The 72,089-nt window shown below is 40.6% G+C and overlaps 1 non-coding gene across 1 annotated transcript; it reads right to left on the bottom strand.

The window, feature by feature from the left end:
* Positions 1 to 20,771: 20,771 nt before the first annotated feature.
* On the bottom strand, positions 20,772 to 20,878 carry LOC148296590 (small nucleolar RNA R71). Its single transcript, XR_015834172.1, has one exon. It is a non-coding gene; the product is annotated as a small nucleolar RNA R71 (small nucleolar RNA).
* Positions 20,879 to 72,089: the final 51,211 nt, after the last annotated feature.

Below are 72,089 nucleotides of genomic sequence, written 5' to 3'. Positions count from 1 at the left end.
GCTCATCAGGGAAGCTTTTACGCAATGGCAGTGAATCCTCCTCTTCATTAGATACATGCACCAATCTACTCAAGTGATCAGCCACCACATTCTCACTTCCTTTCTTATCTTTTATCTCCAAGTCAAACTCTTGCAACAAGAGGATCCATCTAATGAGGCGTGGCTTGGCATCCTTTTTAGCTAACAAGTATTTCAATGCTGCATGATCAGTGTAAACAATGACCTTGTTAGTAATCAAATAAGATCTGAACTTCTCTAAAGCAAATATGACAGCTAATAACTCCTTCTCTGTGGTGGAATAGTTGAGTTGGGCATCGTTGAGGGTTCTACTAGCATAGTAGATGGCATGTGGCTTCTTATCAACTCGCTGCCCCAAAACAGCTCCAACAGCATAATCTGAGGCGTCACACATCAGTTCAAAAGGCAAGCTCCAATCCGGTGGCATAATGATTGGGGCAGTTGTGAGCATCATTTTCAAAGCATTGAAAGCAATCTCACAGTTTTGATCAAACACAAAATCCATGTCCTTGGCAAGGAGATTGCACAAAGGCCTTGCAATCTTAGAAAAATCTTTAATGAAACGCCTATAGAAACCTGCATGGCCAAGGAAAGAACGTACTTCTTTGACAGAAGTAGGTGAGGGCATAGAAGCAATCAAATCAATCTTAGCTTTATCTACCTCAATTCCATTACTAGAGATGACATGACCAAGAACTATGCCTTGGTTAACCATAAAATGACATTTTTCCCAATTAAGCACAAGGTTATTTTGTTCACATCTAGCCAACACCTTAGATAAGTTATGCAAACATTGATCAAAAGAATCACCAAAGACAGAGAAGTCATCCATGAATACCTCAATAAACCTTTCTACCATGTCGGAGAAAATGCTCATCATGCACCTTTGGAAAGTGGCTGGGGCGTTGCAAAGACCAAAGGGCATCCTTCTATAAGCAAAAGTACCAAAGGGACATGTGAAGGTTGTCTTCTCTTGATCTTCTGGGGCTATGACGATTTGGTTGTAACCTGAATATCCATCAAGGAAGCAATAGTGGCTATGGCCAGCCAATCTCTCAAGCATTTGATCAATAAATGGAAGAGGGAAGTGATCCTTGCTTGTTGCTGTGTTGAGCTTCCTATAATCAATGCAAACTCTCCAGCCTGTGGTCATCCGTGTTGGTACAAGCTCGTTTGCTTCATTCTTCACCACTGTGATACCTGATTTCTTGGGGACAACTTGTATTGGGCTCACCCATTTACTGTCAGAAATAGGGTAAATAATACCAACATCTAAAAGCTTCATTACCTCTTTCCGCACCACCTCCTTCATCATTATTGTTGTTGTTTGGAATCTCTGCCATCTTGCTTGAACCTTCAGATTCGTAGCTCTCAGATTCAGCACTTAAAGAACTATAATTCCTCCTCAAACCAACACGTACAGCAAAAGTTCCTGGTGAAATTGGCTCAGAATCAGATTCGGACATATATGCACACACAAGAAACCAATTAGTGCCTTCAAATGGAGATAACAACTAAAAAGAAAAACAGAATACAGAAATAAAAACCAACGAAAACAAAAACAAAAACACTCAAAGTAATCTAACTATAGCACCATCGTTACCGGTTCCCCGGCAACGGCGCCAAAAACTTGTTGAGCCTATTCCTAACAACTAAAATGAGTTATTAAAAATAGAAACTTCAATTCTCGCAAGTGCACGAACCATTTATAGTATAGCTTATGAAATACGAGGTCGATCCCACGGAGAATGGTAACTTGGTTGCAAGTTAAACTACTTAGAATGATGGAAAAACTGAAAACAAAGAAACAAACTAACTAACAATTGGCAAGGTCTAGGACAGAATCCTAGCACCACACACGCACTCGAATGGGGGGTTTTTGTTGTTTAAATGAAAACAAGAGAATGAAATGGAAGTGCTGGAAGTAAACAATGGCAGCAATGAACAAGTTGTGAAACAATGATTGAGAAGTGTTAGAGCCTTGGAATCTACCACTAGTCTTCCTATCCAAGTTATGAATGCATAGAAATTGACTCAAGCTTCATTAACAATAGATTATCGCATACAAGCCTATGGTATCTAGGTGCAGGATGCATGATTCTCCTAAGGCATGTAATTGTGCATGGTATCTACACAACACGTGATCTCTAATATGCAACCTAAGCATGGTATCTACTTAGAATAAAGCATATAAGAGTCATTAAGTTCCTTGAGAATATGATAATCACACAAGTCCTAGAACATGGTATCTGTCCTAGTCAACCTATGGTTATTAACCCCTTGAATGATTCTTAGGCCATTCATGTGTTGCTTGTGAAAGGAGAGTAGAATTGGTGAATCTAAACCCCTTCCCAACCTGTGCTAGATGCATAAAATCCTAGTTAGCTACTCCAAGAAAACATACATCAAGCACATAATAAGCTGGAGATTAACAACTTGATAATGAAAGCAAGGAAATCAATTAACTATGAAATCATCCATAACATTGAATATTCATGACTAGGGCTTCATCCTAAGCCCTAACAAAATGGATTAGTTAAACATAATTATGAATACAGAAGATAAGAAATACATAGGTAGAATAAAGAGAATAGAAGAACTAGCTGGTGGCAGCAAGGTAGTTTCCAGGACAGCTCCCAGCTCTCCCTCCTTTGCAGCTAGCTCTCTCTCTCTCTTTGTGGTGAATCTGAATGTGTGTATGGAAGTAATGGATGAAGTGAATTGTGTCTGGGATGTGGAATGGAAGTGGTATTTATAGGGAGAAGGAAAGGGGAATTCTGAATTGAATATGACTAATGCATACAACACTTGTATTTAGATAATCAGAATTGGTTGCTGCACTAATAAATCCCACCAGCAGCCATAGGTCATCTTCATGTCAGCATGATCAAGCATCCATCCAGAAACCAATAGCTCATGCCTAGCTCACCATGACCAAGCATCCATCAGCTCATCCTCATGTCAGCATGATGTGTATTTTGATGGGCTCACGGATTGGGTTTGGCTGAATCCAAGCTCGAATGAAGAAGATAAGTCCGAAATGAACTTCTAACTCAATATCCAGTTTTTGCACGTTTTGCACCATTTTGCTTCAAAAGCAATCTCTTGCTGCCTTCAACCTATAGAACACACAAACATAGGTAAGTGACTTGAAATAAAGAGAAACTAAACAAAATTACTAAGTAACGAAGGCATGCAAATGTGTGAAATTATGAACTTATCAGAGGAGTCATTTGGTTAATTTTGAGTGAAATCCGATCTCTAGAACTACCCAACACACCAACAACCCCAGTTAGGAACGAACTGCCTTTGAACTTGAATTGTCCAATTTCTAACACCTATTGATTTCGGGTCGGGCCCAAAACTAGGGCAACAGCATAATATGGTGGGAGGAGTCATTTGGTTAAGTTTGAGTGAAATCCGATCTTTAGAACTACCCAGAACACCAACCACTCCAATTAGGAACGAACTGCCCTAGAACATGAATTGTCCAATTTCTTACAGCTATTGATTTCGGATTGAGCCCAAAACTTGGGCAACAACATAATATGGTGGGAGGAGTCATTTCGTTAAGTTTGAGTGAAATCCGATCTCTAGAACTACCCAAAACACCAACCACTCCAATTACGAACGAACTTCCTTCGAATATGAATTGTCCAATTTCTTACACCTATTGATTTTGGATCAAGCCCAAAACTTGGGCAACAACATAATGTGGTGGGAGGAGTCATTTGGTTAATTTTGAGTGAAATCCAATCACTAGAACTACCCAATACACCAAACACCCCAATTAGGAACGAACTGCCTTTGAACATGAATTGTCCAATTTCTTACACCTATTGATTTCGGATCGAGCCCAAAACTTGGGCAACAACATAATACGGTGGGAGGAGTCATTTGGTTAAGTTTGAGTGAAATCCGATCTCTAACACTACCCAAAACACCAACCACTCCAATTTGGAACGAACTGCCTTTGAACTTGAATTGTCCAATTTCTTACAGCTATTGATTTCGGATCGAGCCCAAAACTTGGGCAACATCATAAGATGGTGGGAGGAGTCATTTGGTTAAGTTTTAGTGAAACCCGATCTCTAGAACTACCCAAAACACCAACCACTCCAAGTAGGAACGAACTGCCTTTGAACTTGAATTGTCCAATTTCTTACACCTATTGATTTAGGATCGAGCCCAAAACTTGGGCAACATCATAATGTGGTGGGAGGAGTCATTTGGTTAAGTTTGAGTGAAATCCAATCTGAAGAACAACCCAAAACGCAAACCACAACAATTAGGAACGAACTGCCTTTGAACTTGAATTGTCCAATTTCTTACACCTATTGATTTCGGATCGAGCCCAAAACCTGGGCAACATCATAATATGTTGGGATGAGTCATTTTGTTAAGTTTCAGTGCAATCCGATCTCTAGAACTACCCAAAACACCAACCACTCCAATTAGGAATGAACTGACTTTGAATTTGAATTGTCCAATTTCATACAGCTACTGATTTCGGATCGAGCCCAAAGCTTGGGCAACATCATAAGATGCTGGGAGGAGTCATTTGGTTAAGTTTGAGTGAAATCCAATCTCCAGAACTACCCAAAACACCAACCACTCCAATTAGGATCGAACTGCCTTTGAACTTGAATTGTCCAATTTCTTACACCTATTGATTTCGAATCGAGCAAAAAACTTGGGCAACATCATAATATGGTGGGAGTAGTCATTTGGTTAAGTTTGAGTGAAATCCGATCTCTAGAACTACCCAAAACACCAACCACTCCAATTAGGAACGAACTGCCTTTGGACTTGAATTGTCCAATTTCTTACACCTATTGATTTCGGATCGAGCCCAAAACTTGGGCAACATCATAATATGGTGGGAGGAGTCATTTGGTTAGTTTTGAGTGAAATCCGATCTCTAGAACTATGGAATACACCAACCACTCCGATTAGGAACGAACAGCCTTTGAACATAAATTCTCCAATTTCTTCAACCAATTGATTTCGGATCGAGCCCAAAACTTGGGCAATGTCATAATATGGGGGGAGGAGTCATTTGGTTAGTTTTGAGTGAAATCCGATCTCTAGAACTATGGAATACACCAACCACTCCGATTAGGAACGAACTGCCTTTGAACATAAATTGTCTAATTTCTTACACCTATTGATTTCGGATCGAGCCCAAAACATGGGCAACAACATAATATGGTGGGATGTGTCATTTGGTTAAGTTTGAGTGATATCCGATCTCTACAACTCCCCAAAACACCAACCACCCCAATTAGGAACGTACTGCCTTTGAACTTGAATTGTCCAATTTCTTACACCTATTGATTTCGGATTGAGCCCAAAACTTGGGCAACATCATAATATGGTGGGAGGAGTCATTTGGTTAAGTTTGAGTGAAATCCGATCTCTACAACTACCCAAAACACCAACCACTCCAATTATGAACGAACTGCCTTTGAACTTGAATTGTTCAATTTCTTACACCTATTGATTTCGAATCGAGCCCAAACCTTGGGCAACATCATAATATGGTGGGAGAAGTCAATTGGTTGAGTTTGAGTGAAATCCGATCTCTAGAATTACCCAAAACACCAACCACTCCAATTAGGAACGAACTGCCTTCGAACTTGAATTGTCCAATTTCTTACACCTATTGATTTCGGATTGAGCCCAAAACTTGGGCAACATCATAATATGGTGGGAGGAGTCATTTGGTTAAGTTTGAGTGAAATGCGATATCTAGAACTACCCAAAACAAGAACCACTCCAATTAGGAACGAACTGCCTTTAAACTTGAATTGTATAATTTCTTACACCTATTGACTTCGGATCGAGCCCCAAACTTGGGCAATATCATAATATGGTGGGAGGAGTCATTTGGTTGAGTTTGAGTGAAATCCAATCTGAAGAACAACCCAAAACACAAACCACAACAATTAGGAACGAACTGCCTTTGAACTTGAATTGTCCAATTTCTTCCACCTATTGATTTCGGATCGAGCCCAAAACTTGGGCAACATCAGAATATGCTGGGAGTAGTCATTTGGTTAAGTTTGAGTGAAATCCAATCTCTAGAACTACCCAAAACACCAACCACTCCAATTAGGAACGAACTGCCTTTGAACTTGAATTGTTCAATTTCTTACACCTATTGATTTCGGATTGAGCCCAAAACTTGGGCAACATCATAATATGGTGGGAGGAGTCATTTGGTTGAGTTTGAGTGAAATCCGACCTGTAGAACTACCCAAAACACCAACCACTCCAATTAGGAACGAACTGCCTTTGAACATGAATTGTCCAATTTCTTACACCTATTGATTTCGGATCGAGCCCAAAACTTGGGCAACATCATAATATGGTGGGAGGAGTCATTTGGTTAGTTTTGAATGAAATCCGATCTCTAGAACTATTGAATACACCAACCACTCCGATTAGGAACGAACAGCCTTTGAACATATATTGTACAATTTCTTACACCTATTGATTTCGGATCGAGCCCAAAACTTGGGAAACATCTAAATATGGTGGGAGGAGTCATTTGGTTAAGTTTGAGTGAAATCCGATCTCTAGAACTACCCAAAACACCAACGACTCCAATTAGGAACGAACTGCCTTTGAACTTGAATTGTCCAATTTCTTACACCTATTGATTTCGAATCGAGCCCAAACCTTGGGCAACATCATAATATGGTGGGAGGAGTCATTTGGTTAAGTTTGAGTGAAATCCGATCTCTAGAACTATCCAAAACACCAACCACTCCAATTAGGAACGAACTGCCTGTGGACTTGAATTGTCCAATTTCTTACAGCTATTGATTTCGGATCGAGCCCAAAACTTGGGCAACATCATAATATGGTGGGAGGAGTCCTTTGGTTAAGTTTGAGTGAAATCCGATCTCTAGAACTACCCCAAACACCAACCACTCCAATGAGGAACGAACTGCCTTTAAACTTGTATTGTCCAATTTCTTACACCTATTGATTTCGGATCGAGCCCAAAACTTGGGCAACATCATAATATGGTGGGAGGAGTCATTTGGTTTAGTTTGAGTGAAATCCGATCTCTAGAACTACCCAAAACACAAACCACTCCAATTAGGAACGTACTGCCTTTGAACTTGAATTGTCCAATTTCTTACACCTATTGATTTCGGATCGAGCCCAAAGCTTGGGCAACATCATAATATGGTGGGAGGAGTCATTTGGTTGAGTTTGAGTGAAATCTGATCCGTAGAATTACGCAAAACACCAACCACTCCAATTAGGAACGAACTGCCTTTGAACATGAATTGTCCAATTTCTTACACCTATTGATTTCGGATCGAGCCCAAAACTTGGGCAACATCATAATATGGTGGGAGGAGTCATTTGGTTAAGTTTGAGTGAAATCCGATCTCTAGAACTACCCAAAACACCAACCACTCCAATTAGGAACGAACTGCCTTTGAACTTGAATTGCCCAATTTCTTACACCTATTGATTTCGAATCGAGCCCAAACCTTGGGCAACATCATAATATGGTGGGAGAAGTCAATTGGTTGAGTTTGAGTGAAATCCGATCTCTAGAATTACCCAAAAGACCAACCACTCCAATTAGGAACGAACTGCCTTTGAACTTGAATTGTCCAATTTCATACACCTATTGATTTCGGATCGAGCCCAAAACTTGGGCAACATCATAATATGGTGGGAGGAGTCATTTGGTTAAGTTTGAGTGAAATCCGATCTCTAGAACTACCCCAAACACCAACCACTCCAATTAGGAACGAACTGCCTTTAAACTTGAATTGTCCAATTTCTTACACCTATTGATTTCGGATCGACCCCAAAACTTGGGCAACATCATAATATGGTGGGAGGAGTCATTTGGTTTAGTTTGAGTGAAATCCGATCTCTAGAACTACCCAAAACACAAACCACTCCAATTAGGAACGTACTGCCTTTGAACTTGAATTGTCCAATTTCTTACACCTATTGATTTCGGATCGACCCCGAAACTTGGGCAACATCAAAATATGGTGGGAGGAGTCATTTGGTTAAGTTTGAGTGAAATCCGATCTCTAGAACTTCCCAAAACACCAACCACTCCAATTAGGAACGAACTGCCATTGAACATGAATTGTCCAATTTCTTACACCTATTGATTTCGGATCGAGCCCAAAACTTGGGCAACATCATAATATTGTGGGAGGAGTCATTTGGTTTAGTTTGAGTGAAATCCGATCTCTAGAACTACCCAAAACACAAACCACTCCAATTAGTAACGTACTGCCTTTGAACTTGAATTGTCCAATTTCTTACACCTATTGATTTCGGATCGAGCCCAAAACTTGGGCAACATCATAATATGGTGGGAGGAGTCATTTGGTTGAGTTTGAGTGAAATCCGACCTGTAGAACTACCCAAAACATAAACCACAACAATTAGGAACGAACTGCCTTTGAACATAAATTGTCCAATTTCTTACACCTATTGATTTCGGATCGAGCCCCAAACTTGGGCAACATCGTAATATGGTGGGAGGATTCATTTGGTTAGTTTTGAGTGATATCCGATCTCTTGAACTATGGAATACACCAACCACTCCGATTAGGAATGAACTGCCTTTGAACATAAATTGTGCAATTTCTTACACCTATTGATTTCAGATCGACCCCAAAACTTGGGCAACATCATAATATGGTGGGAGGAGTCATTCGGTTAAGTTTGAGTGAAATCCGATCTCTAGAACTACCCAAAACACCAACCACTCCAATTAGGAACGAACTACCTTTAAACATGAATTGTCCAATTTCTTACACCTATTGATTTCGGATGGAGCCCAAAACTTGGGCAACATCATAATATGGTGGGAGAAGTCAATTGGTTGAGTTTGAGTGAAATCCGATCTCTAGAATTACCCAAAACACCAACCACTCCAATTAGGAACGAACTGCCTTTGAACTTGAATTGTCCAATTTCTTACACCTATTGATTTCGGATCGAGCCCAAAACTTGGCAAACATCATAATATGGTGGGAGGAGTCATTTGGTTAAATTTGAGTGAAATCCGATCTCTAGAACTACCCAAAACACCAACCACTCCAATTAGGAACGAACTGCCTTCGAAATTGAATTGTCCAATTTCATACAACTATTGATTTCGGATCGAGCCCAAAACTTGGGCAACATCATAATATGGTGGGAAGAGTCATTTGGTTAAGTTTGAGTGAAATCCGATCTCTAGAACTACCCCAAACACCAACCACTCCAATTAGGAACGAACTGCCTTTAAACTTGAATTGTCCAATTTCTTACACCTATTGATTTCGGATCGAGCCCAAAACTTGGGCAACATCATAATATGGTGGGAAGAGTCATTTGGTTAAGTTTGAGTGAAATCCGATCTCTAGAACTACCCCAAACACCAACCACTCCAATTAGGAACGAACTGCCTTTACACTTGAATTGTCCAATTTCTTACACCTATTGATTTCGGATCGAGCCCAAAACTTGGGCAACATCATAATATGGTGGGAGGAGTCATTTGGTTAAATTTGAGTGAAATCCGATCTCTAGAACTACCCAAAACACCAACCACTCCAATTAGGAACGTACTGCCTTTGAACTTGAATTGTCCAATTTCTTACACCTATTGATTTCGGATTGAGCCCAAAACTTGGGCAACATCATAATATGGTGGGAGGAGTCATTTGGTTAAGTTTGAGTGAAATCCGACCTCTAGATGTTGCGTCGATTCAGCTGCACCAAAATGGATTCAGCTGCATCCTCAACTTGTTATACTCGCAGGTGTCTAATCCCTGTTGTCGAATGTCCATACATACTCTTCCTATTCATAGTTCAATTCGAATTAAAGCATGGTGTCTACTCTTAATTCAAACCAAGATAATATGGTGGGTGGAGTCATTTGGTTGAGTTATAGTGAAATCCGATCTCTAGAACTACCCAAAACAGCAACCGCTACAATTGGGAACGAACTGCCTTTGAACTTGAATTGTCCAATTTCTTACACCTATTGATTTCGGATCGACCCCAAACCTTTGGCAACATCATAATATGGTGGGAGGAGTCATTTGGTTGAGTTTGAGTGAAATCCGATCTCTAGAATTACCCAAAACACCAACGACTCCAATTAGGAACGAACTGCCTTTGAACATAAATTGCCCAATTTTTTACACCTATTGATTTCGGATCGACCCCAAAACTTGGGCAACAACATAATATGGTGCGAGGAGTCATTTGGTTAAGTTTGAGTGAAATCCGATCTCTAGAACTACCCAAAACACCAACCACTGCAATTAGGAACGAACTGCCTATGAACTTGAATTGTCCAATTTGTTACACCTATTGATTTCGGATCGAGCCGAAAACTTGGGCACCATCATAATACGGTGGGAGGAGTCATTTGGTTAGTTTTGAGTGAAATCCGATCTCTAGAACTATGGAATACACCAACCACTCAGATTAGGAACGAACTGCCTTTGAACATAAATTCTCCAATTTCTTCAACCAATTGATTTCGGATCGACCCCAAAACTTGGGCAACATCATAATATGGTGGGAGGAGTCATTTGGTTAAGTTTGAGTGAAATCCGATCTCTAGAACTACCCAAAACACCAACCACTCCAATTAGGAACGAACTGCCTTTGAACTTCAATTGTCCAATTTCTTACACCTATTGATTTCGGATCAAGCCCAAAACTTAGGCAACATCATAATATGGTGGGAGGAGTCATTTGGTTAGTTTTGAATGAAATCCGATCTCTAGAACTATGGAATACACCAACCACTCCGATTAGGAACGTACTGCCTTTGAACCTAAATTGTCAAATTTCTTACACCTATTGATTTCGGATCGAGCCCAAAACTTGGGCAACAACATAATATGGTGGGAGGTGTCATTTGGTTAAGTTTGAGTCAAATCCGATCTCTAGAACTACCCAAAACTCCAACCACTCCAATTAGGAACGTGCTGCCTTTGAACTTGAATTGTCCAATTTCTTACACCTATTGATTTCGGATCGACCCCAAAACTTGGGCAACATCATAATATGGTGGGAGGATTCATTTGGTTAGTTTTGAGTGAAATCCGATCTCTTGAACTATGGAATACACCAACCACTCCGATGAGGAACGAACCGCCTTTGAACATAAATTGTCCAATTTCTTACATCTATTGATTTCGGATCGAGCCCAAAACTTGGGAAACATCTAAATATGGTGGGAGGAGTCATTTGGTTAAGTTTGAGTGAAATCCGATCTCTAGAACTACCCAAAACACCAACGACTCCAATTAGGAACGAACTGCCTTTGAACTTGAATTGTCCAATTTCTTACACCTATTGATTTCGAATCGATCCCAAAGCTTGGGCAACATCATAATATGGTGGGAGGAGTCATTTGGTTGAGTTTGAGTGAAATCCGATCTCTAGAATTACCCAAAACACCAACCACTCCAATTAGGAACGAACTGCCTTCAAACTTGAATTGTCCAATTTCTTACACCTATTGATTTCGGATCGAGCCCAAAACTTGGGCTACATCATAATATGGTGGGAGGAGTCATTTGGTTGATTTTGATTGAAATCCGATCTTTAGAACTACCCAAAACACCAACCACTCCAATTAGGAACGAACTGCCTTTGGACTTGAATTGTCCAATTTCTTACACCTATTGATTTTGGATTGAGCCCAAAACTTAGGCAACATCATAATATGGTGGGAGGAGTCATTTGGTTAAGTTTGAGTGAAATCCAATCTCTAGAACTACCCAAAACACCAACCACTCCAATTAGGAACGTACTGCCTTTGAACTTGAATTGTCCAATTTGTTACACCTATTGATTTCGGATCGAGCCCAAAACTTGGGCAACATCATAATATGGTGGAAGGAGTCATTTGGTTAAGTTTGAGTGAAATCCGATCTCTAGAACTACCCAAAACACCAACCACTCCAATTAGGAACGAAGTGCATTTGAACTTAAATTGTTGAATTTCTTACACCTATTGATTTCGGATCGAGCCCAAAACTTGGGCAACATCATAACATGGTGGTAGGAGTCATTTGGTTTAGTTTGAGAAAAATCCGATCTCGAGAACTACCCAAAACACCAACCACTCCAATTCGGAACGAACTGCCTTTGAACTTGAATTGTCCAATTTGTTACACCTATTGATTTCGGATCGCGCCCAAAACTTGGGCAACATCATAATATGGTGGGAGGTGTCATTTGGTTAAGTTTGAGTGAAATCCGATCTCTAGAACTACCCAAAACACTAACCACTCCAATTAGGAACGAAATGCCTTTGAACTTGAATTGTCCAATTTCTTACACCTATTGATTTCGGATCGAGCCCAAAACTTATGCAACATCATAATATGGTGGGAGGAGTCATTTGGTTAGTTTTGAGTGAAATCCGATCTCCAGAACTATGGAATACACCAACCACTCCGAGTAGGAACGAACTGCCTATGAACATAGATTGTCAAATTTCCTCAACCTATTGATTTCGGATCGAGCCCAAAACTTGGGTAACATCATGATATGGTGGGAGGAGTCATTTGGTTAAGTTTGAGTGAAATCCGATCTCTAGAACTACCTAAAACACCAACCACTCGAATTAGGAACGAACTGCCTTTGAACTTGACTTGTCCAATTTCTTACACCTATTATTTTCGGATCGAGCCCAAAACTTGGGCAAGATCATAATATGGTGGGAGGAGTCATTTTGTTCAGTTTGAGTGAAATCCGATCTCTAGAGCTACCCAAAACACCAACCACTCCAAATAGGAACGTACTGCTTTCGAACTTGAATTGTCCAATTTCTTACACCTATTGATTTCGGATCGAGCCCAAAACTTATGCAACATCATGATATGGTGGGAGGAGTCATTTGGTTAGTTTTGAGTGAAATCCGATCTCTAGAACTATGGAATACACTAACCACTCCGATTAGGAACGAACTGCCTTTGAACCTAAATTCTCCAATTTCTTACACCTATTGATTTCGTATCGAGCCCAAAACTTGGGCAACATCATAATATGGTGGGAGGTGTCATTTGGTTAAGTTTGAGTGAAATCCGATCTCTAGAACTACCCAAAACTCCAACCACTCCAATTAGGAACGAACTCTCTTTGAACTTGAATTCTACAATTTCTTACACCTATTGATTTCGGATCGAGCCCAAAACTTGGGCAACATCATAATATGTTGGGGAGAGTCATTTGGTTAGTTTTGAGTGAAATCCGATCTCTAGAACTATTGAATACACCAACCACTCCGATTAGGAACGAACAGCCTTTGAACATAAATTGCCCAATTTCTTAGACCAATTGATTACGGATCGAGCCCAAAACGTGGGAAACATCTAAATATGGTGGGAGGAGTCATTTGGTTAAGTTTCAGAGAAATCTGATCACTAGAACTACGCAAAAGACCAACCACTCCAATTAGGAAAGAACTGCCTATGAACTTGAATTGTCCAATTTCTTACACCTATTGATTTCGGATCGATCCCAAAACTGGGGCAGCACCATAATATGGTGGGAGGAGTCGTTTGGTTAAGTTATAGTGAAATCCGATCTCTAGAACTACCCAAAACACCAACCACTCCAATTAGGAACGAACTGCCTTTGAAGATGAATTGTCCAATTTCTTACACCTATTGATTTCGGATCGAGCCCAAAACTTGGAAAACATCTTAGTATGGTGGGAGGAGTCATTTGGTTAGTTTTGAGTGAAATCCGATCTCTACAACTGTTTTATACACCAACCACTCCAATTAGGAACGAACAGCCTTTGAACATAAATTGTCCAATTTCTTACACCTATTGATTTCGGATCGAGCCCAAAACTTGGGAAACATCTAAATATGGTGGGAGGAGTCATTTGGTTAAGTTTGAGTGAAATCCGATCTCTAGAATTACCCAAAACACCAACCATTCCAATTAGGAACGAACTGCATTTGAACTTGAATTGTCCAATTTCTTACACCTATTGATTTCGGATCGAGCCGAAAACTTGGGCAACATCATAATATGGTTGGAGGAGTCATTTGGATAGTTTTGAGTGAAATCCGATCTCTAGAACTATGGAATACACCAACCACTCCGATTAGGAAAGAACTGCCCTTGAACCTAAATTGTCCAATTTCTTACACCTATTGAATTCGGATCGAGCCCAAAACTTGGGCAACAACATAATATGGTGGGAGGTGTCATTTGGTTAAGTTTGAGTGAAATCCGATCTCTAGAACTACACAAAACACCAACAACTCCAATTACGAACTTACTGCCTTTGAACTTGAATTGTCCAATTTCTTACACCTGTTGATTTCGGATTGAGCCCAAAACTTGGGCAACATCATAATATGGTGGGAGGAGTCATTTGGTTTAGTTTGAGTGAAATCGGATCTCTAGAACTACCCAAAACACCAACCACTCCAATTAGGAACGTACTGCCTTGGAACTTGAATTGTCCAACTTCTTACACCTATTGATTTCGGATCGAGCCCAAAACATGGGCAACATCATAATATGGTGGGAGGAGTCATTTGGTTAAGTTTGAGTGAAATCCGATCTCTAGAACTACCCAAAACACCAATCACTCCAATTAGGAACGTACTGCCTTGGAACTTGAATTGTCCAATTTCTTACACCTATTGATTTCGGATCGAGCCCAAAACTTGGGCAACATCATAATATGGTGGGGGGAGCCATTTGGTTGAGTTTGAGTGAAATCCGATCTTTAGAATTACCCAAAACACCAACCACTCCAATTAGGAACGAACTGCCTCTGAACTTGAATTGTCCAATTTCTTACACCTATTGATTTCGGAACGAGCCCAAAACTTGGGCAACATCATAATATGGTGGGTGGAGTCATTTGGTTAAGGTATAGTGAAATCCGATCTCTAGAACTACCCAAAACAGCAACCGCTACAATTGGGAACGAACTGCCTTTGAACTTGAATTGTCCAATTTCTTACACCTATTGATTTCGGATCGATCCCAAAACTGGGGCAGCACCATAATATGGTGGGAGGAGTCATTTGGTTAAGTTTGAGTGAAATCCGATCTCTAGAACTACCCCAAACACCAACCACTCCAATTAGGAACGAACTGCCTTTGAACATAAATTGAGCAATTTCTTACACCTTTTGATTTCGGATCAATCCCAAAACTGGGGCAGCATCATAATATGGTGGGAGGAGTCGTTTGGTTAAGTTATAGTGAAATCCGATCTCTAGAACTACCCAAAAGACCCACCACTCCAATTAGAAACGAACTGCCTTTGAACTTGAATTATCCAATTTCTTACACCTATTGATTTCGAATCGAGCCCAAAACTTGGGCAACATCATAATATGGTGGGAGGAGTCATTTGGTTGAGTTTAAGTGAAATCCGATCTCTAGAACTACCCAAAACACCAACGACTCCAATTAGGAACGAACTTCCTTTGAACTTGAATTGTCCAAGATCTTTCACCTATTGATTTTGGATCGAGCACAAAACTTGGGCAACAGCAAAATGTGGTGGGAGGAGTCATTTGGTTATGTTTGAGTGAAATCCGATCTCTAGAACTACCCAAAACACCAACCACTCAAATTAGGAACGAACTGCCTTTGAACTTGAATTGTCCAATTTCATACACCTATTGATTTCGGATCAAGCCCAAAACCGGTGCAACATCATAATATGAGGGGAGTAGTCCTTTGGTTAAGTTTGAGTGAAATCCGATCTCTAGAACTACCCAAAACACGAACCACTCCAATTAGGAATGAACTGCCTTTGAACTTGAATTGTCCAATTTCTTACACCTATTGATTTCGGATCAAGCCCAAAACCGGTGCAACATCATAATATGAGGGGAGTAGTCATTTGGTTAAGTTTGAGTGAAATCGGATCTCTAGAACTACCCAAAACACGAACCACTCCAATTAGGAATGAACTGCCTTTGAACTTGAATTGTCCAATTTCTTACACCTATTGATTTCAGATCGAGCCCAAAACTAGGGCAACATCATCATATGGTGGGAGGAGTCATTTGGTTATGTTTGAGTGAAATCCGATCTCTAGAACTACCCAAAACACCAACCACTCGAATTAGGAACGAACTGCCTTTGAACTTGAAATGTCCAATTTGTTACACGTATTGATTTCGGATCGATCCCAAAACTTGGGCAACAACATAATATGGTGGGAGGAGTCATTTGGTTGAGTTTGAGTGAAATCCGATCTCTAGAACTACCCAAAACACCAACGACTCCAAAAACGGAACGAACATCCTTTGAACTTGAATTGTCCAATTTCTTTCACCTATTGATTTCGGATCAAGCCCCAAACTGGTGCAGCATCATAATATGGTGGGAGGAGTCATTTGGTTAAGTGTGAGTGAAATCCGATCTCTAGAACTACCCAAAACACGAACCACTCCAATTGGGAACGAACTGCCTTTGAACTTGAATTGCCCTATTTCTTACACCTATTGATTTCAGATCGAGCCCAAAACTAGGGCAACATCATCATATCGTGGGAGGAGTCATTTGGTTAGTTTTGAGTGAAATCCGATCTCCAGAACAATGGAATACACCAATCACTCCGATTAGGAATGGACTACCTTTGAACATAAATTGTCCAATTTCTTGAACCTATTGATTTCGGATCGAGCCCAAAACTTGGGTAACATCATAATATGGTGGGAGGAGTAATTTGGTTAAGTTTGTGTGAAATCCGATCTCTAGAACTACCCAAAGCATCAACCACTCTAATTAGGAACGAACTGCCTATAAACTTGAATTGTCCAATTTCTTACACCAATTGATTTCGGATCGAGCCCAAAACTTGGGCAACATCATAATATGGTGGGAAGAGTCATTTGGTTAAGTTTTGAGTGAAATCCGATCTCTAGAACTATGGAATCCACCAACCACTCTGCTTAGGAACGAACTGCCTTTGAACATAAATTGTCCAATTTCTTACACGTATTGGTTTCGGATCAAGCGCAAAACCCATCATAATGTGGTGGGAGGAGTCATTTGGTTAAGTTTGAGTGAAATCCGACCTCTAGAACTTCCCAAAACACCAACCACTCCAATTAGGAATGAACTTCCTTTGAACTTGAATTGTCCAATTTCTTACACCTATTGATTTCGGATTGAGCCCAAAACTTGGGCAACATCATAATATGGTGGGCGGAGTCATTTGGTTGAGTTTGAGTGAAATCCGATCTCTAGAACTACCCAAAACACCAACCACTCCAATTAGGAACGAACTGCGTTTGAACTTGAATTGTCCAATCTCTTACACCAGTTGATTTCGGATCGAGCCCAAAACTTGGGCAACATCATAATATGGTGGGAGGAGTCATATGGTTGAGTTTTAGTGATATCCGATATCTAAAACTGACCAAAACACCAACCACTCCAATTAGGAACGAACTGCCTTTGAACTTGAATTGTCCAATTTCTTACACCTATTGATTTCGGATCGAGCCCAAAACTTGGGCAACATCATAATATGGTGGGAGGAGTCATTTGGTTCAGTTTGAGTGAAATCCGATCTCTAGAACTACCCAAAACACCAACGACTCCAATTTGGAACGTACTGCCTTTGAACTTGAATTGTCCAATTTCTTACACCTATTGTTTTCGGATCGAGCCCAAAACTTGGGCAACATCAAAATATGGTGGGAGGAGTCGTTTGGTTAGTTTTGAGTGAAATCCGATCTCTAGAACTATGGAATACACCATCCACTCCGATTAGGAACGAACTGCCTTTGAACATAAATTGTCCAATTTCTTGAACCTAGTGATTTGGGATCGAGCCCAAAACTTGGGCAACATCATAATATGGTGGGAGGAGTCATTTGGTTAATTTTGAGTGAAATCCGATCTCTAGAACTACCCTAAACACCAACCACTCCAATTTGGAACGAACTGCCTTTGAACTTGAATTGTCCAATTTCATACACCTATTGATTTCGGATCGAGCCCAAAACTTGGGCAACATCATAATTGTTAAGCTCATAATTTCATACATATACATGCCCAATTTACTTACTTCTTTTGCTTAGTTCCTATAATTCTAAGTTATTTCCCTCCCTTTGTGTGTTTTGTAGGCCAATAGAGCAAGAGAGCATAATTCATGCAATTCAAGCATGTTAAGGCCTAATTTGGATGAATGGAAGAAGAGCTTAAAAGACAAACTCATTTTGGCTACAGCCCCCTGCCAGTCCAGTTCCGTAGGTCATATTGCAAGCTTTGTTTCAGCAACCTACACAGCTCGGATGAGGCAGTATTCTTCATGAAAGTTGTTCCAATGGGTGTGTACTATAACATATCCAAAAGTCAGCCCCATTGGATAAATATGGAGTCTGTTACCTAGCAAACACAGAGCCATGCTCAGGATGGATTTTATCAGCGCGCAAAATGAGTTAGCAATTTGTTTTGGCCTTAACTTCCTCCTCCGACCTTGGATTGGCCCAAATGACATATGGCTGGAAAGAAGACATTCTGAACTTCAATTTCGAGTGCTTAAAGTCCTAATTTGATTAAGAGAAGCCCAAGTTGTAAGCCCTTGAAGTTGCTGGTTATGCTGACCTCAGCATGTGCTGGTTGGATGCTTGGTCATGGTGAGCTAGGTATGAGCTATCATTTCTGGTTGGAAGCTTGGTCATGGTGACATGAAGATGAGCTAGGGCTGCTGGTGGGATCTATTGGTGAAGTGCATCAACCAATTCAGATTTTATAATGCAAGTGTTGTATGCATTAGTGAAGTGCATCAACCAATTCATCTTTTATAATGCAAGTGTTGTATGCATTAGCCATATTGAATTCAGATTTGTCACTCCCCTCTCCCTATAAATACCACATCCATTCCACATTCAAGACACAACAAATCCTGAGATTCACAACCCCCACAATTCACTCCAACCATCCTCAAACACTCTCAAAATCCCAAACACTCCAACAATCACCAAAACAACTCCAGCAAACCTCTCTTCCATTTCCCTACGAATTTCATCTTCCTTAGCCATCACCACTCACTCAAACTCATCCCAAATCACCTCCATATCCTTCATACATCTTTCTAGAAGTGGGGAAGCTCTTGGAGAAGCATTAGAAGTGGAGAAGCACTTGGAGAAGCCTTGGACACCACAAGAACTTCAGAAAAAAGGTTTTTCTACTCTTATTGTATTCATTATGTTTTCTCATTTCTGTTCAAGTCTCTTTTCCATTATGAGTAGCTAAATCCATAACTAGGGCTTCGATGTAACCTAACATGAATATTCTGGGTTTATAAGTTTGGAGTTTCAAGTTTGATTCATGATTCATGTTCTTATTCATTATGCTTATAAGTTAACATGCTTGTTTGAATGATTGATCACCATTAGAACTTGTTTGTTAACTATCTTGGTTTGAATTAAGAGTATACACCATGCTTTAATTCGAATTGAACTATGAATAGGAAGAGTATGTATGGACATTCGACAATAGGGATTAGATACATACTTGGTTGTTTAAAATGTTCTTCTATGCTTAATGGGTTCCTAATGCTTAATTTTAGGTTAGACAACAAATGATCAAATTAGGGAATTAGGAACACAAGGTTAGGACCAAACACCATGGCCTAATCATACTTTAGCTAGAATCAATCTTTGAATCTGAATTAGACTTGTTACTTGAATCTTTATAACCCAGAATTGAATTGTTATGGTGATTCGAATGCCCTAGTCTCAAAATCTGTTTTCCAACTCTTAAAACCACTCTTTGTTACATTTGTTTACTTGTTTTTGTTTGCAATTTCATTTTGCTTCTTTTGTTCAACAATCACAACCACTCTTGTTTTAAATTCTGTTTTAGACATAACCTCCTACTTTCTTGAATTTGGTAATCTAAGTACATAACTAGTTTTAACTTCTCAGTCTTCGTGGGTACGACCTCGTACTTGTCTTGCTATACTACTAATTGCCCCGTACAATTGCGAGTTAACATAATATTAACAACAAATTTTGGCGCCGTTGCCGGGGACTGAACGAAAGTTCTTCCCTGGTTATGTGCCCAAGGTTACCCTATTCTTTTTAGTGTTTCTAATTAATCTAATTTTCTGTTTCAGGTAGTTTATGTCTAAAAATCCATTACTTGAACAAGTGAGGTCTTCGTTCCAACGTTCTAGATCTTTGAACGCAGGACCATCATTGCAACCCAGACGAGTGACCTCTGAAATTCAGAATCGTCTAGAAAGGGAGTTGTCAACTGCAAAAGAGCAAGCTCTTGCTACATTTACAAGTCTTGCTCTCCACACTGAACTTCCCGGTTCTTCACTTTCAAATTCGGAAGCAAGTTCAGACCAAGAAGAAGAAGAAATGATGGCTGCCATTGAGTTCATGGGAGAACTTGATATCCCAACAATTCCAGCATCTCCTTCAAGCATTTTGCTGCCCACTGTAGCTCGAAATTATGAGCTTAAATCTTCTCATCTTAATATGCTGCCTTCCTTTTATGGTTTACCTAATGAAGATCCATTGACTCATATAAAGGATATTTTTAATGTTGTGAGTTCTTTTCCCTTGACAGGTGTGACAGAAGATCAACTTCGAATGAGAGTGTTTCCATACACTTTAAAGGATAAGGCGAAGTATTGGTTGAATTCTTTGAAGCCTGGTTCACTCACTACATGGTCTGCCATTCAAAAGAAGTTCCTGGAAAAATACTTCTCCACGCAAAAGACCGACATGCTTAGGGACAAGATCTTGTTATTTGCACAGCAAGATGATGAATCGTTTTGTGAAGCATGGGAGAAATTCAATGGGTTGCTCAACCAATGTCCTCATCATGGGATTCCATTGAAGCTTCAAATGCGTATGTTTTATAAAGGACTAACCCCTTCTAGTCATAATATAGTCACCAATTTTGCAGGTGGTTCTTTTAAAACCAAAACTCCAGAAGAAACGTACGAACTCTTTGAGGAGATAGCAATGGAGACCCAACATACGGATACAAGAGGTAAACGTGTTATTAGTGGTTCTAATGATGCTTCTAGTGTGCAGATTTCAAAACTGGAACAAAAGCTAGATGCTCTTCTTGCATTAAACTCAAGAAGCCCTCCGAAGGAAGTGTGTAGCATTTGTGAATCTCATGACCATGCTACCACAGCTTGTCCACTTGGGGCTGGATATCCAGAATTTGTGCAAGAGCAAGCTAAGTTGGTAAATTCCTACAACCAAGGTCCAAGAAATGATCCATACTCTCAAAGTTATAATCCAGGTTGGAGGAATCATCCAAACTTTTCATGGAGAAATACCCAGAATCAAGCAAATCCGCCTTCATTCCAAAGGCCACAACAATCATCATCATCATTGGAAGATATAGTGAAGCAGATGGCAATCAACCAATCCAATTTTCAGCAAACTACACAAGCTGCCATCTCCAAATTGGAAGTCCAATTAGGCCAAATAGCTGCTGAAATAACTCAAAGAGTGCCTGGGAAATGGCCAAGCCAAACTGAGATCAATCCAAAGAACCCAGAAGCCAAGGCCATTCATGTGCTCAGATCAGGTAAGATCATTGATAATAAAGATGATTCTAATCTTTCAAATGATGTTGTGATTGTAGAAAATGAAGAGGAGGAGACCATGGCCACGGAAGGAGAACAACTCAAAACTTCTCAATCTGCTCCTAAGGCCAAATCAGATTCTCAGAAATCCGATCAATTCCAATTGCATAAAAGGGATGACAAATTTGTGCCACCACATCTTCAAGAAGATAGATACGTGCCACCCGCTCCATATGTTCCACAGATTCCATTTCCAGGCCGTCTTAAGAAAGCAAAGCAAGATAAGGCTTTTAAAGAGATTTATGATATTTTGAGTAAAGTTAATATCAATTTGCCTTTGCTTGATCTTATTGAACAGATTCCTGCATATGGAAAATTCATCAAGGACTTGAAAACTCACAAGCTCAATTTCGCTCCAAATGAAGGAGTAAAGCTCGACCAGAATGTAAGTGCTGTATTGCAAAGGAAGCTTCCACCAAAACTAGATGATCCTGGCAGCTTTGACATTCCCATTAACATTGGAGGCAAGAAGGTTGGAAGAGCCATGTTGGACTTGGGAGCAAGCATCAATGTTTTGCCATATTCAGTTTATCAAGAGCTTGGCTTAGAAGGGATGAAGAAGACTTCAATGCGACTTGAACTAGCTGATCATTCTATAAAATATCCAAAAGGTATTGTAGAAGATATTCTAGTTCAAGTTAATACACTAATTCTCCCTGCTGATTTTGTAGTGATGGACATGGAAGACAATCCAAATGGAGATCGTGTTGATCCCATTCTCCTAGGCAGGCCATTCATGGCCACTGCAGACACAATCATCAAAGTGAAAGATAGCACTCTCTCCATGACTGTTTTGGGTGAAACTGTTGAATTTAAAATGCTTAATGCTCTATCTCAACCTTCTATCTCTCTTGATTCTTGCTTTTCAATTGATGTTGTGGATCATGAGGTTTCTTCCAAAATTTTGCAGAGAAAGTCTAATGATGCTCTAGAAGCTGTCTTAACACAAGAAGAGGAAGATCTTTGTGAACCGGAGTTCCAAGAAGTGGTGGCTGCCTTAGAAGTGTTTCCGCCATACCCACCATCCTTTAGGCCACCAATCGAGCCTCTTGGACCATCATCCACGAAATTGGAGCCATCCATTGTCATCCCACCAAAGCTAGAACTTAAACCTCTTCCCAATAATCTTAAATATACATATTTGGGTGCTAACGAAACTCTCCCTGTTATAATTGCTGCAGGTCTCTCCTCACATGAAGAAGAGAGCTTAATTAAAGTTCTAAAAGAGCATAAAACAGCCATTGGGTGGACCATAGCAGACATCAAAGGAATTAGTCCAAGCATGTGCATGCACCGGATTTTAATGGAAGAAGACAGCAAACCATCTCGTGATGCCCAAAGGAGGCTAAATCCCAACATGAAAGAGGTGGTTAGAGCTGAAGTTTTAAAGCTACTCGATGTAGGAATCATCTACCCAATTTCAGATTCTAAGTGGGTGAGCCCTGTGCAAGTTGTTCCAAAGAAGTCCGGAATCACCGTTGTGAAGAATGAGAAGAATGAGCTAGTTCCTACACGAACTGTCACTGGTTGGAGAGTTTGCATTGATTACAGGAAGTTGAACACATCCACTAGAAAAGATCATTTCCCCTTACCTTTTATTGATCAAATGCTTGAACGTTTATCTGGCCATGCTTACTATTGTTTTCTTGATGGTTTTTCAGGTTATAATCAAATTCCCATTGCTCCGGAAGACCAAGAGAAAACCACATTCACATGCCCATTTGGTACGTTTGCTTATAGAAGGATGCCATTCGGTTTATGCAATGCCCCAGCAACTTTCCAAAGATGCATGATGTCAATCTTTTCAGATATGGTGGAACGATTCATTGAGGTATTTATGGATGATTTTTCAGTTTTTGGTTCCTCTTTTGATAATTGTCTTCACCACTTGTCTCTAGTGCTTAAAAGATGCCAGGAAACAAATCTGATTTTGAATTGGGAGAAGTGTCACTTCATGGTGAGACAAGGCATTGTACTAGGCCATGTGATTTCAAGCAAGGGAATCGAAGTGGATAAAGCCAAGATCGACCTCATCTCAAATCTTCCACCCCCTACCTCTGTTAAAGGAATTAGAAGCTTTCTAGGTCATGCTGGATTCTATAGAAGGTTCATCAAAAATTTCTCAAGCATTACAAGGCCATTGTGTAATCTCCTTGCTAAGGATGCTGTTTTTGAGTTTAATGAAGCTTGCATGGAAGCTTTTTCTACCTTGAAGAGGGAGCTAACTTCAGCCCCTATTATCATAGCTCCGGATTGGTCTTTACCATTTGAAATAATGTGTGATGCCTCTGACTTTGCTATTGGTGCAGTTTTAGGTCAAAAGAAGAACAAGCTGCCCCATGTGATTCATTATGCTAGCCGGACCTTGAATGATGCTCAAATCAACTACTCCACAACAGAGAAGGAGTTGCTTGCTGTGGTTTTTGCTTTAGAAAAATTTCGTTCTTACCTTGTTGGTTCTAAAGTAATTGTTTATTCTGACCATGCAGCCCTTAGATACTTGCTCACTAAGAAGGATGCCAAACCACGCTTGATTAGATGGATTCTCTTGCTGCAAGAATTCGATTTGGAGATTCGAGATAAGAAGGGATGTGAGAATGTGGTAGCTGATCATTTGAGCAGAATTGTGGTTGAAGAAAAAGGAGGAGCTGTGCTACCCTTGAATGAGACTTTCCCTGATGAACAACTATATGCTGCCCAAATCAAAGAGCCATGGTATGCTGATTTTGTTAATTATCTTGCTTGTGGTGTTCTTAGAAATGATCTAACTTCTCAGGATAAGAAGAAGTTCTTTTCCATGGTGAAACATTATGTATGGGATGAACCTTTCTTATTCAAGCATTGCCCGGATCAACTCATCAGAAGATGTGTTCCAGAAGAAGAGCAAGAAAGCATACTTAGGCATAGCCACGAATTGGCCTGTGGAGGTCACTTTGGAGCTAAGAAAACAGCACTTAAAATTCTGCAATCTGGTTTCTTTTGGCCCACTCTATTTAAAGATGCATTTAATTTTTGTGTTAAGTGTGATAGGTGCCAAAGGATGGGGAACATAAGTCGCAGGAATGAAATGCCATTGAATAACATACTTGTTGTGGAGCTCTTCGATGTGTGGGGTATTGATTTCATGGGACCATTCCCATCTTCCTTTGGTTATACTTACATACTTGTTGCTGTTGATTATGTGTCTAAATGGGTGGAAGCCATAGCCACCAAAACCAATGATTATAAGGTGGTGCTGAAGTTCTTGAAGGATAATATTTTCACAAGGTTTGGTACTCCAAGGGCTGTCATTAGTGATGGAGGCAGCCACTTCTGTAACAAGCCATTCGAAGCACTCATGAAGAAGTACAACATCACCCATCGAGTCTCTACACCATATCATCCGCAAACTTCTGGTCAAGTGGAAATAAGCAATAGAGAAATTAAGCACATCCTGGAGAAGGTGGTGAACAATACAAGGAAAGATTGGGCAGCCAAGCTCAATGATGCATTATGGGCTTATAGGACAGCATATAAGACTCCCATTGGAATGAGCCCTTATCGTCTTGTGTTTGGGAAAGCTTGTCACCTGCCAATGGAGCTTGAACACAATGCTTTTTGGGCCATCAAGAAGTTAAATTTTGATCTAGACAAGGCAGGCCATGCAAGAAAGTTTTAGCTGAATGAATTGGAAGAAATTAGACATGAGTCTTATGAGAATGCAAAGCTTTACAAAGAACGAACCAAGAGTTACCATGACAGAAACATTCAACGGAAAGAGTTCTCCAAAGGTATGTCAGTTCTTTTGTTTAACTCACGTTTGCGTCTCTTTCCAGGAAAATTGAAGTCTAGATGGCAAGGCCCATTCACCGTGGTCAATGTTTCTCCCTATGGAGCTGTGGAGATTCAAAACCCTAAAGATGGCTCGACTTTCAAAGTAAATGGACAACGTTTAAAGCCATTCTATGAGGGAGTTTCAGCTGGCATCCAAACTGGCCATGTGGTAGATCAACTTCCCTTCGTACCATCAACTTAGCTGATTGCACAATGTCTTGCCAAGACAGTAACTAAGGCGCTTCTTGGGAGGCAACCCATGTGTTCAAGAAGAAGGTGCTTGGTAGCAATCGACCTAATCGCATCAAGGGGGAGCATTTCAAATCCTTTCTCTTTACTTGTTATTATTTTAAATTTCTGTTTTTTTTTATATAAAAATTTAAAAAAAATAAAAAAATTTAAAAATTTTAAAAGATTTTTCATATGAGCTAACTTATGGTAACTCCAGTGAGCACTTCCGTCAATACAGTGTCTAGGAGTTCTTTAGGCGACACCTTCGGTGTCTAAGAAGTTTGGGTTTTAAGCGGGACCATTGTGACCCCTCCAACCTTCCCGGATCCCCTGGCTGTGTTTTCTGAGGCCCTTAACTGGTCATCCATGAGTTGCTTATATATTCATTTTTTTTATTTTTTATTTTTCCTAAACCTTCTTCTAAACTTTTCCCTTTATCATTTGTTTGTTCTCAATCATCTTTTGTATGCTTTCACATTGAGGACAATGTTCAATTTAGGTCTGGGGGGAAGGTTTTCAATTTCAATTTTCTTATCCATTTGTGTTTTCAATTTTCGTTCTCTTGTCACAATTTTTTTATTTTTTTTAATTTTTTTTTTAATTTTTTTTTTTTTTTTTTAAAGAATGTCATACAATCAATGCTATGGAGCTGCTATTTGAGGTTTTCATATCAGAATTTTGCACTTCACAAAGCTTTTGCTCTTAGAATTCTGGTGGCTAAAGTACCACGCTCAAATTCTTGAAGGAAAATAGTGGAGACTACCCTAGTGAGCTATATCGAGCCTAATTGCTTTCTTGAGAGGGTTTAAAGTGTTCTATTTCTCATCCATACTTATTTTCTTCAATTCACTCTAATTGATCTCATTATTCCATTTTGATTGAATACTAAGGATGATTCTCTTTTGCAGATATCATGTGCTTGCTCTCATTCATGAATGAACTCATTGAAGTGATGCTAGGCTATGTGTGCATAACCATTCTATGTGCTTTCTTTTCACCCTACCTATATGTGTGTTCCATCAACCCTCTTGAAGCCAAACACTTAAAGCCTTTTCTTCTATCACCCTCATCATTTCCCTACCTTTGTATCTCAATCTGAGATACTTGACCTATTGTAGCCATACCCTATAGCTTAGAAATATACCAAGGTGTGCCAAGATAAAGTTTGAAGCAAGGAAGTTGCAGCCATGTACCTAAATAAAGATGATGTGAATCTGTGCAATGAAGTTAATGAAGATGCAGATCAAATCAACGAAGATGAAAGTGTTTCGATTTGATCTAAGTGTGAAAAATAAAGTCTATGCCAGGAGATACCATGAAGTTTGCTGCCATGCCAATCTAAATCAATGATGCCTTGCAGATTAATGAAGCATGCAACCTTGGTATGTTCTTAAGTTATTTGTTTTTCCTTCCAATTCTTCCATTTCCCCTAAACCTTAGCCTTTCATTACAACATTGTGAAAGACCTAGCTGATCTTTGAGGATGTATTCATGGGTGCTGGTAAGTATGTGTGTATCTCTATTCTTAGTATTTAATTCCTTTCATGAGATCTAACCAAATTTGTGCTTCTATTTCATACACTCACTTATGCTTTCTTGAGAGAATTAAAACATAGGTTCTGAGTGATTGAGTGTTATCTGTGAGAATTAGAGTCGAAGCATGTTCTCTATTCAAGGTTTGAGTGTGCTTGCTTTGAAACTGTGTGCCTTTGAGCTATAGCTTCCACTTGTACACACTGATTGATGACCTATCTTGGCAACTCTATGGTGTTGGAGGTATGACTAAAACTTTCATTCATTTTCATTAGTTGATTTCAAAGTTGTTTTTCTAACCATTTTGTTTTGTAGAGTTAGAAAAACGTTTGTGGGTATCGTATCTGTTAAACCCTCAGGAGACACAACTCCTCCTACTAGGGATGCCTAGAGGTTTAAAGGCTTGTTGCATACGCTCAATGCAATCGAGTTACCTACGAAAGTGGTCTAGTTAACTTCTTGTTTTGTTTTTATCTTTGTTTCTCTTTTGTTTTGCTCGAGGACTAGCAAAATCTAAGTTTGGGGGTGTGTTAAGCTCATAATTTCATACATATACATGCCCAATTTACTTACTTCTTTTGCTTAGTTCCTATAATTCTAAGTTATTTCCCTCCCTTTGTGTGTTTTGTAGGCCAATAGAGCAAGAGAGCATAATTCATGCAATTCAAGCATGTTAAGGCCTAATTTGGATGAATGGAAGAAGAGCTTAAAAGACAAACTCATTTTGGCTACAGCCCCCTGCCAGTCCAGTTCCGTAGGTCATATTGCAAGCTTTGTTTCAGCAACCTACACAGCTCGGATGAGGCAGTATTCTTCATGAACGTTGTTCCAATGGGTGTGTACTATAACATATCCAAAAGTCAGCCCCATTGGATAAATATGGAGTCTGTTACCTAGCAAACACAGAGCCATGCTCAGGATGGATTTTATCAGCGCGCAAAATGAGTTAGCAATTTGTTTTGGCCTTAACTTCCTCCTCCGACCTTGGATTGGCCCAAATGACATATGGCTGGAAAGAAGACATTCTGAACTTCAATTTCGAGTGCTTAAAGTCCTAATTTGATTAAGAGAAGCCCAAGTTGTAAGCCCTTGAAGTTGCTGGTTATGCTGACCTCAGCATGTGCTGGTTGGATGCTTGGTCATGGTGAGCTAGGTATGAGCTATCATTTCTGGTTGGAAGCTTGGTCATGGTGACATGAAGATGAGCTAGGGCTGCTGGTGGGATCTATTGGTGAAGTGCATCAACCAATTCAGATTTTATAATGCAAGTGTTGTATGCATTAGTGAAGTGCATCAACCAATTCATCTTTTATAATGCAAGTGTTGTATGCATTAGCCATATTGAATTCAGATTTGTCACTCCCCTCTCCCTATAAATACCACATCCATTCCACATTCAAGACACAACAAATCCTGAGATTCACAACCCCCACAATTCACTCCAACCATCCTCAAACACTCTCAAAATCCCAAACACTCCAACAATCACCAAAACAACTCCAGCAAACCTCTCTTCCATTTCCCTACGAATTTCATCTTCCTTAGCCATCACCACTCACTCAAACTCATCCCAAATCACCTCCATATCCTTCATACATCTTTCTAGAAGTGGGGAAGCTCTTGGAGAAGCATTAGAAGTGGAGAAGCACTTGGAGAAGCCTTGGACACCACAAGAACTTCAGAAAAAGGGTTTTTCTACTCTTATTGTATTCATTATGTTTTCTCATTTCTGTTCAAGTCTCTTTTCCATTATGAGTAGCTAAATCCATAACTAGGGCTTCGATGTAACCTAACATGAATATTCTGGGTTTATAAGTTTGGAGTTTCAAGTTTGATTCATGATTCATGTTCTTATTCATTATGCTTATAAGTTAACATGCTTGTTTGAATGATTGATCACCATTAGAACTTGTTTGTTAACTATCTTGGTTTGAATTAAGAGTATACACCATGCTTTAATTCGAATTGAACTATGAATAGGAAGAGTATGTATGGACATTCGACAATAGGGATTAGATACATACTTGGTTGTTTAAAATGTTCTTCTATGCTTAATGGGTTCCTAATGCTTAATTTTAGGTTAGACAACAAATGATCAAATTAGGGAATTAGGAACACAAGGTTAGGACCAAACACCATGGCCTAATCATACTTTAGCTAGAATCAATCTTTGAATCTGAATTAGACTTGTTACTTGAATCTTTATAACCCAGAATTGAATTGTTATGGTGATTCGAATGCCCTAGTCTCAAAATCTGTTTTCCAACTCTTAAAACCACTCTTTGTTACATTTGTTTACTTGTTTTTGTTTGCAATTTCATTTTGCTTCTTTTGTTCAACAATCACAACCACTCTTGTTTTAAATTCTGTTTTAGACATAACCTCCTACTTTCTTGAATTTGGTAATCTAAGTACATAACTAGTTTTAACTTCTCAGTCTTCGTGGGTACGACCTCGTACTTGTCTTGCTATACTACTAATTGCCCCGTACAATTGCGAGTTAACATAATATTAACAACAATAATATGGTGGGAGGAGTCATTTGGTTAAGTTTGAGTGAAATCCCATCTCTAGAACTACCCAAAACACCAACCACTCCAATTAGGAACGAACTGCCTCTGAACTTGAATTGTCCAATTTCTTACACCTATTGATTTCGGATCGAGCCCAAAACTTGGGCAACATCATAATACGGTGGGAGGAGTCATTTGGTTAAGTTTGAGTGAAATCCGATCTCTAGAACTACCCAAAACAACAACCACTCCAATTAGCAACGAACTGCCTTTGAACTTGAATTGTCCAATTTCTTACACCTATCGATTTCGGATCGAGCCCAAAACTTGGGCAACATCTTAATATGGTGGGAGGAGTCATTTGGTTAAGTTTGAGTGAAATCCGATCTCTAGAACTACCCAAAACTCCAACCACTCCAACTAGGAACGAACTGCCTTTGAACTTAAATTGTCCAATTTCATACACCTATTGATTTCGGATCGAGCCGAAAACTTGGGCAACATAAGAATATGGTGGGAGGAGCCATTTGGTTAAGTTCGATTGAAATCCGATCTCTAGAACTACCCAAAACACCAACCACTCCAATTAGGAACGAACTGCCTTTGAACTTGAATTGTCCAATTTCTTACACCTATTGATTTCGGATCGAGCCCAAAACTTGGGCAACACCATAATACGGTGGGAGGAGTCATTTGGTTAAGTTTGAGTGAAATCCGATCTCTAGAACTACCCAAAACAACAACCACTCCAATTAGCAACGAACTGCCTTTGAACTTGAATTGTCCAATTTCTTACACCTATCGATTTCGGATCGAGCCCAAAACTTGGGCAACATCTTAATATGGTGGGAGGAGTCATTTGGTTAAGTTTGAGTGAAATCCGATCTTTAGAACTAACCAAAACACCAACCACTCCAATTAGGAATGAACTTCATTTGAACCTGAATTGTCCAATTTCATACACCTGTTGATTTCGGATCGAGCCCAAAACTTGGGCTACATCATAATATGGTGGGAGGAGTCATTTGGTTTGTTTTGAGGGAAATCCGATCTCTAGAACTATGGAATACACCAACCACTCCGACCAGGAACGAACTGCCTTTGAACATAAATTGTCCAATTTCTTACACCTATTGATTTCGGATCGAGCCCAAAACTTGGGCAATATCATAATATGGTGGGAGGAGTCATGTGGTTAAGTTTGAGTGAAATCCGATCTCTAGAACTACCCAAAACACCAACCACTCCAATTAGGAACGAAATGCCTTTGAACTTGAATTGTCCAATTTCATACACCTATTGATTTCGGATCGAGCCCAAAACTTGGGCTACATCATAATATGGTGGGAGGTGTCATTTGGTTAAGTTTGAGTGAAATCCGATCTCTAGAACTACCCAAAACACCAACCACTCCAATCAGGAACGAACTGCCTTTGAACTTGAATTGTCCAATTTCTTACACCTATCGATTTCGCAACGAGCCCAATACTTGGGTAACATCTTATTATGGTGGGAGGAGTCATTTGGTTAAGTTTGAGTGAAATCCGATCTCTAGAACTACCCAAAACAACAACCACTCCAATTAGCAACGAACTGCCTTTGAACTTGAATTGTCCAATTTCTTACAACTATCGATTTCAGATCGAGCCCAAAACTTGGGCAACATCTTAATATGGTGGGAGGAGTCATTTGGTTAAGTTTGAGTGAAATCCGATCTTTAGAACTAACCAAAACACCAACCACTCCAATTAGGAATGAACTTCATTTGAACCTGAATTGTCCAATTTCATACACCTGTTGATTTCGGATCGAGCCCAAAACTGGGACAACGTCATAATATGGTGGGAGGAGTTCTTTGGTTAAGTTTGAGTGAAATCCAATCTTTAGAACTAACCAAAACACCAACCATTCCAATTGGGAATGAACTGCCTTTGAACTTGAATTGTCCAATTTCATACACCTATTGATTTCGGATCGAGCCCAAAACTTGGGCAACATCATAATATGGTGGGAGGAGTCATTTGGTTATGTTTGAGTGAAATCTGATCTCTAGAACAACCCAAAACTCCAACCTCTCCAATTAGGATCGAACTGCCTTTGAACTTGAATTGTCCAATTTCTTACACCTATTGATTTCGGATCGAGCCCAAAACTGGGGCAACGTGATAATATGGTGGGAGGAGTCAGTTGGTTAAGTTTGAGTGAAAACCGATCTCTAGAACTTCCCAAAACACCAACCATTCCAATCAGGAACGAACTGCCTTTGAACTTGAATTGTCCAATTTGTTACACCTATTGATTTCGGATCGAGCCCAAAACTTGGGCAACATCTTAATATGGTGGGAGGAGTCATTTGGCTAAGTTTGAGTGAAATCCAATCTTTAGAACTAACCAAAACACCAACCACTCCAATTAGGAATGAACTGCCTTTGAACTTGAATTATCCAATTTCATACACCTATTGATTTCGGATGGAGCCCAAAATTAGGGCAACATCATAATATGGAGCAAGGAGTCATTTGGTTATGTTTGAGTGAAATCTGATCTCTAGAACTACCCAAAACACCAACCACTCCAATTTGGAACGAACAGCGTTTGAACTTGAATTGTCCAATTTCTTACACCTATTGATTTCGGATCGATCCCAAAATATGGGCATCATCATAATCGGTTGGGAGGAGTCATTTGGTTGAGTTTGAGTGAAATCCGATCTCTAGAACTACCCAAAACACCAAACATTCCAATTAGGAACGAACTGCCTTTGAACTTGAATTGTTCAATTTCTTACACCTTTTGATTTCAGATTGACCCCAAAACTTGGGCAACATCATAATATGGTGGGAGGTGTCATTTGGTTACGTTTGACTGAAATCCGATCTCTAGAACTACCCAAAACACCAACCACTCCAATTAGGAACGAACTGCCTTTGAACTTGAATTGTCCAATTTCTTACTCCTATTGATTTCGGATCGAGGCCAAAACTAGGGCAACGACATAATATGGCGGGAGGAGTCACTTGCTTAAGTTTGAGTGAAATCCGATCTCTAGAACTACCCAAAACACAAACCATTCCAATCTGGAATGAACTGCCTTTGAACTTGAATTGTCCAATTTCTTATACCTATTGATTTCGGATCGAGCCCAAAACTTGGGCAACATCATAATATCGTGGGAGGAGTCATTTGGTTAGTTTTGAGTTAAATCCGAACTCTAGAACTATGGAATACACCAACCACTCCGATTTGGAACAAATTGCCTTTGAACATAAATTGTACAATTTCTTACACCTATTTATTTTGGATCGAGCCCAAAACTTGGGCAACATCAGAATATGGTGGACGGAGTCGTTTGGTTAAGTTTCAGTGAAATCCGATCTCTACAACTACCCAAGGCACCAACCACTCCAATTAGGAACGAACTGCCTTTGAACTTGAATTGTCCTATTCCTTACACCTATTGATTTCGGATCGAGCCCAAAACTGGGGCAACGTCATAATATGGTGGGAGGAGTCACTTGGTTAAGTTTGACTGAAATCCGATCTCTAGAACTACCCAAAACACCAATCACTCCAATGGGGAACGAACTGCCTTTGAACTTGACTTGTCCAATTTCTTACACCTATTGCCTTCGGATCGAGCCCAAAACTTGGGCAACATAATAATATGGTGGGAGGAGTCACTTGGTTAAGTTTGACTGAAATCCGATCTCTAGAACTACCCAAAACACCAACCACTCCAATTAGGAACGACCTGCCTTTGATCTTGAATTGTCCAATTTCTTACACCTATTATTTTCGGATCGAGCCCAAAACTTGGGTAACATCATAATATCGTGGGAGGAGTCATTTGGTTAGTTTTGAGTGAAATTCGACTTCCAGAACTATGAAATACACCAACCACTCCGATTAGGAACGAACTGCCTTTGAACATAAATTGTCCAATTTCTTACACCTATTGATTTCGGATCGAGCCCAAAAGTTGGGCAACACCATAATATGGTGGGAGGAGTCATTTGGTTAAGTTTGAGTGAAATCCGATCTCTAGAAGTACCCAAAACACCAACCACTCCAATTAGGAACGAACTGCCTTTGAACTTGAATTGTTCAATGTCTTACACCTATTGATTTCAGGTTGAGGCCAAAACTTGGGCAACATCATAGTGTGGTGGACGGCGTCGTTTGGTTAAGTTTGAGTGAAATCCGATCTCTACAACTACCCAAAGCACCAACCACTCCAATTAGGAACGAACTGCCTTTGAACTTGAATTGTCCAATTTCTTACACCTATTGATTTCGGATCGAGCCCAAAACTGTGGCAACGTCATAATATGGTGGGAGGAGTCACTTGGTTAAGTTTGAGTGAAATCCGATCTCTAGAACTACCCAAAACACCAACCACTCCAATTAGGAACGAACTGCCTTTGAACTTGACTTGTCCAATTTCTTACACCTATTGACTTCGAATCGAGCCCTAAACTTGGGCACCATAATAATATGGTGGGAGGAGTCATTTGGTTAAGTTTGAGTGAAATCAGATCTGTAGAACTACCCAAAACACCAACCACTCCAATTCGGAACGAACTGCCTTTGAACTTGAATTGTCCAATTTCTTACACCTGTTGATTTCGGATCGAGCCCAAAACTTGGGCAACATCATAATATGGTCGGAGGAGTCATTTGGTTTGTTTTGAGTGAAATCTGATCTCTAGAACTTTGGAATACACCAACCACTCCGACAACGAATGAACTGCCTTTGAACAGAAATTGTCCAATTTCTTACACCTATTGATTTCGGATCGAGCCCAAAACTTGGGCAACATCATAATATGGTGGGAGGAGTCATTTGGTTAACTTTGAGTGAAATCCGATCTCTAGAACTACCCAAAACACCAACCACTCCAATTAGGAACGAAATGCCTTTGAACTTGAATTGTCCAATTTCATACCCCAATTGATTTCGGATTGAGCCCAAAACTTGGGCAACATCTTACTACGGTGGGAGGAGTCGTTTGGTTAAGTTTGAGTGAATTTCGACCCCAAGAACTACTCAAAACACCAACCAGTCCAATTAGGAACGAACTGCCTTTGAACTTGAATTGTCCAATTTCTTACACCTATTGATTTCGGATCAAGCCCAAAACTTGGGCAACATCATAATATGATGGGAGGAGTCCTTTGGTTAAGTTTGAGTGAAATCTGATCTCTAGAACAACCCAAAACTCCAACCGCTCCAACTTGGAACGAAATGCCTCTGAACTTGAATTGTCCAATTTCTTACACCTATTGATTTCGGATCGAGCCCAAAACTTGGGCAACATCAAAATATGGTGGGAGGAGTCATTTGGTTAAGTTTGAGTGAAATCCGATCTCTAGAACTACTTAAAACACCAACCACTCCAATTAGGAACGAACTGCCTTTGAACTTGAATTGTCCAATTTCTTACACCTATTGATTTCGGATCGAGCCCAAAACTTGGGCAACATCATAATATGGTCGGAGGAGTCATTTCGTTTGTTTTGAGTGAAATCCGATCTCTAGAAATATGCAATACACCAACCACTCCGACTACGAACGAACTGCCTTTGAACATAAATTGTCCAATTTCTTACACCTATTGAATTCGGATCGAGCCCAAAACTTGGGCAACATCATAATATGGTGGGAGGAGTCATTTGGTTAACTTTGAGTGAAATCCGATCTCTAGAACTACTTAAAACACCAACCACTCCAATTAGGAACGAACTGCCTTTGAACTTGAATTGTCCAATTTCTTACACCTATTGATTACGGATCGAGCCCAAACCTTGGGCAATATCATAATATGGTGGGAGGAGTCATTTGGTTAGTTTTGAGTGAAATCCGATCTCTAGAACTATGGAATACACCAACCACTGCGACTAGGAACGAAGTGCCCTTGAACATAAATTGTCCAATTTCTTACACCTATTGATTTCGGATCGAGCCCAAAACTTGGGCGACATCATAATATGGTGGGAGGAGTCATTTGGTTAAGTTTCAGTGAAATCCGATCTCTAGAACTACCGAAAACACCAACCAGTACAATTAGAAACGAACTGCCTTTGAACTTGAATTGTCCAATTTCTTACACCTATTGATTTCGGATCGAGCCCAAAACTTGGGCAACATCATAATATGGTGGGAGCAGTCATTCGGTTAGTTTTGAGTGAAGTCCGATCTCTAGAACTATGGAATACACCAACCACTCCGATTAGGAACGAATTGCCTTTGAACTTGAATTGTCCAATTTCTTACACCTATTGATTTCGGATCGAGCCCAAAACTTGGGCAACATCATAATATGGTGGGAGGAGTCATTTGGTTAAGTTTGAGTGAAATCCGATATGTTGAACTACCCAAAACACCAACGACTTCAATTAGGAACGAACTGCCTTTGAACCTGAATTGTCCAATTTCTTACACCTATTGATTTCGGATCGAGCCCAAAACATGGGCAACATCATTATATGGTGGGAGGAGTCATTTGGTTAACTTTGAGTGAAATCCGATCTCTAGAACTACCCAAAACACCAACCACACCAATTACGAACGAACTGCCTTTGAACTTGGATTGTCCAATTTCTTACACCTATTGATTTCGGATCGAGCCCAAAACTTGGGCAACATCATAATATGGTGGGAGGAGTCATTTGGTTATGTTTGAGTGAAATCCGATCTCTAAAACTACCCAAAACATGGTCCAACTAAGAACGAACTGCCTTTCAACTTGAATTGTCCAATTTCTAACACCTATTGATTTCGGATCGAGCCCAAAACTTGGGCAACATCAGAATACGGTGGGAGGAGTCATTTGGTTAAGTTTGAGTGAAATCCGATCTCTAGAACTACCCAAAACACCAACCACTCCAATTAGGAACGAACTACCTTTGAACATGAATTGTCCAATTTCTTACACATACTGATTTCGGACCGAGCCCAAAACTTGGGCAACATCATAATATGGTGGGAGGAGTCATTCGGTTAAGTTTGAGTGAAAACCGATCTCTAGAACTGCCCAAAACACCAACCACTCCAATTCGGAACAAACTGCGTTTGAACTTGAATTGTCCAATTTCTTCCACCTATTGATTTCGGATCGAGCCCAAAACTTGGGCAACATCAAAATACGGTGGGAGGAGTCATTTGGTTAAGTTTGAGTGAAATCCGATCTCTAGAACTACCCAATACACCAACCACCCCAATTAGGAACGAATTGCCTTTGAACTTGCATTGTCCAATTTCTTACACCTATTGATTTCGTATCGAGCCCAAAACTTGGGCAACATCATAATATGGTGGGAGGAGTCATTTGGTTAAGTTTGAGTGAAATCAAATCTCTAGAACTACCCAAAACACCAACCACTCCAATTCGGAACAAACTGCGTTTGAACTTGAATTGTCCAATTTCTTACACCTATTGATTTCGGATCGAGCCCAAATATTGAGCAACATCATAATATGGTGGGAGGAGTCATTTGGTTAGTTTTGATAGAAATCCGATCTCTGGAACTATGGAATATACCAACCACTCCGATTAGAAACGAAGTGCCTTTGAACATAAATTGTCCAATTTCTTACACCTATTGAGTTCGGATCGAGCCCAAAACTTGGGCAACATCATAATATGGTGGGAGGAGTCATTTGGTTATGTTTGAGTGAAATCCGATCTCTAAAACTACCCAAAACATGGTCCAACTAAGAACGAACTGCCTTTCAACTTGAATTGTCCAATTTCTAACACCTATTGATTTCGGATCGAGCCCAAAACTTGGGCAACATCAGAATACGGTGGGAGGAGTCATTTGGTTAAGTTTGAGTGAAATCCGATCTCTAGAACTACCCAAAACACCAACCACTCCAATTAGGAACGAACTACCTTTGAACATGAATTGTCCAATTTCTTACACATACTGATTTCGGACCGAGCCCAAAACTTGGGCAACATCAGAATATGGTGGGAGGAGTCATTCGGTTAAGTTTGAGTGAAAACCGATCTCTAGAACTGCCCAAAACACCAACCACTCCAATTCGGAACAAACTGCGTTTGAACTTGAATTGTCCAATTTCTTCCACCTATTGATTTCGGATCGAGCCCAAAACTTGGGCAACATCAAAATACGGTGGGAGGAGTCATTTGGTTAAGTTTGAGTGAAATCCGATCTCTAGAACTACCCAATACACCAACCACCCCAATTAGGAACGAATTGCCTTTGAACTTGCATTGTCCAATTTCTTACACCTATTGATTTTGGATCGAGCCCAAAACTTGGGCAACATCATAATATGGTGGGAGGAGTCATTTGGTTATGTTTGAGTGAAATCCGATCTCTAGAACTACCCGAAACACCAACCACTCCAATTAGGAACGAACTGCCTTTGAACTTGAATTGACCAATTTGTTACACCTATTGATTTCGGATCGAGCCCAACACTTGGGCAACATCATTATATGGTGGGAGGAGTCATTTGGTTATGTTTGAGTGAAATCCGATATCAAGAACTACCCAAAACACCAACCACTCGAATTAGGAACGAAATGCCTTTCAACTTGAATTGTCCAATTTCTTACACCTATTGATTTCGGATCGAGCAAAAAACATGGGCAACATCAGAATATGATGGGAGGAGTCATTTGGTTAGTTTTGAGTGAAATCCTATCTATAGAACTATGGAATACACCAACCACTCCGATTAGGAACGAACTGCCTTTGCACATAAATTGTCCAATTTCATAAACCTATTGATTTCGGATCGAGCCCAAAACTTGGGCAACATCATAATATTGTGAGAGGAGTCATTTTGTTAAGTTTGAGTGAAATCCGATCTCTAGAACTACACAAAACCCCAACCCACTCCAAATAAGAACGACCTGCCTTTGAACTTGAATTGTCCAATTTCTTACACATATTGATTTTGGATCGAACCCAAAAATTGGGCAACATCATAATATGGTGGGAGGAGTCATTTGGCTAAGTTTGAGTGAAATCCGATCTCTAGAACTACCCAAAACACCAACCACTCCAATTAGGAACGAACTGCCTTTGAACTTGAGTTGTCCAATTTCTTACTCCTATTCAATTCGGATCCAGCCCAAAACTTGGGCAACGTCACAATACAGTGGGAGGAGTCATTTGGTTAAGTTCGAGTGAAATCCAATCTCTAGAACTACCCAATACACCTATAACCCCAATTAGGAACGAACTGCCTTTGAACTTGAACTGTCCAATTTCTTACACCTATTGATTTCGGATCGAGCCCAAAACTGGGGCAACATCATAATATCGTGGGAGGAGTCATTTGGTTAAGTTTGAGTGAAATCCGATCTCTAGAACTACCCAAAACAGAAAGCACTCCAATTAGGAACGAACTGCCGTTGAACTTGAATTGTCCAATTTCTTACACCTATTGATTTCGGATCGAGCCCAAAACTTGGGCAACATCATAATATGGTGGGAGGAGTCATTTGGTTAAGTTTGAGTGAAATCCGACCTCTAGAACTACCTAAAACACCAACCACTCCAATCAGGAACGTACTGCCTTGGAAAATAAATTGTCCAATTTCTTACACCTATTGATTTCGGATCGAGCCCAAAATTTGGGCAACAACATAATATGGTGGGAGGAGTCATTTGGTTAAGTTTGAGTGAAATTTGATCTCTAGAACTACCCAAAACACCAAACACTCCAATTAGGAACAAACTCCCTTTGAACATGAATTGTCCAATTTCTTACACCTATTGATTTCAGATCGAGCAAAAAACTTGGGCAGCATCATAATATGGTGGGAGGAGTCATTTGGTTAAGTTTGAGTGACATCCGATCTCTAGAACTACCCAAAACACCAACCACTCCAATTAGGAATGAACTGCCTTTGAACTTGAATTGACCAATTTCTTACACCTATTGATTTCGGATCGAGCCCAAAACTGGGGCAACAACATAATATGGTGGGAGGAGTCATTTGGTTAGTTTTGAGTGAAATCCGATCTCCAGAACTATGGAATACACCCACCGCTCCGATTAGGAACGAACTGTCTTGGAAGATAAATTGTCCAATTTCTTACACCTATTGATTTCGGATCGTGCCCAAAACTTGGGCAACGTCGTAATACAGTGGGAGGAGTCATTTGGTTAAGTTCGAGTGAAATCTGATCTCCAGAACTACCCAATACACCAACCACCCCAATTAGGAACGAACTACCTTTGAACTTGAATTGTCCAATTTCTTACACCTATTCATTTCGGATCGAGCCCAAAACTGGGGCAACATCATAATATGGTGGTAGGTGTCATTTGGTTAAGTTTGAGTGAAATCCAATCTCTAGAACTACCCAAAACACCAAGCACTCCAATTAGGAACGAACTGCCGTTGAACTTTAATTGTCCAATTTCTTACACCTATAGATTTCGGATCGAGCCCAAAAGTTGGGCAACATAATAATATGGTGGGAGGAGTCATTTGGTTAAGTTTGAGTGAAATCTGACCTCTAGAACTACCTAAAACACCAACCACTCCAATCAGGAACGAACTGCCTTGGAACTTGAATTGTCCAATTTCTTACACCTATTGATTTCGGATCGAGGCCAAAACTTGGGCAACATCATAATTTGGTGGGATGAGTCATTTGGTTGGTTTTGAGTGAAATCCGATCTCAAGAACTATGGAATACACCAACCACTCCGATTAGGAACGAACTGCCTTTGAACATAAATTGCCCAATTTCTTACACCTATTGATTTCGGATCGAGCCCAAAATTTGGCCAACAACATAATATGGTGGGAGGAGTCATTTGGTTAAGTTTAAGTCAAATCCGATCTCTAGAACTATGGAATACACCAACCACTCCGATTAGGAACAAACTGCCTTTGAACATAAATTGTCCAATTTCTTACACCTATTGATTTCGGATCAAGCCCAAAACTTGGGAAACGTCATAATATGGTGGGAGGAGTCATTTGGTTATGTTTGAGTGAAATCCGATCTCTAGAACAACCCAAAACACTAACCACTCCAATTAGGAACGAACTGCCTTTGAACTTGAATTGTCCAATTTCTTACACCTATTGATTTCGGATCGAGCCCAAAACTTGGGCAACATCATAATATGGTGGGAGCAGTCATTCGGTTAGTTTTGAGTGAAGTCCGATCTCTAGAACTATGGAATACACCAACCACTCCGATTAGGAACGAACTGCCTTTGAACTTGAATTGTCCAATTTCTTACACCTATTGATTTCGGATCGAGCTCAAAACTTGGGCAACATCATAATACGGTGGGAGGAGTCATTTGGTTAAGTTTGAGTGAAATCCGATCCCTAGAACTAGCCAAAATACCACCCACTCCAATTAGGAACGAACTGCCTTTGAACTTGAATTGTCCAATTTCTTACACCTATCAATTTCGGATCGAGCCCATAACTTGGGCAACATCATAATATGGTGGGAGGACTCATTTGGTTAAGTTTGAGTGAAATCCGATCTATAGAACTACCCAGTACATCAACCACTCCAATTAGGAACGAACTGCCTTTGAACTTGAATTGTCCAATTTCTTACACCTATTGATTTCGGATCGAGCTCAAAACTTGGGCAACATCATAATACGGTGGGAGGAGTCATTTGGTTAAGTTTGAGTGAAATCCGATCCCTAGAACTAGCCAAAATACCAACCACTCCAATTAGGAACGAACTGCCTTTGAACTTGAATTGTCCAATTTCTTACACCTATCAATTTCGGATCGAGCCCATAACTTGGGCAACATCATAATATGGTGGGAGGACTCATTTGGTTAAGTTTGAGTGAAATCCGATCTCTAGAACTACCCAGTACATCAACCACTCCAATTAGGAACGAACTGCCTTTGAACTTGAATTGTCCAATTTCTTACACCTATTGATTTTGGATCGAGCCCAAAACTTGGGCAACATCATAATATGGTGGGAGGAGCCATTTGGTTAATTTGAGTGAAATCCAATCTCCAGAACTACCCAAAACACCAACCACTCCAATTAGGAACGAACTGCCTTTGAACTTGAATTGTCCAATTTCTTACACTTATTGATTTCGGATAGAGCCCAAAACTTGGGAACCATAATAATATGGTGGGAGGAGTCATTTGGTTAGTTTTGAGTGAAATCCGATCTCTAGAACTGTGGAATACACCAACCACTCCGATTAGGAACAAACTGCCTTTGTACATAAATTGTCCAATTTCTCAAACCTATTGATTTCGAATCGAGCCCAAAACGTGGGCAACATCTTAATGTGGTGGGAGGAGTTATTTGGTTAAGTTTGAGTGAAATCCGATCTCTAGAACTACCCAAAACACCAACCTCTACAATTAGGAACTAACTGCCTTTGAACTTGAATTGTCCAATTTCTTACACCTATTGATTTCGGATCGAGCCCAAAACTTGGGCAACATCACAATATGGTGGGAGGAGTCATTTGGTTTGTTTTGAGTGAAATCAAATCTCTAGAACTATGGAATACACCAACCACTCCGACTAGGAACGAACTGCCTTTGAACATAAATTGTCCAATTTCTTACACCTATTGATTTCGGATCGAGCCCAAAACTTGGCCAACATCATAATATGGAGGGAGGAGTCATTTGGTTAAGTTTGAGTGAAATCCAATCCCCAGAACTACCCAAAACACCAACCACTCGAATTAGGAACGAACTGCCTTTGAACTTGAATTGTCCAATTTCTTACACTTATTGATTTCGGATACAGCCCAAAACTTGGGCAACATAATAATATGGTGGGAGGAGTCATTTGGTTAGTTTCGAGTGAAATCCGATCTCTAGAACTGTGGAATACACCAACCACTCCGATTAGGAACAAACTGCCTTTGTACATAAATTGTCCAATTTCTCAAACCTATTGATTTCGAATCGAGCCCAAAATGTGGGCAACATCTTAATTTGGTGGGAGGAGTCATTTGGTTAAGTTTGAGTGAAATCCGATCTCTAGAACTACCCAAAACACCAACCTCTACAATTGGGAACTAACTGCCTTTGAACTTGAATTGTCCAATTTCTTACACCTATTGATTTCGGATCGAGCCCAAAACTTGGGCAACATCACAATATGGTGGGAGGAGTCATTTGGTTTGTTTTGAGTGAAATCAAATCTCTAGAACTATGGAATACACCAACCACTCCGACTAGGAACGAACTGCCTTTGAACATAAATTGTCCAATTTCTTACACCTATTGATTTCGGATCGAGCCCAAAACTTGGCCAACATCATAATATGGAGGGAGGAGTCATTTGGTTAAGTTTGAGTGAAATCCAATCCCCAGAACTACCCAAAACACCAACCACTCGAATTAGGAACGAACTGCCTTTGAACTTGAATTGTCCAATTTCTTACACTTATTGATTTCGGATACAGCCCAAAACTTGGGCAACATAATAATATGGTGGGAGGAGTCATTTGGTTAGTTTCGAGTGAAATCCGATCTCTAGAACTGTGGAATATACCAACCACTCCGATTAGGAACGAACTGCCTTTGAACATAAGTTGCCAAATTTCTCAAACCTATTGATTTCGAATCGAGCCCAAAACTTGGGCAAAATCGAAATATGGTGGGAGGAGTCATTTGGTTAAGTTTGAGTCAACTCCGATCTCTAGAACAACCCAAAACACCAACCACTCCAATTAGGAACGAACTGCCTTTGAACTTGAATTATCCAATTTCTTACACCTTTTGATTTCGGATCGAGCCCAAAACTTGGGCAACATCATAATATGGTGGGAGGAGTCATTTGGTTAACTTTGAGTGAAATCCGATCTCTAGAACTACCCAAAACACCAACCACTCCAATTAGGAACGAACTGACTTTCAACTTGAATTGTCCAATTTCTAACACCTATTGACTTCGGATCGAGCAGAAAACTTGGGCAACATCATAATATGGTGGGAGGAGTCGTTTGGTTAAGTTTGAGTGAAATCCGATCCATAGAACTACCCAAAACACCAACCACTCCAATTAGGAACGAACTGCCTTTGAACTTGAATTGTCCAATTTCTTACCCCTATTGATTTCGGATAGAGCCCAAAACTTGGGCAACATAATAATATGGTGGGAGGAGTGAATTGGTTAGTTTTGAGTGAAATCCGATCTCTAGAACTGTGGAATACACCAACCACACCGAATAGGAAGGAACTGCCTTTGATAATAAATTGTCCAATTTCTCTGACCTATTGATTTCGAATCGAGCCCAAAACTTGGGCAACATCTTAATATGGTGGGAGGGGTCATTTGGTTAAGTTTGAGTGAAATCCGATCTCAAGAACTACCCAAAACACCAACCACTCCAATTAGGAACGAACTGCCTTTGAACTTGAATTATCCAATTTCTTACACCTTTTGATTTCGGATCGAGCCCAAAACTTGGGCAACATCATAATATGGTGGGAGTAGTCATTTGGTTAAGTTTGAGTGAAGTCCGATCTCTAGAACTACCCAAAACACCAACCACTCCAATTAGGAACGAACTGACTTTCAACTTGAATTGCCCAATTTCTTACACCTATTGATTTCGGATCGATCCCAAAACTTAGGCAACGTCATAATACGGTGGGAGGAGTCATTTGGTTAAGTTTGAGTGAAATCCGATCACTTGAACTACCCAATACACCAACCGCCCCAATTAGGAACGAACTGCCTTTCAACTTGAATTGTCCAATTTCTTACACCTATTGATTTCGGATCGAGCCCAAAACTTAGGCAACGTCATAATACGGTGGGAGGAGTCATTTGGTTAAGTTTGAGTGAAATCCGATCTCTAGAACTACCCAAAACACCAACCACTCCAATTAGGAACGAACTGCCTTTGAACTTGAATTGTCCAATTTCTTACCCCTATTTATTTCGGGTCGAGCCCAAAACTTGGGCAAGAATATAATATGGTGGGAGGAGTCATTTGGTTAAGTTTCAGTGAAATCCGATCTCTAGAACTACCCAAAACACCAACCATTCCAATTAGGAACGAACTGCCTTTGAACATAAATTGTCCAATTTCTTAAACCCATTGATGTCGGATCGAGCCCAAAACTTGGGCAACATCATAATATGGTGGGAGGAGTCATTTTGTTAATTTTGAGTGAAATCCGATATCTAGAACTATGGAGTACACCAACCACTCCGATTAGGAACGAACTGCCTTTGAACTTGAATTGTCCAATTTCTGACACCTATTGATTTCGGATCGTGCCCAAAACTTGGGCAACATCATAATACGGTGGGCGGAGTCATTTGGTTATGTTTGAGTGAAATCCGATCTCTAGAACTACCCAAAACACCAACCACTCCAATTTGGAACGAACTGCCTTTCAACTTGAATTGTCCAATTTCTTACCCCTATCTATTTCGGATCGAGCCCAAAACTTGGGCAACATCATAATATGGTGGGAGGAGTCATTTGGTTAAGTTTGAGTGAAATCCGATCTCTAGAACTACCCTAAACACCAACCACTCCAATTAGGAAAGAACTGCTGTGGGAGCAAATATTTTCGTCCCCAATCAGAGCACGCCACGTGGAAAAGAAGATTATCCCTTAAATTAATTAATTAAACCATTTATTGGGATAATTAATTAATCAGGGTAATATCTTAGTTATATGGTATTATCTCATAATTAATAAAGATAATATCATTAATTGGAATATTATCATGATAAAGGGATATTATCTTATAATTAATGAGATAATATCAATAATCTGGTTATTATCTTATTAAAGGGATAATATCCTAATTATTAGATATTATCTTATAATTAACGAGATAATTCAAATATTATCAAGTCCGATTCGATCTCTACGAAACCCTAGCCCCGAGGCTCCTATAAATAGATGGGTTTATTCATCATTCCAGGTACATCTAAAACCCGAGAAAATACCCGAAGCTCTCTCTCCCTCTCCACTCTCCACTCTCCATATTTTCTCCACACGGCTCCGGCCACCACACACGGCTCCGGCCACCCGGTTCACACCATACAAACTCCGTACCCTTCGCTTAGCTATTGTTTTCCTACAAACACTTGAACTAACTTAGGCATCGGAGAGCCTTTGGCCAACACCCCCCGGGTGTGGTCTATTTACTCCAATCTGTTTTACAGGAATCGAGAAGGAGAGAGAAGGAAGATCGAAGGTTCGAGGATCTAGAAGCGAATATTCTCCCGCGAGATTATTTGCACAAACATTTGGTGCTTTCATTGAGAGCACGAGTTATACTCAACGGGTGCTCAAGGAATCCGTTCCTCCTATTTTCCAATCCACCGAAGCCTTCCAAACAACCATGGTTGGAAGCATGAAGACGAGGGGCAAAACCGCCGCGATGGCAAAATCCATGACAGCCCAAAGCTACTCCTCCCACGATCCCGCGATCGACATGGTGGCACCACCACCTTTAGCCGCCATGAACCCGCAACAAACCACCGTGCCACCTACCGGACCCGCAGCTGGGACCACCGCACTAGCCGTCGTCGTACCATCTCAAGGCCCCGTGGCCGGATCTAGCCACCTTCATAGCACTGCCGCCGAGCATGGTGGAACCTCCCATCAAGGTGGGCTCACTACCACCGCCGACTTTGGCCCAATCTTGGAGCAACTTCATCCATTCCCTCCATTGCCTCCGCGCTCGACGCATGCTCCCGCTCACATCTCTAATGAAGCCCTAGCCCGTGTGCAATTGGGCTCCACACACTTCTCTCTTCCCGATCCACGAAGTCAAGTAGACCTTAATCTGAGGGTTGACTAGCTAACTCAGAGAATGGACGACCAAAACAATTTGATGAGGCAACTCCTCAACCAAATAAACCTGGCACAAAACCTTGGCCTTGGACAACGGGGCGAAGAGAGAAGGATGGACGAACGCGCCGATATGCAGTTCAATGGGCACCAAGCAGGTCAAGCAGGAGTAAACAGACAAGGAGATGGACAACAACGTGGTCAGCTTGCCAACATGTCACAAGCGTCTGCAAGCCACACTCAGAGCAGACGAAGTCTCCCATCCAGACTGAATTTAAGGGCCAACGTGCACGAAAGGCTGGGCCCACGACTTAACATCCGCGCCCGCCTGGGCCCGCAGGGAAACATTCTTGAGAGGTCAACCCGACGGCCATCGCAATGAGGATCGTGAAGAAAGGCGCTCCTCTGCTCGCTCACAAAGAAATGTTCACGAAAGGCTAGGCTCTCAGGGAGGTCAACCAGATAACCCTCACAATGAGGACCGTGAAGAAAGGCGCTCCGCTGCTCGCTCTCGAAGAACCAATTCTCACCACCAAGCTACAGAGAATACCTCGCAAGCGCAGTCTACCAACACACCACCTAGGCAGCGCAGCCGAGAAGTTCAACCCTTGCAAACCAACGAGGAAGTCAACCAACATCGTCCAAATCGCCGAGGTCGCCCACGTGACCGACTGGCCATGCGTGTGGAAGACGTTGAGAAGGTTGTAAATAACCGACTTCGAGACTTAAAGATTGGTGGAAATTTGGAAGATACACTACGCATGGAAGTAGACCGAGCAAATTCCTCACCTTTCACTGCAGAAATCGAGCAGGCTACTCCTCCGAAACGATTCTCAACGCCCTCTTTCACCTGCTTCAAAGGGGATTCTGATTCCGAAAGCCATCTGAAGCATTTCAAGAGCCTTATGATCTTCTACAAAGCCGAAGACGCGCTAATGTGCAAGGTGTTTGCAATGACTTTGCGAGGAGCAGCTCAGGACTGGTTCCATACTCTGCCCTCCGGGTCGATCAACAGCTTCAAGGAGCTTGCTTATGTCTTCACCAAAGAGTACACTTCTTATCAGACGATCAAGAAGAACCCTGACCACCTGTATAACCTGCACAAGAAGCCCAATGAATCTCTTCGAGATTACATCAAGAGATTCAAAGCAGAAAAGGCTAACATCGTAGGATGCGATGACCGAATCGCGTCCTCTGCATTCAAGAAAGGTCTTCCAGCTGAGCACAACTTATACCGTGAGCTGACTATCACTCCCAGCCAGACTCTGGCAGAGGTCTTCGCGACTGCGGAACGCTACGCGCTCTGGGATGACGATCGAATCGCCGCGAAGAAGTCCACCGAGCGGGAAGATCAGCCGACCAAGCGGGCAAGCCAAAGAAGCGACAGGTTTAGCAGCAGGGAAAAAGACAAGCGTAGGTCGCGCCCACAAGGAGACGCTACGACGAAGGAGAACTACACCAAGTTCTCCATCCCTATACATCAAATTTTAGCCCAAGTAAAGGACAAACCTTGGGTAAAAAGACCGCCACCCTTGAAGGGAGATCCGGATAAGAGGGATACCAGAAAGTATTGTGCCTTCCATGCGACACACGGGCACAATACGAATAATTGCTTTGCTTGGAAAGGGCACCTAGAAGAACTCGTAAGAGAAGGTCACTGCACGGAGTTCATCGCGAAGCAAGCCATCCAACGAATTGAGGACCGCGATGCCGCCAAGGAGCCACCTCAAAAAGTCATAAGGATTAACACAATCCTGGCTGATTCCGAAGAGTCTGGGCTGACCAGCAAGGAAAAGAAGAGGAAAATCAAACAGGCCACTGTCATCTCCCAGATCTCCACTAGTCTCCCACCGGCGGAAGACGATCCAGTGATCGGCTTCCAAAAGAAAGATCTAGTCGGCCTCGATCTGCCACACAACGACGCTCTTGTTATTAGCATTCAAATCGCTCAGGCCATGGTCGATCGAATCCATGCAGACGAGGGCAGTGCAGCCAATATCCTACAATTGGCAGTCATCCAGCAGATGGGCTTAGAGACAAAGATCAACAAATTAGCTAGGTCACTAACCGGCTTCAATGGCGCAACAACGGTTACCGTGGGCACGATAGATCTCGATGTCTACTCCCCACCTGTAATCAGCTCGCAAACATTCATGGTCATTGATGAAGTCTCGCCCTACAATGGCATTCTGGGCAGACCATGGATCAGCAAGATCAACGCCATCACCTCCGCCACACATCAGAAAATCCGCTACCCTATCCCTGGGGGCGGTATCAGTCAGATCAATAGTGATCAAGCAATGGCGAGGAAATGCTCAGCTCAAGGGCTGAAGAGAAGCAAGCAAACACAATTCCTCCCTGTAAATCAGGCAGATATGAGGGGAGTAGAGCAACCAGAGGAGAAGGCAAATCCCGTTCCTGACGGTCGAGCAGACCAGAAAGGAAAGGGAACGGCTACTCCCCAATAGCAATCAAAGAATCAGGACCAAGTCGAGGGAATCCGTCCGGAGGTCTCTCCTGAAGAAGGATGGAAGCCCGAAGAGGACTTCGAGCTAGTACCCCTTGATCCTGACAAGCCAGAGAGAAAAGCGCGGATCGGCTCGCCCCTAAGCCAGGAGGAAAAGGTAGAGCTTGCAGCCTTCCTCCAGAACAACAAAGACGTATTCGCATGGTCGCCATCCGACATGCCAGGCATCGATCCCCAGATCATCTGCCATCGCCTACACGTCAACCCAGCAATCAAGCCTGTAGCGCAGAAGAGACACAACTTTGCCCCCGAGCGAGTTGCCATCATTGAAGCCGAGATGGACAAGCTCCTAGCTGCTGGTTTCATTGAAGAAACTCCTATGCAGAATGGCTGGCGAACGTTGTTCTAGTAGCAAAGAAAGATAAAGGCCTGTGGAGAGTGTGTGTCGACTACACCGACCTCAATAAGGTGTGCCCTAAAGACAACTTTCCACTGCCACGAATTGATCAGCTCGTTGATTCAACTTCCGGCAATCAACTGCTAAGCTTCATGGACGCCTACTCCGGCTACAATCAAATCATGATGCATGAAGACGACAAAGCAAAGACCTCTTTCATCATCGAAAGAGGTACATACTGCTACAAAGTCATGCCCTTCGGGCTAAAGAACGCCGGAGCAACCTACCAAAGGCTGGTAAACAAAATTTTCAAGGAGCAAATCGGTAAAACTATGGAGGTCTACGTAGACGACATGTTAGTCAAAGCTCCCCAGCGAGCAGACCACATCACAAACCTCGCCGAGGCATTCAGCCTGCTCCGAAAATACAACATGAAGTTGAACCCGAGCAAATGCACATTCGGAATCTCGTCTGGCCGATTCCTAGGCTACTTAGTCACCCAAAGAGGAATTGAGGCACATCCGAATCAAATCAAGGCTATACTCAACATGAAGTCACCTGCCACAACAAAGGAAATACAAAGTCTAACGGGTAGAGCAGCGGCTCTCAACCGATTCCTCTCGAGATCTACCGACAAGTGCAGGCCATTCTTCAAAGCCTTGAGGAAAGGACACAAGGACAAGTGGGATGACGAGTGCAAAGTAGCTTTTCAAAACTTGAAAACCTATCTCACTACACCTCCCCTACTCTCAAAACCGATACCAGGCGAAGACTTATACATCTACCTGGCGGTGTCCGACTCAGCCGTCAGCTCAGCTCTCGTCCGAGAAGAGCTGGGGGCACAACATCCGGTATTCTACACTTCAAAAGCTCTCCTCGACGCAGAGACTCGCTATCCGAAAATGGAGAAGCTCATTTTTTCGCTTGTAGTTTCCGCAAGAAAGCTAAGGCCCTACTATCAAGCGCACCGGATAATTGTCATGACAGAATTTCCTTTCAGATCGATCCTCCATAGCCCCGACGCCTCTCAGCCACTCATGAAATGGGCTATCGAACTCAGTCAATACGACCTCCTCTACCGGCCGAAAACCGCTATAAAAGCCCAGGCTTTAGCAGATTTTGTTGTAGAGTTTACTCCAACAGCCGAAAAAGAGAAGCTGGTCACGAAAGTCAAGGAAAAAGCAGACGATACCTCCCCCACCGATTCGAACCTACTTAACGACATGTGGCAGTTACATGTAGACGGAGCGTCAAACCACAAAGGAGCAGGGGCAGGCGTCGTCATAATCACCCCAGATGGAACTTTATTGGAACAAGCCATCACCCCACCTTGGGCAACATCATAATATGGTGGGAGGAGTAATTTGGTTAAGTTTGAGTAAAATCCGATCTCTAGAACTACCCAAAACACCAACCACTCCAATTAGGAACGAACTGCCTTTGAACTTGAATTGTCCAATTTCTTACACCTATAGATTTCCGATTGAGCCCAACACTTGGGCAACATCACAATATGGTGGGAGGAGTCATTTGGTCAAGTTTGAGTGAAATCCTATCTCTAGAACAACCCAAAACAACAATGACTCCAATTAGGAACGAACTGCCTTTGAACTTGAATTGTCCAATTTCTAACACCTATTGATTTCGGATCGAGCCCAAAACTGGGGCAACATCATAATATGGTGGGAGGAGTCGTTTGGTTAAGTTTGAGTGAAATCCGATCTCTAGAACTACCCAAACCACCAACCACATATTAGGAACGAACTGCTTTTGAACTTGAATTGTCCACTTTCTTACACCTATTGATTTCGGATTGAGCCCAAAACTTGGGCAACATCATAATATGGTGGGAGGAGTCATTTGGTTAAGTTTAAGTGAAATTCGATCTCTAGAACTTCCCAAAACACCAACCACTCCAATTAGGAACGAACTGCCTTTGAAATTGAATTGTCCAATTTCTTATACCTATTGATTTCGGATCAAGCCCAAATCAGGGGCAACATCATAATATGGTGGGAGGAGTCATTTGGTTAAGTTTGAGTGAAATCCGATCTCTAAAACTACCCAAAACACCAACCACTCCTATTAGGAACGAACTGCCTTTGAACTTGAATTGTCCAATTTCTTACACCTATTGATTTCGGATCGTGCCCAAAACTTGGGTAACATCATAATATGGTGGGTGGAGTCATTTGGTTTAGTTTGAGTGAAATCCGATCTCTAGAACTACCCAAAACACCAACCACTCCAATTAGGAACGAACTGCCTTTGAAATTGAATTGTCCAATTTCTTACTCCTATTGACTTCGGATCGAGCCCAAAACTTGGGCAACATCATAATATGGTGGGAGGAGTCATTTGGTTAGTTTTGAGTGAAATCCGATCTCTAGAATTATGAAATAGACCAACCACTCCGATTAGGAACGAACTGCCTTTGAACATAAATTCTCCAATTTCTTACACTTGTTGATTTCGGATCGAGCACAAAACTTGGGCAACATCATAATACGGTGGGAGGAGTCATTTGGTTAAATTTGAGTGAAATCCGATCTCTAGAACTACCCGAAACACCAACCACTCCAATTAGGAACGAACTGCCTTTTAACTTGAATTGTCCAATTTCTTACACCTATTGATTTCGGATCGAGCCCAAAACTTGGGCAACATCAGAATATGGTGGGAGGAGTCATTTGGTTAGTTTTGAGTGAAATCCGATCTCTAGAACTACCCAATACACCAACCACCCCAATTTGGAACGAACTGCCATCGAACTTGAATTGTCCAATTTCTTACACCTATTGATTTCGGATCGAGCCCAATACTTGGGCAACATCATAATATGGTGGGAGGAGTCATTTCTTTAGTTTTGAGTGAAATCCGATCTCTCGAACTATGGAATACACCAACCACTCCGATTAGGAACGAACTGCCTTTGAACACAAATTGTCCAATTTCTTACTCCTATTGACTTCGTATCGAGCCCAAAACTTGGGCAACATAATAATATGGTGGGAGGAGTCATTTGGTTAGTTTTGAGTGAAATCCGATCTCTAGAACTATGGAATAGACCAACCACTCCGATTAGGAACGAACTGCCTTTGAACATAAATTCTCCAATTTCTTACACTTGTTGATTTCGGATCGAGCCCAAAACTTGGGCAACATCATAATACGGTGGGAGGAGACATTTGGTTAAGTTTGAGTGAAATCCGATCTCTAGAACTACCCAAAACACCAACCACTCCAATTAGGAACGAACTGCCTTTGCACTTGAATTGTCCAATTTCTTACACCTATTGATTTCGGATCGAGCCCAAAACTTGGGCAACATCATAATATGGTGGGAGGAGTCATTTGGTTAAGTTTGTGTAAAATCCAATCTGAAGAACAACCCAAAACACCAACCACAACAATTAGGAACGAACTGCCTTTGAACTTGAATTGTCCAATTTCTTACACCTATTGATTTCGGATCGAGCCCAAAACTTGGGCAACATCATAATATCGTGGGAGGAGTCATTTGGTTAAGTTTGTGTGAAATCCAATCTGAAGAACAACCCAAAACACCAACCACAACAATTAGGAACGAACTGCCTTTAAACTTGAATTGTCCAATTTCTTACACCTATTGATTTCGGATCGAGCCCAAAACTTGGGCTACAACATAATATGGTGGGTGTTGCGTCGATTCAGCTGCACCAAAATGGATTCAGCTGGATCCTCAACTTGTGATACTCGCAAGTGCACGAGCCGTTTGGTAGTATAGCATATGTAAGTGCGAGGTCGATCCCACGAGGATTGGTAATTGAATGATCCAATTTGTTTCCCCTACACAAAATAGAAATGAAAAAGAAAATAAATAAAACAAGAAAAAAAAGAAATAACTCAAGCAAATAAGTTCCCAAGTTCAATTAGATTAACGGATTGATTCTAGCTAAAGTATGATTAAGCCATGGTGTTTGGTCAAAACCTTGTGTTCCTAATTCCCTAATTTGATCATTTGTTGTCTAACCTAAAATTAAGCATTAGGAACCCATTAAGCATAGAAGAACATTTTAAACAACCAAGTATGTATCTAATCCCTGTTGTCGAATGTCCATACATACTCTTCCTATTCATAGTTCAATTCGAATTAAAGCATGGTGTCTACTCTTAATTCAAACCAAGATAGCTAACATGCAAGCCTAAATGGTGATCAATCATTCAAACTAGCAAATTAACTTATAAGCATAATGAATAAGAACAAAAACCATAATTGAAACTTGGAAACTAATTAAACTTGAATACTTAAGAAAGAATGTACATTACAAATAAAAGTAAAGTGAAACTAAGAAAACTTGAAGGAAAATTTAGTAAAATCATTTTGTTACAATTATTGACAACTTGAAAGGAAACTAAGAGAATTTGAGGGAGAGAAGGGAAGGGAGCTCTAGAGAAGTGTTTGAGAGCTACCCCCCTTGGGGTGTGTTTTGAAGCTTGAAGGCTTCTCTATTTATAGGGCTAAGAGGGAGGAACATCATGATGGATTCCCACACCATCCTTCATCTTTTGCTGCTGCACCTCAAGCATCTTCACATGGGTTCAAAGGTGATCAGTTGTGGCTGCCTTTGCTGCCAACCCATGTGGTTGCCTTTTGGTTGCCAACCCATGTGGTTGCCTTTTGGTTGCTGAAAAACGAGTTTTCTGAACCAGGCTTGGTGTAGGAAGGCCATAGGTTTCAAAACGTATCCAATGGGGCTCCAATTTGGATATGTTATACTAGACACCTATTGGAACAACTTCTATGAAGAAAGTATTCCCATCGGAGCAGTAGAAGTGTGCGTTTTGGGCCTTGCAAGTTGGCTGCCGAACAGAGACTGGAATTGACTTCATTTCATTTCTTTGCTTTCTTTTTGCTTCACATGCATGCACATGCTTTCTCTTTCAATTAAAACCTGATCTCCAGCTCCAAAGTGATCTGCCAATTCAATTCCCATGTTCAAAGGCTGAAGAAAAATGCCTCTCATCATTCCTCATTCTTCTCTCTCTCCTTTCTCTTTGCTTCACATGCATGCACATGCTTTCTCTATAATAACTCCAGCATGTACCAACTTGCTCCTTTAGAATTTCATAGCTGGAATGTCTCCCCACTTCACTCATTATGTTGGATCCAAAGTCAGTTGCAGCATGGGTGAGGCACATGGCTTAAAGGAGGAGACAAGGCTCAAAGCTGGCAGCTGCAAATCCTCCTGAGCATGGTTCAGTGTTGGACGGGCTAAGGACTCCACATATGTTCAATTGGGCTGAAATTTGGATATGTTATACTAGACACCCAATTGAACAACTTCTATGAAGAATGTCTCCTCATCCGAATTGTGCAGATTGCTGAAATGAGACCTGCAAGGTGACTTACGAAACTGGACTGACAAGAAGTGTGGCCCAACTTTGGTTTTGTCTTTAAGCTCTTGCTCTTTGCCAATCAGCCCTTAACATGCATGGATTGCATCAAATGTGATCTCTTGCTATCTTAACCTACAAAACACACAAACAGAGGTAAGTGACTCAAAATAAAGAGAAACTAAGCAAAATCAATAAGTAAAGAAGGCATGCAAGTGTATGAGATTATGGACTTATCAAAACAGAAAATGGATTAAAAGCACAAGTTTAACTCAATAACATAACCAAATCATAAACTAGAAGGGTACAAAATGATATACAATTATGAACCGATCAGTGGGAGGAGTCATTTGGTTAAGTTTCAGTGAAATCCGATCTCTAGAACTACCTAAAACACCAACCACACCAATTAGGAACGAACTGCCTTTGAACTTGAATTGTCCAATTTCTTACACCTATTGATTTCGGATCGAGGCCAAAACTTGGGCAACATCATAATATGGTGGGAGGAGTCATTTGGTTAAGTTTGAGTGAAATCCAATCGGAAGAACAACCCGAAACACCAACCACAACAATTAGGAACGAACTTCCTTTGAACTTGAATTGTCCAATTTCTTACACCTATTGATTCCGAATCGAGCCCAAAACTTGGGCACCATCATAATATGTTGGGATGAGTCATTTGGTTAAGTTTGAGTGAAATCCAATCTCAAGAACAACCCAAAACACCAACCACAACAATTAGGAACGAACTGCCTTTGAACTTGAATTGTCCAATTTCTTACACCTATTGATTTCGGATCGAGCCCAAAACTTGGGCTACAACGTAATATGGTGGGAGGAGTCATTTGGTTAAGTTTCAGTGAAATCCGATCTCTAGAACTACCCAAAACACCAACCACTCCAATTAGGAATCAACTGCCTTTGAACTTGAATTGTCCAATTTCTTACAGCTATTGATTTCGGATCGAGCCCAAAACTTGGGCAACAACATAAGATGCTGGGAGGAGTCATTTGGTTAAGTTTGAGTGAAATCCAATCTCCAGAACTACCCAAAACACCAATCACTCCAATTAGGAAAGAACTGCCTTTGAACTTGAATTGTCCAATTTCTTACACCTATTGATTTCGAATCGAGCCCAAAACTTGGGCAACATCATAATATCGTGGGAGGAGTCATTTGGTTAGTTTTGAGTGAAATCCGACCTCTTGAACTATCGAATACACCAACCACTCCAATTAGGAACGAACTGCCTTTGAACATAAATTGTCCAATTTATTACACCTATTGATTTTGGATCGAGCCCAAAACTTGGACAACATCATAATATGGTGGGAGGAGTCATTTGGTTAAGTTTGAGTGAAATCCGATCTCTGGAACTACCCAAAACACCAACCACTCCAATTTGAAACGAACTGCCTTTGAACTTGAATTGTCCAATTTCTTACACCTATTGATTTCGGATCGAGCCCAAAACTTGGGCAACATCAGAATATGGTGGGAGGAGTCATTTGGTTAAGTTTGAGTGAAATCCAATCTCTAGAACTACCCAAAACACCAACCACTCCAATTACGACGGAACTGCCTTCGAACATGAATTGTCCAATTTCTTACACCTATTGATTTCGGATCAAGCCCAAAACTTGGGCAACAACATAATATGGTGGGAGGACTCATTTGGTTAATTTTGAGTGAAATCCGATCTCTAGAACTACCCAATACACCAACCACCCCAATTAGGAACGAACTTCCTTTGAACTTGAATTGCCCAATTTCTTACACCTATTGATTTCGGATCGAGCCCAAAACTTGGGCAACATCATAATATGGTGGGAGGAGTCATTTGGTTAAGTTTGAGTGAAATCCAATCTCTAGAACAACCCAAAACACCAACCATTCCAATTAGGAACGAACTGTCTTTGAACTTGAATTGTCCAATTTCTTACAGCTATTGATTTCGGATCGAGCCCAAAACTTGGGCAACATCATACGATGCTGGGAGGAGTCATTTGGTTAAGTTTGAGTGAAATCCGATCTCTAGAACTACCGAAAACACCAACCACTCCAATTAGGAACGAACTGCCTTTGAACTTGAATTGTCCAATTTATTACAGCTATTGATTTTGGATCGAGCCCAAAACTTGGGCAACATGATCATATGGTGGGAGGAGTCATTTGGTTAAGTTTGAGTGAAATCCGATCTCTAGAACTACCCAAAACACCAACCACTCCAATTAGGAATGAACTGCCTTTGAACTTGAATTGTCCAATTTCTTACACCTATTGATTTCGGATCGAGCCCAAAACTTGGGCAACATCAGAATATGGTGGGAGGAGTCATTTGGTTAGTTTTGAGTGAAATCCGATCTCTAGAGCTACCCAATACACCAACCACCCCAATTTGGAACGAACTGCCTTCGAACTTGAATTGTCTAATTTCTTACACCTATTGATTTCGGATCGAGCCCAAAACTTGGGCAACATCATAATATGGTGGGAGGAGTCATTTCGTTAGTTTGGAGTGAAATCCGATCTCTAGAACTATGGAATTCAACAACCACTCCGATTAGGAACGAACTGCCTTTGAACATAAATTGTCCAATTTCTTACTCCTATTGACTTCGGATCAAGCCCAAAACTTGGGCAACATCATAATATGGTGGGAAGAGTCATTTGGTTAGTTTTGAGTGAAATCCGATCTCTAGAACTATGGAATAGACCAACCACTCCGATTAGGAATGAACTGCCTTTGAACAGAAATTCTCCAATTTCTTACACTTGTTGATTTCGGATCGAGCCCAAAACTTGGGCAACATCATAATACGGTGGGAGGAGTCAGTTGTTTAAGTTTCATTGATATCCGATCTCTAGAACTACCCAAAATACCAACCACTCCAATTAGGAACGAACTGCCTTTGAACTTGAATTGTCCCATTTCTTACACCTATTTATTTCGGATCGAGCCCAAAACTTGGGCAACATCATAATAGGGTGGGAGGAGTCATTTGGTAAAGTTTGAGAGAAATCCGATCTCTAGAACTACCCAAAATATCAACCACTCCAATTAGGAACAAACTGCCTTTGAACTTGAATCGTCCATTTTCTTACACCAATTGATTTCGGATCGAGCCCAAAACTTGGGCAACGTCATAATATGGCGGGAGGAGTCATTTGGTTAGTTTTGGTTGAAATCCGATCTCAAGAACTATGGAATACACCAACCACTCCGATTAGGAACGAACTGCCTTTGAACATAAATTGAACAATTTTTTAAACCTATTGATTTCGGATCGAGCCCAAAACTTGGGCAACATCATAATATGGTGGGAGGAGTCATTTGGTTAAGTTTGAGTGAAATTCGATCTCTAGAACTACCCAAAACACCAACCACTCCAATTAGGAATGAACTGTCTTTGAACTTGAATTGTCCAATTTCTTACACCTATTGATTTCGGATCGAGTCCAAAACTTGGGCAACATCATAATATGGTGGGAGGAGTCATTTGGTTACGTTCGAGTGAAATCCAATCTCTAGAACTACCCAAAACACCAACCACTCCAATTAGGAACGAACTGCCTTCGAACTTGAATTGTCGAATTACTTACACCTATTGATTTCGGATCGAGCCCAAAACTTGGCCCACATCATCATATGGTGGGAGGAGTCATTTGGTTAAGTTTGAGTGAAATCCGATCTCTAGAACTGCCCAAAACACCAACCACTCCAATTAGGAACGAACTTCCGTTGAACTTGAATTGTCCAATTTCTAACACCAATTGATTTCGGATCGAGCCCAAACCACGGGCAACATCATAATATGGTGGGAGGAGTCATTTGGTTGATTTTGAGTGAAATCCGATCTCTAGAACTACCCAAAACACCAACAACTCCAATTAGGAACGAACTGTCTTTGAACTTGAATTATCCAATTTCTTACACCTATTGATTTCGGATCGAGCCCAAAACTTGGGCAACATCAGAATATGGTGGGAGGAGTCATTTGGTTAGTTTTGAGTGAAATCCTATCTCTAGAACTATGGAATACACCAACCACTCCGACTAGGAACGAACTGGCTTTGAACATAAATTGTCCAATTTCTCACACCTATTGATTTCGGATGGAGTCCAAAACTTGGGCAACATCATAATATGGTGGGAGGAGTCATTTGGTTAAGTTTGAGTGAAATCCGATCTCTAGAACTACCCAAAACTCCAACCACTCCAATTAGGAACGTACTGCCTTTGAACTTGAATTGTCCAATTTCTAACACCTATTGATTACGGATCGAGCCAAAAACTGGGGCAACATCATAATATGGTGGGGGGAGTCATTTGGTTATGTTTGAGTGAAATCCGATCTCTAAAACTACCCAAAACGCCAACCACACCAATTAGGAATGAACTGCCTTTGAACTTGAATTGTCCAATTTCATACACCTATTTATTTCGGATCGAGCCCAAAACTTGGGCAACATCATAATATCGTGGGAGGAGTCATTTGGTTAAGTTTGAGTGAAATCCGATCTCTAGAACTACCCAAAACTCCAACCACTCCAATTAGGAACGAACTGCCTTTGAACTTAAATTGTCCAATTTCTTACACCTATTTATTTTGGATCGAGCCCAAAACTTGGGCAACATCATAATGTGGTGGGAGGAGTCATTTGGTTAAGTTTGAGTGAAATCCGATCTCTAGAATTACCCAAAACACCAACCACTCCAATTAGGAACGAACTGCCTTTGAACTTGAATGGTCCAATTTCTTACACCTATTGATTTCGGATCGATCCCAAAACTGGGGCAATGTCACAATATGGTGGGAGGAGTCATTTGGTTAAGTTTGAGTGAAATCCGATCTCTAGAACTACACAAAACACCAACCACTCCAATCAGGAACGAACTGCCTTTGAACTTGAATTGTCCAATTTCTTACACCTATCGATTTCGGATCGAGCCCTAAACATGGGCAACATCTTAATATGTTGGGAGAAGTCATTTGGTTAAATTTGAGGGAAATCCGATCTCTAGAACTACCCAAAACACCAACCACTCCAATTAGGAACGAACTGCCTTAGAACTTGAATTGTCCAATTTCTAAAAGTTGGGCAACATCATATTATGGTGGGAGGAGTGATTTGGTTAGTTTTGAGTGAAATCCGATCTCTAGAACTATGGAATACACCAACCACCCCGACTAGGAACGAACTGCCTCTGAACAGAAATTGTCCAATTTCATACACCTATTTATTTCGGATCGAGCCCAAAACTTGGGCAACATCATATAATATGGTGGGAGGAGTCATTTACTTAAGTTTGAGTGAAATCCGATCCCTAGGACTACCCAAAACACCAACCAATCCAATTAGGAACGAACTGCCTTTGAACTTGAATTGTCCAATTTCTAACACCAATTGATTTCGGATCGAGCCCAAACCATGGGCATCATCATAATATGGTGGGAGGAGTCATTTGGTTGATTTTGAGTGAAATCCGATCTCTAGAACTACCCAAAACAACAACAACTCCAATTAGGAACGAACTGCCTTTGAACCTGAATTGTCCAATTTCTTATACCTATTGATTTCGGATCGCGCCCAAAACTTGGGCAACATCATAATATGGTGGGAGGAGTCATTTGGTTAGTTTTGACTGAAATCCGATCTCTAGAACTATGGAATACACCAACCACTCCGATTAGGAACGAACTGCCTTAGAAGATAAATTGTCCAATTTCTTACACCTATTGATTTCGGATCGAGCCCAAAACTTGGGAAACATTATAATATTGTGGGAGGAGTCATGTGGTTAAGTTTGAGTGAAATCCGATCTCTAGAACTACCCAAAACACCAACCACTCCAATTAGGAACGAACTGCCTTTGAACTTGAATTGTCCAATTTCTTACACCTATTGATTTCGGATCGAGCCCAAAACTTGGGCAACATCATAATATGGTGGGAGGAGTCATTTGGTTAAGTTTGAGTGAAATCCAATCTCAAGAACTAACCAAAACACCAACCACTCCAATTCGGAACGAACTGCCTTTGAACTTGAATTGTCCAATTTCTTACACCTATTGATTTCGGATCGAGCCCAAAACATGGGCAACATCACAATATGGTGGGAGGACTCATTTGGTTAAGTTTGAGTGAAATCCGATCTATAGAACTACCCAAAACACCAACCACTCCAATTAGGAACAAACTGCCTTTGAACTTGAATTGTCCAATTTCTAACACCTATAGATTTCGGATCGAGCCACAAACTTGGGCAACATCATAATATCGTGGGAGGAGTCATTTGGTTAGTTTTGAGTGAAATCCGGCCTCTAGAACTATGGAATACACCAACCACTCCGATTAGGAACGAACTGCCTTTAAACATAAATTGTCCAATTTCTTACACCTATTGATTTCGGATCAAGCCCAAAACTTGGGCAACATCATAATATGGAGGGAGGAGTCATTTGATTGAGTTTGAGTGAAATTCGATCCCTAGAACTCCACAAAACACCAACCACTCCAATTAGGAACGAACTGCCTTTGAACTTGAATTGTCCAATTTCTTACACCTATTGATTTCGGATCGAGCCCAAAACTTGGGCAACATCATAATATGGTGGGAGAAGTCATTTGGTTAAGTTTGAGTGAAATCCGATCTCTAGAACGACCCAAAACACCAACCACTCCAATTAGGAACAAACTGCCTTTGAACTTGAATTGTCCAATTTCTAACACCTATAGATTTCGGATCGAGCCCCAAACTTGGGCAACATCATAATATCGTGGGAGGAGTCATTTGGTTAGTTTTGAGTGAAATCCGACCTCTAGAACTATGGAATACACCAACCACGCCGATTAGGAACGAACTGCCTTTGAACATAAATTGTCCAATTTCTTACACCTACTGATTTCGAATCGAGCCCAAAACTTGGGCAACAACATAATGTGGTGGGAGGAGTCGTTTGGTTAAGTTTGAGTGAAATCCAATCTCTACAGCTACCCAAAACATCAACCACTCCAATTAGGAACGAACTGCCTTTGAACTTGAATTGTCCAATTTCTTACACCTATTAATTTCGGATCGAGCCCAAAACCTGGGCAACATCACAATATGGTGGGAGGAGTCATTTGGTTGAGTTTGAGTGAAATCTGATCTCTAGAACTACCCAAAACACCAACTCCAACTAGGAACGAACTGCCTTGGAACTTGAATTGTCCAATTTCTTACACCTATTAATTTCGGATCGAGCCCAAAACTTGGGCAACATCACAATATGGTGGGAGGAGTCATTTGGTTACGTTTGAGTGAAATCCGATCTCTAAAACTACCCGAAACACCAACCACTCCAATTAGGAACGAACTGCCGTTGAACTTGAATTGTCCAATTTCTTACACTTATTGATTTCGAATCGAGCCCAAAACTTGGGCAACATCATAATATGGTGGGAGGAGTCATTTGGTTAAGTTTGAGTGAAATCCGTTCTCTCGAACTTCCCAAAACACCAACCACTCCAATTAGGAACGAACTGCCGTTGAACTTGAATTGTCCAATTTCTTACACCTATTGATTTCGAATCGAGCCCAAAACTTGGGCAACATCATAATAAGGTGGGAAGAGTCATTTGGTTAAGTTTGAGTGCAATCCGATCTCCAGAACTACCCAAAACACCAACCACTCCAGTTAGGAACGAACTGCCTTTGAACATGAATTGTCCAATTTCTTACACCTATTGATTTCAGATCGGGCCCAAAACTTGGGAAGCATCATAATATGGTGGGAGGAGTCATTTGGTTAGTTTTGAGTGAAATCCGATCTCTAGAACTACCCAAAACACCAACCACTCCAATTCGGAACGAACTGTCTTTGAACATGAATTGTCCAATTTCTTAGCCCTATTTATTTCGGATCGAGCCCAGAACTTGGGAAACATCATAATCTGGTGGGAGGAGTCATTTGGTTAAGTTTGAGTGAAATCCGATCTCTAGAACTACCCAAAACACCAACCAATCCAATTAGGAACGAACTGCCTTTCAACTTGAATTGTCCAATTTCTAACACCTATTGATTTCGGATCGAGCCCAAAACTTGGGCAACATCATAATATGGTGGGAGGAGTCATTTGGTTATGTTTGAGTGAAATCTAATCCCTAGAACTACCCAAAACACCAACCACTCCAATTAGGAACGAACTTCCTTTCAACTTGAATTGTCCAATTTCTTACACCTAATGATTTCGGATCGAGCCCAAAAATTGAGCAACAACATAATATGGTGGGAGGAGTCATTTGGTTAGTTTTGATTTAAATCCGATCTCTAGTTATTGAATATACCAACCACTCCGACTAGGAACGAACTGCCTTTGAACATAAATTGTCCAATTTCTTACACCTATTGATTTCGGATCGAGCCCAAAACTTGGGCAACAACATAATATGGTGGGAGGAGTCATTTGGTTAAGTTTGAGTCAAATCCGATCTCTAGAACTACCCAAAACACCAACCACTCCAATTAGGAACGAACTGCCTTTGAACATGAATTGTCCAATTTCTTACCCCTACTTATTTCGGATCGGGCCCAGAACTTGGGCAACATCATAATATGGTGACAGGAGTCATTTGGTTAAGTTTGAGTGAAATCCGATCTCTAGAACTACACAATACACCAACCACTCCAATTAGGAACGAACTGCCTTTGAACTTGAATTGTCCAATTTCTTACACCAATTGATTTCGGATCGAGCCCAAAACTTGGGCAACAACATAATATGGTGGGAGGAGTCATTTGGTTAAGTTTGAGTCAAATCCGATCTCTAGAACTACCCAAAACACCAACCACTCCAATTAGGAACGAACTGCCTTTGAACATGAATTGTCCAATTTCTTACCCCTACTTATTTCGGATCGGGCCCAGAACTTGGGCAACATCATAATATGGTGACAGGAGTCATTTGGTTAAGTTTGAGTGAAATCCGAGCTCTAGAACTACCCAATACACCAACCAACCCAATTAGGAACAAACTGCTTTCGAACATGAATTGTCCAATTTCTTACACCTATTCATTTTGGACCGAGCCCCAAACTTGGGGAACATCATAATATGGTGGGAGGAGTCATTTGGTTAAGTTTGAGTGAAATCCGATCTCCAGAACTACCCAAAACACCAACCACTCCAATTAGGAACGAACTGCCTTTGAACATGAATTGTCCAATTTCTTACACCTATTGATTTCAGATCGGGCCCAAAACTTGGGCAACATCATAATATGGTGGGAGGAGTCATTTCGTTAGTTTGGAGTGAAATCCGATCTCTAGAACTATGGAATTCACCAACCACTCCAATTAGGAACGAACTGCCTTTGAACATGAATTGTCCAATTTCTTAGCCCTATTTATTTCGGATCGAGCCCAGAACTTGGGAAACATCATAATATGGTGGGAAGATTCATTTGGTTAGTTTTGAGTGAAATCCGATCTCTAGAACTATGGAATAGACCAACCACTCCAATTAGGAACGAACTGCCTTTCAACTTGAATTGTCCAATTTCTAACACCTATTGATTTCGGATCGATCCCAAAACTTGGGCAACATCATAATTTTGTGGGAGGAGTCATTTGGTTAAGTTTGAGTGAAATCCGATCGCTAGAACTACCCAAAACACCAACCACTCCAATTAGGAACGAACTGCCTTTCAACTTCAATTGTCCAATTTCTAACACCTATTTATTTCGGATCGAGCCCAGAATTTGGGAAACGTCATAATATGGTGGGAGGAGTCATTTGGTTAAGTTTGAGTGAAATCCGATCTCCAGAACTATCCAATACACCAACCACTCCAATTAGGAACGAACTGCCTTTCAACATGAATTGTCCAATTTCTTACACCTATTGATTTCGGATCGAGCCCAAAACTTGGGAAACATCATAATATGATGGGAGGAGTCATTTGGTTAGTTTTGAGTGAAATCCGATCTCTAGAACTACCCAAAACACCAACCACTCCAATTCGGAACGAACTGTCTTTGAACATGAATTGTCCAATTTCTTAGCCCTATTTATTTCGGATCGAGCCCAGAACTTGGGAAACATCATAATATGGTGGGAGGAGTCATTTGGTTAAGTTTGAGTGAAATCCGATCTCTAGAACTACCCAAAACACCAACCACTCCAATTAGGAACGAACTGCCTTTCAACTTGAATTGTCCAATTTCTAACACCTATTGATTTCGGATCGAGCCCAAAACTTGGGCAACATCATAATATGGTGGGAGGAGTCATTTGGTTATGTTTGAGTGAAATCTAATCCCTAGAACTACCCAAAACACCAACCACTCCAATTAGGAACGAACTGCCTTTCAACATGAATTGTCCAATTTCTTACACCTAATGATTTCGGATCGAGCCCAAAAATTGAGCAACAACATAATATGGTGGGAGGAGTCATTTGGTTAGTTTTGATTTAAATCCGATCTCTAGTTATTGAATATACCAACCACTCCGATTAGGAACGAACTGCCTTTGAACATAAATTGTCCAATTTCTTACACCTATTGATTTCGGATCGAGCCCAAAACTTGGGCAACAACATAATATGGTGGGAGGAGTCATTTGGTTAAGTTTGAGTCAAATCCGATCTCTAGAACTACACAATACACCAACCACTCCAATTAGGAACGAACTGCCTTTGAACTTGAATTGTCCAATTTCTTACACCAATTGATTTCGGATCGAGCCCAAAAATTGAGCAACATCGTAATATGGTGGGAGGAATCATTTGGTTAGTTTTGATAGAAATCCGATCTCTGGAATTATGGAATATACCAACCACTCCGATTAGGAACGAACTGCCTTTCAACTTGAATTGTCCAATTTCTAACACCTATTGATTTCGGATCGATCCCAAAACTTGGGCAACATCATAATTTTGTGGGAGGAGTCATTTGGTTAAGTTTGAGTGAAATCCGATCGCTAGAACTACCCAAAACACCAACCACTCCGATTAGGAACGAACTGCCTTTGAACTTGAATTGTCCAATTTCTTTCCCCTATTGATTTAGGATCGAGCCCAAAACTTGGGCAACATCATAATTTGGTGGGAGGAGTCATTTGGTTAAGTTTGAGAGAAATCCGATCTCTAGAACTACCCAAAACACCAATCACTCCAATTAGGAACAAACTGCCTTTGTACTTGAATTGTCCAATTTCTTACACCTATTGACTTTGGATCGAGCCCAAAAATTGAGCAACATCATAATATGGTGGGAGGAGTCATTTGGTTAGTTTTGATTGAAATCCGATCTGTAGAACTATGGAATATACCAACCACCCCGATTAGGAACGAATTGCCTTTGAACATAAATTGTCCAATTTCTTACACCTATTGATTTCGGATCGAGCCCAAAACTTGGGCAACATCATAATATGGTGGGAGGAGTCATTTGGTTAAGTTTGAGTGAAATTCGATCTCTAGAACTACCCAAAACACCAACCACTCCAATTAGGAACGAACTGCCTTTGATCATGAATTGTCCAATTTCTTACACCTATTGATTTCGGATCGAGAACCAAAACATGGGCAACATCACAATATGGTGGGAGGAGTCATTTGGTTAGTTTTGAGTGAAATCCGACCTCTAGAACTATGGAATACACCAACCACTCCGATTAGGAACGAACTGCCTTTGAACATAAATTGTCCAATTTCTTCAATCTATTGATTTCGGATCGAGCCCAAAACTTGGGCAACATCATATTATGGTGGGAGGAGACATTTGGTTAAGTTTGAGTGAAATCCGATCTCTAGAACAACCCAAAACACCAACCACTCCAATTAGGAACGAACTTCCTTTGAACTTGAATTGTCCAATTTCTTTCCCCTATTGATTTCGGATCGAGCCCAAAACTTGGGCAACATCATAATTTGGTGGGAGGAGTCATTTGGTTATGTTTGAGAGAAATCTGATCTCTAGAACTACCCAAAACACCAATCACTCCAATTAGGAACAAACTGCCTTTGTACTTGAATTGTCCAATTTCTTACACCTATTGACTTTGGATCGAGCCCAAAAATTGAGCAACATCATAATACGGTGGGAGGAGTCATTTGGTTAGTTTTGATTGAAATCCGATCTGTAGAACTATGGAATATACCAACCACCCCGATTAGGAACGAATTGCCTTTGAACATAAATTGTCCAATTTCTTACACCTATTGATTTCGGATCGAGCCCAAAACTTGGGCAACATCATAATATGGTGGCAGGAGTCATTTGGTTAAGTTTGAGTGAAATTCGATCTCTAGAACTACCCAAAACACCAACCACTCCAATTAGGAACGAACTGCCTTTGATCATGAATTGTCCAATTTCTTACACCTATTGATTTCGCATCGAGAACCAAAACATGGGCAACATCACAATATGGTGGGAGGAGTCATTTGGTTAGTTTTGAGTGAAATCCGATCTCTAGAACTATGGAATACACCAACCACTCCGATTAGGAACGAACTGCCTTTGAACATAAATTGTCCAATTTCTTCAATCTATTGATTTCGGATCGAGCCCAAAACTTGGGCAACATCATAATATGGTGGGAGGAGTCTTGTGGTAAAGTTTGAGTGAAATCCGATCTCTAGAACTACCCAAAACACCAACCACTCCAATTAAGAACAAACTGCCTTTCAACTTGAATTGTCCAATTTCTAACACCAATTAATTTCGGATCGAGCCCAAAACTTGGGTAACATCATAATATGGTGGGAGGAGTCATTTGGTTAAGTTTGGGTGAAATCCGATCTCTAGAACTACCCAAAACACCAACCACACTAATTAGGAACGAACTGCCTTTGAACTTGAATTATCCAATTTCTTACACCTTTTAATTTTGGATCGAGCCCAAAACTTGGGCAACATCATAATATGGTGGGAGGAGTCATTTGGTTATGTCTGAGTGAAATCCGATCATTAGAACTACCCAAAACACCAACCACTCCAATTAGGAACGAACTGCCTTTCAACTTGAATTGTCCAATTTCTAAAACCTATTGATTTCGGATCGAGCCCAAAACTTGGGCAACATCATAATATGGTGGGAGGAGTCATTTGGTTAAGTTTGAGTCAAATCCGATCTCTAGAACTACCCAAAACACCAACCACTCGAATTAGGAACGAACTGCCTTTCAACATGAATTGTCCAATTTCTAACACCTATTGATTTCGGATCGAGCCCAAAACTTGGGCAACATCATAATATGGTGGGAGGAGTCATTTGGTTAAGTTTGAGTGAAATCCGATCTCTAGAACTACCCAAAACACCAACCACTCCAATTAGGAACGAACTGCCTTTGTACATGAATTGTCCAATTTCTTACCCCTATTTATTTCGGATCGAGCCCAAAACTTGGGAAACATCATAATATTTTGGGAGGAGTCATTTGGTTAAGTTTGAGTGAAATCCGATCTCTAGAACTACCCAAAACACCAACCACTCCAATTAGGAACGAACTGCCTTTGAACATGAATTGTCCAATTTCTTACCCCTATTTATTTCGGATCGAGCCCAGAACTTGGGCAACATCATAATATGGTGGGAGGAGTCATTTGGTTAAGTTTGAGTGAAATCCGATCTCTAGAACTACCCAGTACACCAACCACTCCAATTAGGAACGAACTGCCTTTGAACTTGAATTGTCCAATTTCTAACACCTATTGATTTCGGATCGAGCCCAAAACTTGGGCAACATCATAATATGGTGGGAGGAGTCATTTGGTTAAGTTTGAGTGAAATCCGATCGCTAGAAGTACCCAAAACACCAACCACTCCAATTAGGAACGAACTGCCTTTGAACATGAATTGTCCTATTTCTTACTCCTATTTATTTCGGATCGAGCCCAGAACTTGGGCAACATCATAATATGGTGGGAGGAGTGTTGTGTAGATACAACTGCACCAAAATGGATTCAGCTACATCCTCAACTGCACAAAAACCATAATTGAAACTTGGAAACTAATTCAACTTGAAAACTTAAGAAAAGAATGTACATTACAAGAAAAATAAATTACAACTAAGAAAACATTAAAGAAAGCTAGAATTGAGAACTAGAAAGCAAAACTAAGAGAATTTGAGGGAGAGAAGGGAAGGGAGCTCTAGAGAAGTGTTTGAGAGCTCCCCCCCTTGGGGTGTGTTTACAAGCTTAGAGAACATCCCTATTTATAGGCCTAAGGGAAGTGAAAATCTGAATTTGATATGGCTAATGCATACAACACTTGTATTAGAAAATTTGAATTGGTTGATGCACTTCACCAATAAATCCCACCAGCAGCCCTAGCTCATCTTCATGTCACCATGACCAAGCTTCCAACCAGAAACAATAGCTCATCCTAAGGTCAGCATGACCAGCAACTTCAAGGGCTTACGAATTGGGCTTCCCTTAAGCTAATTAAGACTTTAAGCACTCAAACTTGAAGTTCAGAATGCTTCCTCATCCGAGCTGTGTAGATTGCTGAAACAAAGCTTGCAATATGACCTACGGAACTGGACTGGCAGGGGGCTGTAGCCAAAATGAGTTTGTCTTTTAAGCTCTTCATCCATTCATCCAAATTAGGCCTTAACATGCTTGAATTGCATGAATTATGCTCTCTTGCTCTATTTGCCTACAAAACACACAAAGGGAGGCAAATAACTTAGAAATCTAAGAAACTAAGCAAAAGAAGTAAGTAAATAGGGCATGTATATGTATGAAATTATGAGCTTAACACACCCCCAAACTTAGATTTTACTATTCCTCGAGCAAAACAAAAGAAAAAAATAAAAATAAAAATAAAAACAAAAACAAAAACAAAATAAAAACAAAACAAGAAGTTAACTAGACCACTTTCGTAGGTAACTCGATTGCATTGAGCGTATGCAACAAGCCTTTAAACCTCTAGGCATCCCTAGTAGGAGGAGTTGTGTCTCCTGAGGGTTTAACAGATACGATACCCACAAACGTTTTTCTAACTCTACAAAACAAAGTGGTTAGAAAACTTAATAGATTTGTTAGTCCTTAAGAAAAACAAAAACAAAAACAAAAACAAAAAAAAACGTTAACCTTCCAACCAGACAGAAATTTTAAACTTCATAGACATGGCTCAACAAGGAACAAAACAAGCACTAAGGAAGTTCTAAACATTATTCAAGTGCTACCACAATCTCACAAAAATCATGCTCAAGGTGTGTGTGTGTGAAGTAGCCATGAAGATACAACTCATGCTTCTCAAACAACGATATGAATTCTTGCAAGAATGAACACAAGTTTGCCAAGCTAAACCAAAATCAATAGGACTTTACTCATGGATGTAATGTAATGGTTAGAAAAGGAATGGATATTGAAATACAAAGTCTAAGGAACAAAGTAGAGCATGTCATATAAACAAGATCATTGACATTTGAAATGTAAGGCACATAAATTGAAAAGCTCACAACACCAGATTTTGCAATTGAATCACTTCAAAATTTGATTTTGACATTTACACACTTTGTATAAAATTTGGCCCAATTTTGCGGCTCTTTACCCTAGATCACCTTGATTTCTCCTTATATCACCCTAGGGTCGTGACTACATTGGCCACACTTCTTTTCTCTTTTTCTTTTGATTTTTATAGCTCATTTATTGCCTTGAATACATTACAATCTCAAATACAATCATACTCTACATGTCCCCTAGATGGTAGGATATTTAATAGATGATAAGGTGATAGAAAGAAATGGCTAAGTGTTTGGGCACAAAAGGGTTTACAATGGAATATGTATTGTATGGGTTGATGGAGGAAAAAGAAAGAGGCTTAACAAAGATGGCCTAAATCATATCTTAGTTATAAACTTGACATTCCAGTGAATCACACAAGCAAAAATGCATACAATTGGGTAAGACATGCAAGAGTTGTATAATCATGGCTAAAGTGCATAGAAAGCTCAAGCATAATTTTGTGAGACTTAGCTAGCAAAAGAATAAGATTCAGACCTAACACAATGCTTATCAATTTCCTAAGAGCCATATTAGAAGTTAGACACAAGATTTATCATTGGTGTGGGAAGGAAAACTGAAAATGACTCAAAGAAAAAAGAAACAGAAAAGAAAAACGTGAGGTTTCAAATTGCTGTTTTGCTCAATTTCAACATATAATCTGTTTTGACATGTAACTTTCAAACCACTTGGTCAAATTTAACGTTCTTTATGTCGTTGGATTCAGCATGAAAAAATGAAGAACACAGCGAGGACCAAACTTTCAAAACAGTAGCATAAAAAAAAATTGTAGCAATGAAGAAGCCTACGTTTTCAAACACAAACACAAAAACTAAAAAAAAACTTTCCAGCACCCCCAAACTTAAATGAAACATTGTCCTCAATGTTTGAATCCATGTAAAGCATACAATGCACATGAAATCCAGGGTAAAGGAATGAAATGAAAGAAAAGAAAAAGAGTTTAGAACTTCCCCTTGAAGACAATGAGAGGGAAATGCACATAGTATGGCAGCACATGTTCTTCTTTGAGTACTTGGGTCAGCTGCTCATCATGTTTCTCCCACATCAAGGAAAAGAAAACCCTAACAAAAACAAAACAGGAAATGAGACATAACTAAGTATATGTATGAAATTATGAGCTTAACAGTCATTTGGATATGTTTGAGTGAAATCCGATCTCTAGAACTTGCCAAAACACCAACCACTCCAATTAGGAACGAACTTCCTTTGAAGTTGAATCGTCCAATTTCTTACACCTATTGATTTTGGACTGAGCCCAAAACTTGGGCAACATCATAATATGGTGGGCGGAGTCTTTTGGTAAAGTTTGTGTGAAATCCGATCTCTAGAACTACCCAAAACACCAACCACACCAATTAGGAACGAACTGCCTTTGAACTTGAATTGTCCAATTTCTTACACCTATCGATTTCGGATCGAGCCAAAAACTTGGGCAACATCTTAATACGGTGGGAAGAGTCATTTGGTTAAGTTTTGAGTGAAATCCGATCTCTAGAACTATGGAATACACCAACCACTCCAATTAGGAACGAACTGCCTTTGAACATAAATTGTCCAATTTCTAAACCTATTGACTTCGGATCGAGTCCAAAACTTGGGCAACATCATAACATGGTGGGAGGTGTCATTTGTTAAGTTTGAGTGAAATCCGATCTCTAGAACTACCCAAAACACCAACCACACAAATTCGGAACGAACTGCCTCTGAACTTGAATTGTCCAATTTCATACACCTATTGATTTCTGATCAAGCCAAAAACTTGGGCAACATCATAATATGGTGGGAGGAGTCATTTGGT

The sequence above is a fragment of the Prunus avium genome, chromosome 2 (genome assembly GCF_965620075.1).
Source record: "Prunus avium chromosome 2, drPruAviu1.hap1.1, whole genome shotgun sequence".
Taxonomy (NCBI): Eukaryota; Viridiplantae; Streptophyta; class Magnoliopsida; order Rosales; family Rosaceae; genus Prunus; species Prunus avium.
The sequence above is the reverse complement of the archived record's forward strand: the minus strand, read 5'-3'. Positions and strand labels throughout refer to the sequence as shown.